We start from the raw sequence: 72089 nt of genomic DNA, 5'->3' as shown, positions 1-72089 counted from the left end.
CAGGCGGTGCATTCCATGGCCCTACTATCTCTGACATTTGTCCTATCTCCCTCACCCTTCAATTTAAAGCTATGTTCCCTCATGCCAGCCATCATCATCTGAGCAAAAAGGCTCTCACTGTCCACCCTATATAACCATCTAATTATCTTATATGTCTCAATTAAGTCATTTATCAACCTTCTCTCTAACGAAAACAGTTTCAAGTCCCTCAGCCTTTCCTCGTAAAACTTTTCCTCCATACCAGGCAACATCCTACCAGTTTTCTGGCACTATTCCTGTAGACAATCACAACATAAAGATCAAAGTCAAAGGCTCTGCAATCTCCTCCCTGGCTTCCCAAGGAGTCCTAGGATAAATCCCATCCTGCCCCAGGGACCTATCTATTTTTACACTTTCCAGAATTGCTAATACCTCCTCCTCGTGAACTTCAATCCTGTCTACTTACACATTGTTCCTGTCAAAATTTCAAGACAGTGGCAAGTTCCCATTTGATGATAAAGTTGATTGGATCCTGTTTTCACCCCATGTAGTGATTTGTAAAATACAAATAATGAGTTGGGTTCCAAATGAATACAAAGACTAGTGTTTCTAGGTTCTCATATACTTATGAGTGTCAACCCCACCTGTAATGGCGCTCTCTACAGTTGCCTCATTTAATAACATTTAATTAGCAGGAAAGGCATGTACTTAAACCATTCTCCAGCCCTTTCTTTATCTGTATATTTTACATAAACAATTCTTGAAAAGTATTACTTTCTTAACCTTTCAACTGGAACTCTGAACTTTAATTTGATGCCCACTGATCATTACAAGTGTAATTGATCTTACTTATTATGACATCAGTTTTTCCATGGAGCACGTGTCAATGTCTTGCTAACTTAAATGTTCTGTCACTCTCCTGGTCACATTAACCATTTCCAGTTGTTCCATTGTCAGCCAGCTGAAAGTGTCTTGAGACTTATTCTTCAGTAGCTTTCACAAGTGACTCGTTTCACATGTTTCAAATAACTCCTGCACATTTCCAATGATGTCTCAATATCATGTTACATTCTATCTGATATAAATCATTTCTTGACTTTTAGATGATCTCATCAAAAGGTCAAGGTGAGGTAGGGAAATAAGAGGTGGTGGTCTGTTGCACTTTATTTGCTTATCTTCACTTCCATGGTCTTAATTGGTATCAAGATAGGTGTTTTAATAATCTCGAAGAGAAAGTTATCAATTTACAAATTTTAACGACCCTTGAATAACTCCTGGTACAAACTTCTGGAGCAATAATTGTAGAAATGACAGGAAAGTTAAAACATATAAAGAAACCATTCAGCCCATCATGTTTACACCAGCTGACGAAAATAGCCATGCATTTTAATCCTATTTGTTATTTCCAGGACCTGGCCCATAGCCTTGCACCTTGGATCGCTTCAGGTACAGGACCAGTTTCCTCTTTCGTTAGTTGAAGTTATTTGCCTTTGCCATTAAATTAGGCAGTCACTGCCAGACACTCACTACGCTCCGAGTTTTGTTTACTCATTTTTAGATCTTGGGTATTGCCGGCTGGCCAGCATTGATAGCCCATCCCTATTTATCCTTGAGAAGGTGGTGATGAACTGCCTTTGTGAATCACTGCAATCCACTTGCTGTGTGTTGACCCACAATGCTCGTAGGGAGGGTATTCCAGGACGTTGACCCAACGACTGAAGGAATGGCGATATATTTCAAGTCAGGATGGGGAGTGGCTTGGAGGGTAATTTTCAGATGTACCTGTTGTCCTTCTAGATTGAAGTGGTCATGGGTTTGGAAGGTGCTGTCTAAGGATCTCTGGTGAATTTCTGCAGTGCCTCTTGTAGATAGTACACACTGCTGCTACTCAGTGTCGGTGGTGGAGGGATTGAATGTTTGGAGATATGGTGCCTACCAAGCTACCTGAATGGCATCACGCTTCTTGAGTGTTTTTGGAGTGGCACCCATCCAGGTAAGTGAAGATTATTCCATCACACTCCTGACTTGTGCTTTGCAGGTGGTGGATAGAATTTAGGGTGTCAAGAGGTGAGTTACTTGCTGTAATATCTGCAGTCTCTGACCTGCTGTTGTAGCCACTGTGTTTTATGTGGTATGTCCAGTTGAGTTTCTGGTCACTGGTAACCCCAAGGATGTTGACAGTGGGGGAATGCAGTGATGGTAATACTGTTGAATGTTTAGGGCTGGTGGTTAGAGTGTTTCTTATTGGTGAGGTCATTGTCTGGCATTTGTGTGGTGCGAATGTTACTTGCCACTAGTCGACCCAAGCCTCGATATTTTCCAGATCTTGTCGCACTTGAGCACGGACTGCTTCAGTATCTGAGGAGTCGCGAATGGTGCTGAACACTATGCAATCATCAGTGAACATCCCAATACTGACCTTATGACGGAGAGAAGGTCATTGACGAAGCAATGGAAGATTGTTGGGCCTAAGACACTACCCTGAGGAACTCCTGCAGGGATGACTAAAGCTGAGGTGACGGACCCTCCACAACCACAACCATCTTCCTATGTGCCGGGTATGACTTTAACCAGCAGAGTGTTTGCCCCCTAATATCCATTGATTCCAGTTTTGCCAGGGCTCCTTGATTGCCATACTTGGTCAAATGCGGTCTTGATGTCATGGGCTGTCATCCTCACCTCACCTCTGGAATTCAGCTCTTTTGTTTGAACCAAGGCTATAATGAGATCAGGAGCTGAATGACCCCGGCGAAACCAAAGTTGGGTGTCATTGAGTATGTTGTTGCTGAGCAGATGCTGCTTGATAGCATTGTTGATGACACCGTTCATCACTTTACTGATGATGGAGAGTAGATTGGGCAGTAATTGGCCAGGTTGAGTTAGACCTTTTTTTGTGTGTACAGGACATACCTGGGCAATTTTCACATTGTCGGAAAGTGAAAAGTTTTCTTTGTGATACTCTAATCCTTCTACAAGCACCTTAAACCTGATATGTATCTTTTCTGGTAGAGGAACAGGTCTGTCTCGTACACTATCTAAGCTTCTCATTATCCAGTTCACCTCAAACAAATCATTCCTCAGTCTCATCTCTTCTAGCAATACCAGTTATCCAATCTTTCATCAAAGCAGCAATTCTCAAGCCCTCAAAGACAAGTCTAAATTATGCAGACCTTTTGGAATCCAAGTTTATTCATGTTAACACGTTCAATAACTTACAATAGAAATATGCAAATAAAATAACAATTTTTCTGTGCTCACGTCTCTTACTGTTCAACCTTAATTAATTGTTGTAACATCCTACTTCTTTGGTGTAAATTTCCAGATTCATGCCATTTGTTACTACTAATGTCAAGGCCAGTAAATGCAAAGAGTATTCTTATACCAGCAGTTAATTATTTGCTTACTGTTAAGATTGATAGGAGGAAGTGCTGGGAATTATGTCCCACTACTCCATAAATCAAATCATTTACGTAAATATTCTGAATTGATTAGCAAAATGTCCAATTATTTTGTCGATTTTGTGCTATGCAGAAAGGGACTTCTTTAGTGAGCCCAAGTAATCAGCTTATTGTAAAACAGAACTCATTTCTAAAAGCAAGTGGCAAAATTAATTAAAATCCTAGCTATCCTTCTGAATTAGAACTTCTTCATTTTCTAATCCCAACACAAACACAACCAGAAATGGCAATAAAGACTCTGCAGAGATGATATTTTGAAAAGAGCAAAAGAAGTCCTTATTGACCAATTAGAATTTGACAAATACTCACTTTCAACTGGGTTTCTTATTGACAAAATTGAATTGCTGAAAGCCAAAGACTGGAAGATCCAGATCCAGTGGAAATTACATTTATTCCACGTCTTATCAGAGTTCAGCTTCTGAGGGTAGTCAAAGCACTGAGATTAGACCATAAGACATTGTAGCAGAAATTAGGCCATTCAGCCTATTGAGTCCGCTCCACCATTCAATCATGGCTAATACGTTTTTCAATGCCATTCTCCCGCTTTCTCCCCATAACCCTTGATCCCCTTTGCAATCAAAAACCTATCTTTCTCTGTTTTAAATATACTCAATGAGAAATGGAAACTTAATCAAGTTCGCAATGACTTCAGTGAAGAATGAGATACTTCCAGCTTTACTGCAAGCATTGGAGGTTTTTGTTCTTATAAATCTCTAGATATTTGAAACAAATCGACGAGAAATGACTCTGCGACAAGCATCAGCTCAGGGCTCATAGTCTTTTCCAAACTAGGTTTTCTACTAATTAAGTGGAATAAACCCCACATTAAATTGCCCTGAAAACTATGCTTGGCTGTTTGTTTTCCAAAGTCATTTGACTTAAAAAAGAATTACAATAATGTATAAGACCATAAGGAATAAGAACATGGGTGGGCCATTCGTTCCCTCAAGCCTGCTTCGCCATTCAATAAGATCATGGCTGCTCTGACATTCCTTGTATCCACTTTGTTACCTTTTCTGTGTAACCCTTGATTCCCGAACCAATTAAGAATCTATTTTTCTCAGCTCTAAATATATACAAGGACTCTTCGCCCCCAGCTCTCTGTGGCAAGACGTTCCATACAGTCACAACCCTTGGAGAGAAGAAATGCCTCCTCATCTCAGCCTTAAATTGGTATCCCATTATTCTGAGACTATACTCAGTGGTCCTAGACTCTCCCATGAAGGGCAACATTCTGTCAGCATTTTATTCTATCAAGAACTTTAATAATCCTGTATGTCACAGTGAGATTACTACACTTTCTTCTAAACTCCAGTGAATAGAGTACTAATAAATATCATGAAATCTAGAGTCATTAATTAATACATTTGTTACGACACAGAGGCCAAACCCCTCTGTTAATTAAAACCTCACACTCAGAAAATCTAGCATTGCTTCATAATCTGTTCAAAGTGTAAAGGGAGTGAAAGAGAACTCCTAGTGATTTTTGATAAGATTGGTAGTTCAGGTTGATGATAAGTATGTAAGTTAGCTCACTAAGCTTGAAGGTTTGTTTTCAGATGTTTCGTCACCATTCTAGGTACCATCATCAGTGAAAGTCTCTGGTGTAGCGCTGGTGGTATGTCCAGCCTCTCTATTTATAGGTTTTGATTTCTTAAGATGGGTAATGTCATTTCTAGTTTTTTTTTCAAGGGAAGGTAAATCAGTTCTAAATTGATGTGTTTATTGATGGAGTTCTGGTTAGAATGCCATGCCTCTAAGAATTTTTGTGCGTGTCTTTGTTTTGCCTGTCCTAGGATGTGTGTGTTGTCCCAGTCAAAGTGGTGTCCTTCTTTTTCTGTATGTATGGAAACTAGTGAGAGTGGGTCATGTCTTTTAGTGGCCAGTTGGTGTTCATATATCCTTGTGGCAAGTTTCCTGCTAGTTTGTCTGATGTAGTGTTTTTTACAGTTCCCGCATAGTAGTTAGTTTTGCTGGTAATATCTATTGCATCCTTTGGGTTCATTAGTTGCTGTTTAAGTGTGTTGGTAGGTTTGTGGGCTACAAGATGCCAAGGGGTCTGAGTAGTCTGGAAGTAATTTCTGATATGCCTTTGATATAAGATAATGTGGCTATAGTTTTTGGTTGTGTTGTGTCTGTTTGTTTCTGAGCAATCGGCAGATTGTGTTTATTGGGTACCTGGTTGTCTTGAAAACGTATAGATGATTATCTTCTGTTTTTTGTAGTTCTTGGGTGCTGCAGTATAATGTAGCTCATTGAAATAATGTCTTGATACAGCTCCGTTTGTGGGTGTTGGGATGATTGCTTCTGAAGTTAAGTATTTGGTCTGTGTTTATTGTTTTTCTGTAGATGCTGGTTTGAAGGTCTCCGTTAACTGTATGTTCAACTGCTACGTCTAGGAATGGGAGTCTGTTGTCATTATCCTCCTCTTTTGTGAATGTTATGCCTGTCAGGTTACTGTTGATGGTGTTGTATGTTTCCTCTAATTGGTAACCATTCTGTAATGACAAAGGTGTCATCTACGTAGCGGACCCAAAGTTTGGGTTGAATAGATGGGAGGGCAACTTGTTCAGGTTTCTGCATTACTGCTTCCACTATGAGCCCTGATATTGGTGATCCCATAGGTGTTCTGTTGACTTGTTTGTAGTTTTTTTATTGAATGTGAATAGGGTGGTGAGGCATAGGTCCACTAGCTTAAGGATGTTGTCTTTGCTGATGAAGTTGGTGCTGTCTGGTGTTTGTGGTCCTGGTTTTCCTCATAGTGATGCCACTGTTTCTTTGGCCAGGTCGATTATGATTGATGTGAAACCTTCAAGCTCAGCAAGCTAACTTACATACAGAACTCCTAATTTCCACTATTTAAAGAAAACCAATAACAATTTATTTTCTTAACAGAACACTAATAAAAAACTACTAACAAATTGAAAACCCTGTGTCTTAATTAATTACATCTGACCCTAACTCGACAAAAATGCTTCTCCAGTAACACAATTATTAAACACTGCATTAACGTAGTCCACACAGTCTCTGTCTTCTCTGCTATCTTCAGCCTTTTGTCTGCTGATCTCCCTGGATCGTGTACTTCTTACAGTTTTTACAGGAAAAAGTACCTTTTGATACAGAGTGCCTTAATTCTTTGAGAGCAAGATGTTTGATGGGCAGTCATCTCTTTGGCTTTATGGCAGTTGCTCTGCTGTTTGGTAGCGATTGCACTGACCAATTTTCTGAATGCCCTAGTTTTATATCACCCAACATCATACCCTGTCGGTGATCTGATGTTGTCAATGTAATACATTCAAACTCACTTAACTTTTAGTTAATTGGTTAAATTTGAATTGTTGTCAAAACAGCAATCAAAACTCAGATTCCCATTTAACAGCCATTTGTTACTTGTATCTGTTTTGGATCAGCCCATCTCTTAGCTGTTCTGTTCAGCAGCTGTGGCTGTACCTTAAATTTACTTTAAAAATTCAGAAAACACTTTCTATCTTCAAGCCAATATATACTCTTTCAACTTCATAACAAATTATATCAAAATAATAGTGCTTGCAGTATAGCTGATGTATTGCTGCTGCAGCCTTTAGAGGCTATCAACATCCTGATGTTTACATTGACCTGTAGCTGAACTGAGTCAAGTGTGCGGTGCTGGATAAGCACAGCCGGTCAGGCAGCAATCAAGGAGCAGAAGAATTGACGTTTCAAGCATAAGCTCTTCATCAGCAATTGATCTGAACTAGCCACATACTTACTATAAGAACAGGTTGGAAGCTAGGAATCCTACAGTGGGTAATGCACTTCCTGACTTGCCAAGGACTGTCTGCCAGCTGCAAGCGTCTGAAAGAATACATTCCACTTGTTTGGATGAGTACTACTCCAACAATGCATAAGAATCTCATATCACTGTTATGGGCCAGACCAGACAGTCTCAAAATATATCAAAGAGATAGCCTAGACCTCACTTCTATCAGATTTAAAGTCATGTGTTCCAGATGTGATTCAGTTGGTCAAAGGTTTTAGTGAAACACTTTTGTATTTGCAGCACAGTTAAAAGACAGGTACACAATCCTTTATCCGAAATCCAAAGATTTTTTCATGAAATTTTTTTCTCCATAACAAGGTTGTTTGGCGTGCAAACAGTTAACTCAACTCCACACCCACTCGACCCACGTCACTCAGATGTGACATGGGGGCATGGCCCAGCACTGGTGGGCACCAATTCTGTCTCAGGGCTCGTAGTACTCATAGGTGCATCTGCTGTTCAGTAAGATTTTTTAAAATTTCACCATTAAACTGTCACTTATTCTGAAATCTGAAAAATTCCAAAAACCAGCTGATGCCGAGTGTTTCAGATAAAGGATTTTGTACCTGTGAGGAGAAAGTGAGGTCTGCAGATGCTGGAGATCAGAGCTGGAAATGTGTTGCTGGAAAAGCGCAGCAGGTCAGGCAGCATCCAGGAAACAGGAGAATCGACGTTTCGGGCATAAGCCCTTCTTCAGGAATGAGGAAAGTTTGTCCAGCAGGCTAAGATAAAAGGTAGGGAGGAGGGACTTGGGGGAGGGGCGTCGGAAATGTGATAAGTGGAAAGAGGTCAAGGTGAGGGTGATAGGTCAGACTGGGGTGGGGGCGGAGAGGTCGGGAAGAAGATTGCAGGTTAGGAAGGCGGTGCTGAATTCGATGGATTTGACTGAGACAGGGTGGGGGGAGGGGAAATGAGGAAACTGGTGAAATCCGAGTTCATCCCTTGTGGTTGGAGGGTTCCTAGACGGAAGATGAGGCGTTCTTCCTCCAACCGTCGTTTTGTTGTGGTCTGACGATGGAGGAGTCCAAAGACCTGCATATCCTTGGTGGAGTGGGAGGGGGAGTTGAAATGTTGAGCTACAGGGTGTTGGGTTGGTTGGTCCGGGTGTCCCAGAGGTGTTCTCTGAAACGCTCCACAAGTAGGCGGCCTGTCTCCCCAATATAGAGGAGGCCACATCGGGTGCAGAGGATGCAATAGATGATGTGTGTGGAGGTGCAGGTGAATCTGTGGCGGATATGGAAGTTTCCTTTGGGGCCTTGGAGGGAGGTGAGGGGGGAGGTGTGGGCGCAAGTCTTGCACCTCCTGCGGTTGCAGGGGAAGGTGCCGGGAGTGGAGGTTGGGTTGGTGGGGGGTGTGGATCTGACGAGGGAGTCACGGAGGGAGTGGTCTTTACGGAATGCTGATAGGGGAGGGGAGGGAAATATATCCTTGGTGGTGGGGTCCGTTTGGAGGTAGCGGAAATGAGGGCGGATGATGCGCTGTACATGGAGATTGGTGGGGTGGTAGGTGAGGACCAGTGGGGTTCTGTCCTGGTGGCGGTTGGAGGGGCGGGGCTCAAGGGCGGAGGAGCGGGAAGTGGAGGAGATGCGGTGGAGGGCATCGTCGACCACGTCGGGGGGGAAATTGCGGTCCTTGAAGAAGGAGGCCATCTGGGTTGTGCGTTTTTGGAACTGGTCCTCCTGGGAGCAGATGCGGCGGAGTCGAAGGAATTGGGAGAATGGGATGGCGTTTTTACAGGGGGCAGGGTGGGAGGAGGTGTAGTCCAGGTAGCTGTGGGAGTCGGTCGGTTTATAGATGTCCGTGTTGATTCGGTCGCCTGAGATAGAAATAGAAAGGTCGAGGAAGGGGAGGGAGGAATCTGAGACTGTCCAGGTGAATTTGAGGTCGGGGTGGAAGGTGTTGGTGAAGTGGATGAACTGTTCAACCTCCTCGTGGGAGCACGAGGCGGCGCCGATACAGTCATCGATGTAGCGGAGGAAAATGTGGGGGGTGGGGCCAGTGTAGTTGCGGAAGATGGATTGTTCCACATATCCTATGAAGAGGCAGGCATAGCTGGGGCCCATGCGGGTGCCCATGGCTACTCCTTTCGTTTGGAGGAAGTGGGAGGATTGGAAAGAGAAGTTGTTCAGGGTGAGGACCAGTTCAGTCAGTCGAAGGAGGGTGTCAGTGGAAGGGTACTGGTCGGTACGGCGGGAAAGGAAGAAGCGGAGGGCTTTGAGTCCTTCGTGATGGGCGATGGAGGTGTACAGGGACTGGATGTCCATGGTGAAAATAAGGCGTTGGGGACCGGGGAAGCGAAAATCATGGAGCAGGTGGAGGGCATGGGTGGTGTCCTGAACGTAGGTGGGGAATTCTTGGACTAAGGGGGACAGGACGGTGTCAAGGTATGCGGAGATGAGTTCGGTGGGGCAGGAGCAGGCGGAGACAATGGGTCGGCCGGGGCAGTCAGGTTTGTGGATTTTGGGCAAGAGGTAGAAGTGGGAGGTGCGGGGTTGTGGGACTATGAGGTTGGAGGCGGTGGATGGGAGATTCCCCGAGGTGTACAAATTTACAAAAAGAAAAATTGGCATCACTTTAACTCTATTGAAATATATAACAAAAGACTATATTATTTAACTGCTAATCATCAACTATTCCAATATAGCAGCATTCCATAAACCACACCCTTGGCAAATGCAAATTCAGCAAGACAGATTACTCACATGCTGCCTTCAGTCCAGAGAAAGGAATATCAAAATAAGCAATCTAGCAACAGAGAAAGAACTCAAACGTTTGGCTGCAGCAGAAAAAGTTGCATATAGCAGCTGCAACACCCAAGTCCCAAAAAAAACTAAAACCCTGGTTCTTTTTGAGTCTGATTCCACCTATTCATGCTTCTTTTGTCTAAAAAAGACACAGAGCTCAAAGTTGTTTACGAGCTGCTTCTGAAGCAGACATTCTGGTCCCATTGGCGACATTCTGGTCCCACTGGCAACATCTGTTCCCCTTCCCACCTCGAACTGTTACCCAGCTACCTCTGTTCTCTGGCGTAACTATGGCCCTGTAGCTTCTACCTATCAGCCTCTCGAATAATCCGCAGTTCATCCAACTCCAGCTCCAGTTCCCTAACGCGGTCTGTGAGGAGCTGGAGCTGACTGCACTTACTGCAGGTGACGTCAGCAGGAGCATCGGTGGTCACCTCTACCTCAAACATCCTGCAGGAGGAACATTCCACTGCCTGCACTGCCATAACTCTACACTTAGTCTCCAAAACAAGAACAAGAGTTACCTGTTCAGCCAACTGAGTCCTTTTTTTTAGGTTAGAGGAGGAGGGAGGGTGGGAGACACGACACGTGTAGTGTCTCGGGTTCCTTCTCCACTCAAACTTCTTACCTTCCCAGAAGCCTCTGTTGACGATTTCCGGGTTCCCGCTCCTAGTTGAAAAAAAACACAGACTGCAAAAAGAAAAACGTTAATTTAAACTGGTCTCCGCTTACCTTCTGGCTTCCCTCTCTGTGCACCCGCTGTAGCACTGAGGTCGAAACCTCGGATGTATGCACTTTTAAATCAAACTGCTTACCTTCTCAAAAGCCTCTGTTCTTGAAACCTTGAAAAATGCCTACTGCAGACCAATTACAGTATAACAGTGGGTTCCCCCTCATATTATTTTCCCAAAGAATTTCAATAATTTGATTAAAATGACAGTGATGTTTCCCACTTACCTTCACTTTTTCCAAATGCTCCTTAATGATTGGTTGTGAGTCATTAGAGATGTACAGCATGGAAACAGTCCCTTGATTCAACTCATCCACGCCGACCGGATATCCGAAATTAATCTAGTCCCATTTGCCAGCAATTGGTCCATATCCCTCTAAAATCTTACTATTCATGCAACCGTTCAGATTCCCTTTAAATGTTGTAATTGTACCAGACTTCATCATCTCATCTGGTGGTTGATGCCATACACACACCACGTTCTGAATGAAAAAGTTGCTTTTAGGGTCCTTTTAAATCATTCTCCTCACACCTTAAATCTCTGCCCTCAAGGTTCAGACTGCTCTACCCTGGGAAAAAGATAGTGACTATTCACCCTATCCATGCCCCTCATGATTTTATAAACTTCTGTAAGGTTACCCCTCATCCTCCGATGCTCCAAAGAAAATAACCCCAGTCTATTCAGCTCTCCCTCTAGCTCAAACCCTCCAGTCCTGGCAATATCCTTGCAAATCTTCTCTGAACCCTTTCAAGTTAAATAGCATTGTTCCTATAGCAGGGAGACCAGAATTCAATGCACTATTCCAAAAGTGACCTCACCAATGTCTGTGCAGCTGTAATATGACCTTCCAATTCCTACACTCAAATGCACTGACCAATAAAGACAAGCCTACCAAACACCTTCACTACTCTGTCAACCTGTGACACTGCTTTCAAGGAACAATGAACAGGTCTCTCTGTTTGGCAACACACCCAAGGGACCTACCATTAAATGTATAAGTCCTGCCTGATTTGCCCACCAAAATGCAGCCCTTCACATTCACCTAAATTAAGTTCCATCTGTCACTCCTTGGTCCATATGCCAGTATGATCAAAGTTCTGAATTCTGAGGTAGTGTTTACTGTACCATCAATTTTGGTATCATCTGCAAACTTATCATCTTATATCTTTATACAAGAGACATCAAACTACAGTTTACTGTTTTCTGTATCCCTCCCTCCTAGAATTGAGGGGTTATATTTACCAATTTCCAGTCTGATGGAGCATTTTCAGAGTCAATGAACTTTGGAAAATTGACACTAATGCACCTACTAATGCATTAGCCATTGCTTTTAAGACATTATGATAAAGTCCATCAAGGCCTGTAAATGACCAAACCTGCAGTTCAATCAGTTTATTCATTAATATTTCCCTTGTGAATACAGTTCCACTAAGTTCATAGGAACATAGTAACAGGAGTAGACCAATCAGCCCTCAAGCCTGTTTCACCATTCAATGAGATTATCTGCCTTTAGCCTATATTAATGCATTTGCTTAAAAAAACTTGGTCGATCTGAGATTTAAAATTAAAAGCTCATTTAGCATCCACTGCCATTTGTGGAAATGAGTTCTAAATATCTATCACCCTCTGTATATAGAATTGCTTCCAAACATAGTGTCCTACAGGATGGAGACAAGCCCTGGTCCATGTTGACCAAAATATCCATCCATGCTAACCCATTTCCTGCACTTGGCACATATCCTTCTAAGCTGAAAATGTGTTGCTGGAAAAGCACAGCAGGTCAGGCAGCATCCAAGGAGCAGGAGAATCGACGTTTCGGGCATAAGCCCTTCTTCAGGATTCTTCTGCTCCTTGGATGCTGCCTGACCTGCTGCACTTTTCCAGCAACACATTTTCAGCTCTGATCTCCAGCATCTGCAGTCCTCACTTTCTCCATATATCCTTCTAACCCTTCCCTATCCATATATTTGTCCATATGTCTATCAAATGTTGTTAATGTATCTGCCTCAGCCATTTCCTCTGGCAGTTCATTCCAAATGTGTCCCACCCTCTGGGTAATAAAAGTTGCCCCTCAGGTTCCCTTTTATTTTTACCTCTCTAACTTTAAACTGATGCTCTGGTCCTCAATTCCCCAACACTGGGAAAAAGACCAAGTGCATTCACCTTATCCATGCCTCTCATGATCTTTAACACTTTTATAAGGTCCCTCTTCAGTCTCCCATAGTCTTATGAAAAACATCTAGCTTGTCCAATTCTCCCTATAACTCAGACCATTGAGTCCTGGCAACATCCTTGTAAATTTCTTCTGTACTCTTCAGGTTAATAATATCCTTCCTTCAGTAAGGTGACTAAACCTGAATATAATACTCCAAGTGCGGCCTCACCAACGTCCTGTATAACTGTAACATAACTTCCCAACCTCTATTCCCAATGCCCTTACTGGTAAAGACCAGTGTGCTAAAAACCTTCTTTTCTGCCCTGTCTACAGGTGACTTCACTTTCAGAGAACTGTGAACCTGAACTCCAAGGTCCCTCTGTTCCACTACACTCCTTAACATCCTACCATTCACCATGAAACGCCTACCTTGATTTGACTTTACAAAATGCAAGACCTCACACTTACCTATATTAAACTCCATTTGTCATTTCTCAACCCACTTCCCCAGCTGATCAAGGTCCTGCTACAATTTCTGATAATCTTCCTCACTGTCCACGATACTACCTATTTTAGTGTCATCTGCAAACTTACTAATCGCATACGAATATGTCTTAACTTATGCTGAATGGTCTGACTCTAATTTTCAGATTATGCCCCCTAGTTCTAGAATCCTTAATCAATCGGAAAAGTTTATCTACCCTTTCTTTCAGTAAGAATTCAATCAGATAACTCCTTAATCTTCTAAATTCTGGAGAAAACAGACTTCGTGTGTATAATCTCTCCTAACCCCTGAAGTCAAGGTATTAATCTTGTAAACGTTCATTGTCCTCTTTCCAAGAACAATATATCCTTCTTAAGCTGCCTAGATCTGCTCTCAGTACTCCAAGTGGAGTCTAACCTGAGTTATGCAGCATAACTTCTGCATTCTTGTATTCCAGTCCTTTTGATATAAAGGTCAGCTTTCAATTAACTTTCTACACCTGTTCAAGACATTTTAAACCTCTATGCATCTGAACCTCCAAGTGTCTTTGGACACTGTGTTTAACTTCATACCATCTAGAATATACCTTGATCCATTTTTTTTGCTCCAAGATGGATAACATTACACTTACTTACATTGAACTCCATCTGCCACAGTTTTGCCCATTCACTTAGTCTATCAATATCCTTTTATAACTTTATGCTATCATCTACACTGTCTATAATGCCACCTAACTTTGTGTTATTAGAAAATTTTGATATATCACCTTCCGTGCCATTTTCCAAGTCATTAATAATGTAAATAAAGTTCCTGTTTTCCTTTAACCTTCAGATTTGCACATAGCGCTGAGATATTTCTTGCATACTCTACAGGGAAGAAGCGAAATCTCTTAATTATATGCTGTTAATTTCCCATTTTCATCCACTAGTGGACCATCAGCTCCTTTTGTTAGTTTACCATGAATGGTGAGTAGTCCCTTTGCTGGGAAGACCTCATCCTTATATGTGGCGAGGTTGCAACTAACTGTAACCATTCTATTCATCTGAACTCTCTCTTACTGTGCGCTGTCTTTTACTAAGAGAGAAAAAGAAGAATTGTGTATGATGAGAATATGTTCATCCTCATTGAATGGGAAAAGTAGTGCCCTGGAATTGTTGGAACATAACGGTGGATGTGAGTCCTTCAGTGCACATCATGCATATGATGATGAAGTTGGCATGCCAGTGTTACATGGTTGTACTGAGTGATACTGAGTGACTGAAATTTCAGTAAGAAGATGGTGGCATTCAGCCTTGTGGAGCTCAGAAGATTGATCATCCTCTTTCTACATTGGCTCCTACCTGCTCACAGTGCTGACCTGTTCTGTGGCCTTGGTCCAATCGAATTGGGTCTAATAATAGGACTCTTTCACCAATCACTGGGAGAAAAATCTTTGTAGCATAGATAGCCTAGATCAAAGGGAAAAAGTTAAAAATCACACAACACCAGGTTATAGTCCAACAGTTTAATTGGAAGCACACTAGCTTTCAGAGAGACGCTCCTTCACCAGGTGATTGTGGAGGGCTCGATCGTAACACAGAATTTATAGCAAAAATTTGCAGTGTGATGTAACTGAAATTATACATTGAAGAATTGATTGTCTGTTAAACCTTTCATCTATTAGAATACAGTGATAGTTTCACTTCTTTCATGTGTAAATCACAAAACTTTTTTTTAAAGTTGCATTCTCGGGTTAGCTGTTAACAATGGTGATAGCTAGACAATATGTTGAAGGTGTTAGCCCCCTGTGTTCTCTGTCTATGACCTGATGTTTAGATTGATTCCAATCTAAAAAGTGAGATAACAGAGTTTTACATAAATCCGAATCATAGATCAAAGGGAGTAATGAGACTTCATTAAAGTAGGAACCATCTTCTGACAGGTTGCAGACTTGGGCTTGAAGTGATGGCCACAGGCTTGGTGGAAGTCGTAGAGATTTATTGCATGGAAACAGACCCTTTGGTCCAATTTGTCCATGTTGCACAGTTTTCACAATTCAACCAATGCCTTTTGCCTATGTTTGGTCCACATCCCTCCATATATTATCCATCCATGTACCTGTCCAAATGTTTCTTAAATGATAAAATTATACTCACCTCCGCCACACCATCTCTGACAGCCTGTTCCAGACACTCACTGTCCTCTGAGTGAAAAAATAACCCCTCTGGACCCTTTTGTAGCTCTCCCCTCTCACCTTAAACCTATGCTGTCTAGACTTCCATACCATGGCAGTCCAACTTGGCTATGCCTCTCATGATTTCATAAACATCTATAAAGCCACCCCTCTAACTCATATTCTCTGGGGGAAAACATTCCAGCCTATCCAGCCTCTCCTTATAACTCAAATATACAGCAACCAGAACTACATGCAGTACTTCAAATGTGGCCTTACCAGTGTGATGCCATCTAAGTTACCCATTTCCAGACTTGAACCCTAAAATGAATAATCTCAGCCTATATGGGGGAATGTCATCATGTAGGCATTACAAATACACTGAGGAGAAAGTGAGGTCTGCAGATGCTGGAGAACAGAGCTGAAAATGTGTTGCTGGAAAAGCGCAGCAGGTCAGGCAGCATCCAGGGAACAGGAGAATCGACGTTTCGGTCATAAGCCCTTCTTCAGGAATGAGGAAAGTGTGTCCAGCAGGCTAAGATAAAAGGTAGGGAGGAGGGACTTGGGGGAGGTGCGTTGGAAATGTGATAGGTGGAAAGGGGTCAAGGTGAGGGTGATAGGTCAGACTGGGGTGGGGGCGGAGAGGTCAGGAAGAAGATTGCAGGTTAGGAAGGCGGTGCTGAATTCGATGGATTTGACTGAGACAAGGTGGGGGGAGGGGAAATGAGGAAACTGGTGAAATCTGAGTTCATCCCTTGTGGTTGGAGGGTTCCTAGGCGGAAGATGAGGCACTGTTCCTCCAACCGTCGTGTTGTTGTGGTCTGGCGATGGAGGAGTCCAAGGACCTGCATGTCCTTGGTGGAGTGGGAGGGGGAGTTGAAGTGTTGAGCCACGGGGTGGTTGGGTTGGTTGGTCCGGGTGTCCCAGAGGTGTTCTCTGAAACGCTCCGCAAGTAGGCAGCCTGTCTCCCCAATATAGAAGAGGCCACATCGGGTGCAGTGGATGCATTAGATGATGTGTGTGGAGGTGCAGGTGAATCTGTGGCGTATATGGAAGTTTCCTTTGGGGCCGAGGGGGGAGGTGTGGGCGCAAGTCTTGCACCTCCTGCGGTTGAAGGGGAAGGTGCCGGGAGTGGAGGTTGGGTTGGTGGGGGTGTGGATCTGACGAGGGAGTCACGGAGGGAGTGGTCTTTACGGAATGCTGATAGGGGAGGGGAGGGAAATATATCCTTGGTGGTAGGGTCCGTTTGGAGGTGGCGGAAATGAGGGCGGATGATGCGCTGTACATGGAGATTGGTGGGGTGGTAGGTGAGGACCAGTGGGGTTCTGTCCTGGTGGCGGTTGGAGGGCGGGACTCAAGGGCGGAGGAGCGGGAAGTGGAAGAGATGCGGTGAAGGGCATCGTCGACCACGTCGGGGGGGAAATTGCGGTCCTTGAAGAAGGAGGCCACCTGGGTTGTACATTTTTGGAACTGGTCCTCCTGGGAGCAGATGCGGCGGAGTCGAAGGAATTGGGAGAATGGGATGGCGTTTTTACAGGGGGCAGGGTGGGAGGAGGTGTAGTCCAGGTAGCTGTGGGAGTCGGTCGGTTTGTAGTAGATGTCCGTGTTGATTCGGTCACCTGAGATAGAAATAGAAAGGTCGAGGAAGGGGAGGGAGGAATCTGAGACTGTCCAGGTGAATTTGAGGTCGGGGTGGAAGGTGTTGGTGAAGTGGATGAACTGTTCAACCTCCTCGTGGGAGCACGAGGCGGCGCCGATACAGTCATCGATGTAGCGGAGGAAAAGGTGGTGGGTGGGGCCAGTGTAGTTGCGGAAGATGGACTGTTCCACATATCCTACGAAGAGGCAGGCATAGCTGGGGCCCATGCGGGTGCCCATGGCTACTCCTTTCGTTTGGAGGAAGTGGGAGGATTGGAAAGAGAAGTTGTTCAGGGTGAGGACCAGTTCAGTCAGTCGAAGGAGGGTGTCAGTGGAAGGGTACTGGTCAGTACGGCGGGAAAGGAAGAAGCGGAGGGCTTTGAGTCCTTCGTGATGGGCGATGGAGGTGTACAGGGACTGGATGTCCATGGTGAAAATAAGGCGTTGGGGTCCGGGGAAGCGAAAATCATGGAGCAGGTGGAGGGCATGGGTGGTGTCCTGAACGTAGGTGGGGAGTTCTTGGACTAAGGGGGACAGGACGGTGTCAAGGTATGCGGAGATGAGTTCGGTGGGCAGGAGCAGGCGGAGACAATACACTGTCTATTTCTCATTTTGACACCTCTACCATCAAGCTAAATGTTTACTTGGTATACAGATTGATCCCAGGGTTTACAATCCTGACACATTTCTTCAGCCAAGAAATAATTGTTTCTTTATGTTCTTATGTGTTGCTTCCAAGATCCACATTATTTCATTCCTTGAGGTATGCAAGAGAAGGGAAAAAGGTAAATGGGAACGCATATCTTGCAATATGGTAAATTAAGTAAAACAGCATCTTCCTATATGCTTGTGTAGTTATTTTCACAACTTAGATCAACACCTTTTTTATGGATTATTTGATTTTCCATGCTCCATAAGCTGACTCGTAACTTAGATTCTGGCTATATTTTAATGCTGAATATTGGTGTATTGGTTACAACGGACATTAACGTTTTTGGATTCGACTGCTAGTTGAGTGCGGTTTGATTTGAAACACGGTGCATCATGAGGGAAAATTGAGTGCATTTTTCGTCTCCTGTCGCTGGTTTGTTCCTTCCCAATCCATGCGACTACAGTATTTTTCTGTTAAACGTCAGGTAAATTTTCTTTGAGTCCTTGAATTAGCAGCTAAAATCTATTCATTTAATCAATGCCAAATTCACATTGACCTTCAAACTTGGTTAGAACTGCATCAATTCCTATTTTTAGCTCCAACTTTTTAGACACTCTACCTTTAATAGCATCTTATTCAGAGAACAGAATCACTGCTGCTATAATGGACTGTTCATTACTCTTGCTTACTTCAAACTCCATTCATTTGGTATATTTTCGTGAGATTACTCAGGTTTAGCATTTGACATCTTTCTTTAGTGTGGTATTAGATTTTTGACAGAAACCTAGGACTCCTTTTTAGCAGGGTCAGTTGCAGAGCAGCTTTGATGGATGTCACAGATTATAATAGTTTGGTCAGCTCTCAATTCTCCAATTTGAAACATATTATGTCTCGACTACTGTGAAATCCCAGTTCTGAAACCAGTTCTGTGAATCAAAAATGATTTTAAAAAAGCATCAAAATCAGTGATTGTAAAGTAATTTATTAAGTAGTTTATTAAAAAGCATCAATTTGAATATGGTGCATACCCCTAAACAGATGCCAAAAACAGATGATCTGCAACAGGTGAGAGGGGTTTACTTATCCCAGACAGTGAAAGGATAGATATTGCTGGTCTCTTCATTCGTAACTTGAGCATGTCTGATTGCAGTAGCCTTCTCATTGTTCTTTGTCTCAAGTTCATGAACATATTAGGAAGCTCTTTCTTGGTCATCTTCTAGTAAGCAAAGAGTGCCATAACAATCCCCGCACGTGCATTAATATAATTTATTTTCAGGAGCTGATTATTCATTCAGTGTCAATCATATGTACAGAAAACTCCAGCTTTTGACTGTAAGGCAGATATCAAAGGCGTCATGTCCCCTTTGTCCTTTACTGTGTCTCAAGGTCATTTTTCAGTTTGCCATATGTCAGAAACCTCTGCTACAAACCTATATAGCTAAGATGTTACAAAACATTCTAAAAGACCAGTTTAGGAGTGGCAATAGGGTCGAGTGGTCTGTGTATTGTTTGGAAGCACCATCTTTGGGACCATTATCCTTTTTATCTTGGTCTTAAACTATTCGCGATTATTTCTGTTATTTTTCCAGAGGGAGAGAAAAAAACAGCTTTTCTCCCCAATGTCCTCAAAACTCTTATGATATTTTGAATAGTACGATTTCATACAATTCCTCACTTTGAGAAAGAAATATTCTTATTGATTTGCCACAAATGACTTTTAGCTAAGCTAGTTAACTACAGAGTAATTTCCATAATTTTTTGATTAAGTGTTGTAAATAAAATATGAAAGATTTCAGAACTGCCTGATCGCTATTACTTTGAATTAGTTGTCTCATTCCCCTCAAACCTTTTACATGACTACTGTTAAAATTCAGGGGGCGGCATGGTGGCTCAGTGGTTAACACTTCAGCCTCACAGCACCAGATACCTGGGTTTGATTCCAGCCTTGGGTGACTGTCTGTGTGGAGCTTGCACATTCTCCCCATGTCTGTGTGGATTTCCTCCGGGTGCTCCGGTTTCCTTCCGCAATCCAAAGATGTGCAGTTTAGATGGATTGGCCATGCTAAAAATTGCCCTTAGTGCTCAGTGGATTAGTCAGGGGAAATGTAGAGAAATAAGGGAATGGATCTGGGTGGGTTACTCTTTAGGGTGTTGGTGTGGACTTGTTGGACAGAAGGGCCTCTTTCCACACTGCAGGGATTCTAACTAAATTAATTGATTGGATAAAAGCTGTACTACAAAATTTTACTATTTGCAATTAAAGCGTTATGTCCATTGAAAATCATAGTACCGAGAATGTTTGGATGTCGTGGAATGACTTCACTCATAAAATCTTCCACTCTTCACCTAATTACTTATGCAACTGCATCTTCCTCATGAAATTGTGGGGCCAGAGAGACGAAAGAAGTTGTTGCTGTTAGATCTCTCAAAGATCAAGTTGCTGACACCATATTTAAAGCCCAGCTGGCCCTCACAATCTGGTGCTCAACTATTATTACCAAAGACATGGCTCACAGGAAAGGAAAGAAATCTCTACAGGAAAGGTGCCTACAGGTGTTGGTGGAAGGGGTAGTGTAGAGGGTAATTATTTTTCCAGCTGACACGCCACCAGACCAAATCAGCCTGGAATGAAATTGCAGTGAAAAATTGGGTCAGTGAAATTCCTGCATTTGTAGGTAGAGCAGTGAGCTTCTGCGTTCTGTGGGGGGTGCAAGAATTTGCCTGCTAAATCAGATTCACAAAACTGGCACATACTTTTAACTCTGTCACTGCAAGCACATCTCACCAAGTCTCATGGACTACATATCTCAATATTGCATGTATCATGTTATTAAAAACAACTCTCACCCACCTCGTCCTTTTAAACTGCTAAACCCCCTGCTCTCTATACATTCTACTCACTTACTGAAAATACTTTACCAACTTTGCTGCTCATGCATTACCACTAATATCTCTTCTGTCATATTCACTTCCTCCCGACAGTTCATTGAAGGAAAAAATGGCCACCTCCCAGATTGGAGTCTGAACTGTACTAGCAGACTGACATACCTGTCATCCTCTAACCAGTTACATTTGACCCGCAGAAATGACTGGCCTGATCCCTGAACTGCAGGATTTTTGAAGCCAGACTGCCTGACTAACAGCGGCCAATCCCTTGTAGTATAATTGGATGACTTCACTGACTTGTGGCACCATCCTGTGAACTTCTGTGATTTCCCCTTTATCTGACTAAGGACTGCTGTCCCTTTGACGTTTGCGCATCGCAATTTGCTTAAAAGATATGCAGTATATTTGCTGTGTAAACTCTTTTCACGTGCTGCATGCCTGACTTTGACATGGAGTTATATAGCATGGAAACAGAACGTTCAGTCCAACTTATCGTAAACTGATCTGATCCCACTTGCCAGCATTTAGCCCATATCCCTCTAACCTTTCCTATTCATGTACTTATCCAGATGCCTTTTACTATTGTATTTGTACCCATCTGTACCACTTCCTTTGGCAGCTCATTCCATACACACACCAACAGCTGCATGAAAACTGTAGCCCTCAAGTCCTTTTTAAATATTTCCCTTCTCACCTTAAAGCTGTGCTCTCTAGTTTTGGCTTCCCTAGCCTAGAAAAGAGACCTTGCCTTTTCACCTTATCCATGCCCCTCATGATTTTATAAACCTCTATAAGGTCATCCCTCAGCCTCCAACACTATAGGGAAAATAGCCCCAGTCTGTTCAGGCTTTCCGTACAATTCCGTACAGCACAATTCCTGTAGTCCATTAACATGTAAATCTTTTTTGCACCCTCTCAAGTTTAACAGCATCTTTACTGTAGTAGGGAGACCAGAATTATATGCAGTATTCTAAAAGTGTATTCACCCTAATGGAATGGTTTAAAGCATCATGTCTACCCCTTGATCATACATTCACTGTTCAGTCTTCCCCAACATTACAAGTTGTCTGCCTCTCCTGCGGCACTAAAAAATGATACAAACTACAGTCTATAAAGCCCTGTGTGCTAAGAAAGCAGTGTGACACAACTGAGGGATAGCAGCCTCCAAGAAAGCTGTAAAGTAAATGGGTGCCAAGAAAGCAATTATCGAACCATGAATTGTATCCTGTGAAGATGCTTGAGAAGTATGGGTCCCTGAATGTTACACAATTTTACAGGAGGAAGAATGCAAGTTATAGGTATCTTTGAACATTAAAGTGTTGGAGTGTGTTTGAGTTGATCTGTGAACAGGTGTGATGTGGTAGACTGGTAGTGTGTCGATGTTGACTTGTGTGGATGAGGGATTAAGGAAGATGGTGGTGACCATCGAGCATGCAGGAATGTTAATTTAAAGAAATGGTTGAATGATGGCTAGAATAAGTATTTAGCAAGCTGCAGCTGTTTGGTATCTATTTACACATTGGGTATTTTTGCTAACTGGTTTCTTGGAGGAGAGAATTGGAAGTGCATACAAGTGAGGCAATTTGGGGTTTCAGTGTGTTGCAAATGTTTGGAAATAAGGTGTTTGCCACTCAAGGGTGACAATCTATATTTGCCATTTACAACTTGAGAAAAAGAGTCAGAAAATGCTTCTTGATATTGAGAAGCAGATTTTTTTTTTGCATGCCATATTCTTCTTGTCGCACCTTTGCTCATGCTACAACAGGAAGAGAAAAAAATCTGTTCTTTGGAGGCTGTTCAACCCTGATGTTATCAAGCAACTCATTCAAGTTTACGGAATGAAATTTGTCCATAAAGGTTGTGGCAGATCTTGCCTACATTCCTTTTACTGATGCTGTTTGTGTAGTTTCCAGTAATTTAACCATTGGTTACGTAGGAAGAGTGATACATGTCTTAAATAAGGCTTTGTGACTTGTAAACAATGGTCTTCATATGATTTTGCTGCGTGGTTGGTTTTATTTATTGAGCTTGCAGGGCAGAGAGATCCTGCATTACATTTCTGATAGTGAAGGACTGGGTAAATGTTGAAATAAAATAAAGAACTGTGAATGCTGGATATCTGAATGAAAAACTGAAATTGCTAGTGCAACTCAACAGGTCTGGCAGCAACTGGGGAGAAAGTAGAGTTAACATTTCGAGTCCAATGATCCTTCATCAGAACTAAAAACAGCAAGAAAAATTGCATGTATACTGAAGGTGAAGTTGAGGAGCGGCTGGGGGCAAATGTGAGCAGATTGATGGAGATGGGACCCAGGCAGAGAGAAATATGAAAGGGTCGTGGGGATGATTGTAGGCCGGGACAAAAAAGCTGAATAGTGATAATGAGAGCTGAGATAGGAGAGAATGGATAGGCCGTGCTGAAAGCAATCCATACCATGTGATAATAGGACTAAGAGTGAGTGGGAATGGGCTGGCTGTGCTGAAAGCAATTCATGCTATGTCAGGACCAAGTGTGAGGGTGGGTAAAGTTATTGAACTCAGTATTGAGTCCAAGAGGCTGCAGGGTCTCCAAGCCGAAAATGTTGTTCTTGGAGCTGGCACTGAGGCTCACTGCAGCACTGCAGAGGCCTATGACAGAAATGTTGACATGAGAACACGGTCATGTGTTGAAATGGCAAGTGGCTGGAACCTCATGGTCATTTATACTGACAGATTATAAGTGTACTGCAAAACAGTCATTCAAATGTATTACCCCAATGTAGAGGAGACCACACAGTGAACAGCAAATTGATTAAACTGGATTGATTGAAGTGCAGGAAAATTGTTGCTTCACTGGAAGGTTTGTTTGGGGCCTTGGTAGTGACAAGGGAGGAGATAAGCAGCCAGCTGTTATACCTTCTGCAGTTCGATGGGAACATGATATGGGGATGGTTGATAACGGAGGGGGAGTGGACCACATGTCCCAGAAGGAATGTTCCCTGCGTAATGCTACCAGAGCAGGGCAAGGTGTAGAAATAGATGAACAATAGCTATAGGACTGTGAGAGCTAAAATCGACAATACTCTACAAACCTTGTTCCAACAAACAGTTAGTCTTATTAACAAGGAAGCTGCATGCAGATGGCTGAACTTGGAAGAGAGAGAGGGATTGCTGACAGCTCTCAGTCTCTCACAGCTTATAGAGAGAAAAGCAGGAATCTTTATACTTAAAACTTAACAATAGCTATCAATAACTATCACGAGAGGTTCATCTTCCATTAGAACACTACATTGAATTGTGATCTGTGTTATTACTTCCAATGTTTATCATGTTGACTTCCCAAAATGTGCTACATGCGACATCCCATAACCATCCTTGTTTGGGGGTTCAGAGGATTCTGGGGAGTGTCCCTACTTGAACTTAGTCAGTATCCCAGAATTTATGTGGATCCAGCTAATCAATCTCTGATGAGGTCTACCAAGGTCAAAGAATTTACATGGACTTAGTCTACATCAAGTCCTGCTGAAGTTAGTAATGTTTTCATCTTTGCTATAGTCTTAACTTGTATTAGAACCAGGGGTTGGCCAGTTTTTCCTATCATGCAACTATCTGTTTCACACAATTCCCCGCCCCCAACTTTTGTCATGACAGCCAGTTGTACAGGTATATTAAAAATTTAATTGAAAATACTTTGGCACAAGCAATCCTATTCCAACTAGCAATATTAATATCAGTAAAAAGCGCTTAAAGATCCAATGAAACACTCAGTGACCCAACCAGCCTAACCTATCCGGTGGGTTATAGTCATGGAACTCCCTGTCAATCTTTTGTATTTGATCAGCATGTTGCTTAAGATGGTCAGCCAGGTTGGTGATATTCTCAGAGGCATCTGGAATGTAAGTACAGCACTCCTGGCCTACAGCAGCGCATGGTCCTCCCTGTGAGGCCAGCTGATAATCCAAAACCAGTCGATTTTGTAATGCCATGGTCCAGACAGCCACCAGCTCAGCTGTGACCTCAGCCAGTGCTTGTCCAGTTGCCCTGGCTTCTAAAGGTGTTTCATTTGCCAGGAATTCCAATGCTGAGGCCATGTAAATCAATTTGTTTGGAAAGCCCCTACACAGACAAGAAGCAAAACTAATGTCATTTACAAAATACCGTGAAAGAACTGTAACAAACATTACATCGGACAAACAGGCAGAAAACTAGCCACCAAAATACATGAACATCAACTTGCCACAAAAAGACATGACCCACTCTTAATAGTATCCTTACATATGGATGAGGAAGGACACGACTTCGACTGGGACAACACGTCCATCCTAGGACAAGTCAAACAGAGACATGCATGAGAATTCTTAGAAACATGGCATTCCAATCGGAACTCTATCAACAAACGCATTGACTTGGACCCCATTTACCACCCTCTGAGAAAAAACAACAGGAAATGATATCATCACAGGAAATTACATCAGCAATCTAAGGAAACTGAAACACATAAAAAGGAAGCGGGGCACTAACACCAGTGCTTCACCGGAGGCTCACGGATGATGTTACCTAGTATGCTGACAAAACATCTGAAAATGAACCTTTCAGCTCAGTGAGCAAACTTACTTCCAGAAAGGGAGAGGTTAGAGAGGTATTCTTTTCCTTGAATTGGGTTGGGTACAAACCCAACACTTGCTTACATCCGATTTTTCAGCAAACATATATGACACCCGTAAACAGGTGTTTGCATGCAGTTCTCGAGTATGCTGCTTTTTCAGTATCAAATGTCCACCTACGTTAAAGAATTCAGAAAGTCCAAAAATTTTCAGAAAGTCTTCATGCTGTGTCTTCTCCTAGTCAAGGAGTAGTCTTCTTACAATCGGATAGATGAACCCAGTTTGAGTGTCCTTCAATTTTGACTGAGGTTGGTGTTGTTAATAAGATTTGAAAGGGGCCACACTAGCGTTGTCCTGGTTTCTTTTTTTCCCAATTTTTGACCAACATGTAATCCCCTGGGTTTACTCGTGGATATTGGGAGGCGATAATTTCTTCCACAGCTGGGTAATGCAACTGTTCGACCTGCGAGTGAAGAAACTTTAGAGAAAGAGTTAACTGTTTCAAGTAGTTATGCATTTGCTCATCCAGTACATGGATGTCTACATCCTCTCGGGGTTAATCATGAGCATCATACTGAGTCTTCATTGGCCGACCATAAACTATCTCTGTAGCTAACAGTCCAGTCCACGAATGTGGAGTCACTCGCATGTGAGTAGTGCCAAGAGTAATGCTTTGAGCCAATTTTAACCCCATTTCTTCAACTAATTTTGATAATTTCTCTTCTAAAAAACTGTTGGCTCGTTCCACAATCCCTGTTGCCTGCAGGTAAAACGTGCAGTGAAATTGCTGTTTAATTGAGAGTGAGTCACATAACTCTGTATTGATTCGAGCCACAAAATGTGGTCCATTGTCTGAACTTATCATTTTAGGCAACCCAAAGTGGGGAATAACTTTAGTAAACAATATTTTCATCACTATATGTGCAGTACAATTAGTGGTGGGGAAGGCTTCAATCCAGTTTGCTAAATATATCAATCATCAAAAAATAGTATTTATAACATTGTACTTCAGGTAATTTAATAAAATCAAGCTGTATACAGACCAGCTGGCAGGGAGTAGTCCCGGGAGAGCATTTAATGACCTTACACTTGTTATTTTTCATGCAGATAAGGCATCAATCTAGCCGCATTTGAGCTGCTGTGTTCAAATTCGGATACCACCAGGTTTTTAAAAGTAGCTGTATACCATTCCCTCCTTGCCAAGATGAGTACAAAGAATGCAAGTAATCAATAGTGTTGAGTGGAGTCCCACAGGGCTCTGTTCTTGGGCCTCTGCTCTTTGTAGTGTTTATAAATGACTTGGATCAGGAGGTTGAGGGATGGGTTAGGAAATTGGCAAATGACACAAAGGTTGGAGGTGCCGTCGATAGTATCGAGGGATACTGCAGGCTGCAGCCCGACATAGACAGGATGCAGAGCTGGGCTGAGAAATGGCAGATGGAGTTCAAACTGGATAAATGCGAAGTGATGCATTTTGGAAGGTCGAACTCGAATGCTGAATATAGGATTAAAGACAGGATTCTTGGCAGTATGGAGGAACAGAGGGATCTTGGTGAACAATTGCATCGATCCCTCAAAGTTGCCACCCAAGTGGATAGGGTTGTTAAGAAAGCATATGGTGTTTTGGCTTTCATTAACAGGGGCATCAAATTTAAGAGCCGTGAGGTTTTGCTACAGCCCCACAAGTCCCTGGTGAGACCATACTTGGAATATTATGTCCAGTTCTGGTTGCCCTACTAAAGGAAAGATACAGAAGCTTTGGAGAGGGTGCAGAGAAGGTTTACCAGGATGCTGCCTGGACTGGAGGGCTTGCCTTGTAAAGAGAGGTTGAATAAGCTCGGACTTTTCTCTCTGGAGAGAAGGAGGAAGAGAGGTGACCTGATCGAGATATACAAGATAATGAGAGGAATAGATAGAGTCAATAGCCAGAGACTTTTCCCCAGGGCAGGATTGACTGGTATGAGGGGTCATAGTTTTAAGATACTAGGAGGAATGTATAGAGGGGATGTCAGAGGAATGTTCTTTAAGCAGAGAGTTGTGAATTCATGGAATGCGTTGCCAGTGGTGGTGGTGGAAGCAGAGTCATTAAGGACATTTAAGCGACTGCTGGACATGCACATAGATAGCAGTGAGTTGAGGGGTGCGTAGGTTAAGTTATTTTATTTTACATTAGGATTAATCCTCGGCACAACATCATGGGCAAAAGGGCCTGTTCTGTGCTGTACTTTTGTATGTTCTATGTTCTGATAAGAACTGGCAATAAAGAATCAGGAATACGAACTTGACCTACCAGAGTAAGCCAGAAGTCTCGTGTGGAGGAGTGTGAACACCCCATTGATTTGCAAAGTGTACATTCAGATACAAAGGCGTCCGTCTGTAAAGTTTGAATCACAGTTAGATCTGGCATGCTGTTTGTCCCCAAAGTAGCAAATTGATTTGGAGCCTGATTCCCATCAGTTGGAACAACAAAACAGCTGATACAGCCACCTCCTTAGCAGCCGAATCAGCTTGGGCATTTCCTAGTTGCACCGGAGTGTCCTCCTTTGTGTGCGCAGTACATTTAATAACAGCTAATTGACAAGGAAGCAGAATAACATCGAGGAGATTTTTAACCCAGAGAGCATTCTAAATGTGAGTCCTTGCAGATGTAAAGAAGCCTCGTTGCTGCCAAAGTCATGGGCAGTACCAAATGCATACCTGGAATCGGTGTAACCGTTGGCAATTTTATCAGTGGTCAGAATACAAGCTCTGGTGAGGACAAAAAACTCAGCTTTGTGTGCAGAAACAGGGGTCTGGAAGGCAGCTGACTCCTGAACAGCAGTGTCTGTGACAATAGCAGAACCTGATTGCAGGATACCGTCCAGGAAAACAGAGGAACTGCCATTAACAAGGAATCTCAATTGGCATGTCTGTTAAATCTGGACGAGGTGTAGTAAGAAAATGATTCCTTACAGTCATGCAGAGGAACATTAAGGTCATCGGGGGGGCTGCTCAAGGAAACGCAGCAGGATTTAAGCTTGGAACAGTAGTGGAATGAGAGATATGGGTCCTGTAACAGCGAGACCTCGTAGCAGCTCACATGAGCTTGGGTCAGGTGCTGGGTCTGCTGAGATGTTAGGAGGGGCACGATAGAGTGCGAAGTGTATACCTATATGGGCTGGTGGAGGGGCAGATTAGGAGCTGCCTGCACTAATAAGTAGACATCTGTAAGGAGGTGGGTGTAGGGAGGGAGGCCACAGGCAACAGGATCCAATTTGGTGGAATAATAAGCCACTGGACGATGATGGTCGCCATTTTGCTGCATTAGGACACCAGTGGCATATTCATCTGGTACATTAACATACATCTGAAAGGGTCTGTCACACTGCAAGTGCCCTAGCGCTGTGTTGGTAGCCAAGGTGTCTTTGAGGACAAAAAATTCACCGAATGAACAGCGAAAACTTTGGGGATGGGGGCAGCAGTCAGAGAGAATATTTTTTTTATTTCAAAAATATACTTTATTCATAAATATTTGATCTTTACAACTGGACATGCCATCCTTCTGTAAACATTCCATTTCTTTGCGTATCGAAACAGGGTAATCATTCCTATTCACAGGTTGGTGCGATTACATTGAGCTGAGGCGCCAGCGGAGCCCAAATGACTGCGTGGACCCCTGTTCTTCTTAGGCAGGCAGATGTTACACGGTGGTCTTTCCCCACCGCGCCTTGGCGGCAGCTGCCCCAAGCTTCAGCGCGTCCCTCAACACGTAGTCCTGGACCTTGGAATGTGCCAGTCTGCAACACTCAGTCGGGGTCAACTCCTTCAGCTGGAAGATCAACAGGTTTCGGACCACCCAGAGAGCGTCCATCACCGAGTTGATGATCCTCCAGGCACAGTTGATGTTCGTCTCGGTGTGCGTCCCGGGGAACAGGCCGTAGAGCACGGAGTCCCGCGTCACAGCGCTGCTCGGGACGAACCTCGACAAACACCACTGCATTCCTCTCCAGACTTCCTCTGCATAGGCACATTCCAGAAGGAGGTGTGTGACAGTCTCATCCCCCCCGCAGCTGCTTCGAGGGCAGCGTGCGGTGCGGCTGAGAGGCCGGGCGTGCATAAAGGATCTCACAGGCAGAGCCCTTCTCACCACCAGCCAAGCCATGTATTGGTACTTGTTGGAAAGTTCTGGCCATGAGGCATTCTGCCAAATGGCTTTGACAGTCTGCTCAGGGAACCGCTCGACAGGATCCGCCCTCTCCTTTTCCCGAAGGGTCTCAAGGACACTATGTGCTGACCACTTCCTGATGGACTTGTGGTCAAAGGTGTTTTTCTTCATAAATTTCTCCACGAAGGACAGGTGATACGGAACAGTCCAACTACTCGGAGCGTTCTGCGGCAGCGAGGCCAGGCCCATCCTTCGCAACACCGAGGACAGGTAGAACCTCAGTACGTAGTGACACTTGGTGTTTGCGTACCGGGGATCCACGCACAGCTTGATGCAGCCACACACAAAGGTGGCCATCAGGGTGAGGGTGGCATTGGGTGTGTTTTTCCCCCATTGCACCGGTCTTTGTACATTACGTCTCTTCTGACCCGGTCCATCTTTGATCTCCACACGAAGTGGAAGATGGCCCGGGTGACTGCGGCGGCACAGGTTCTGGGGATAGGCCAGACATGTGCCACGTATAAAAATACTGAGAGTACCTCACACCTGATGACCAGGTTTTTTCCCGCGATGGAGAGCGACCGTTGCTCCCATCTGCCTAGTTTCTGTCTCAACTTCCTGATCTGCTCCTCCCAGGTCTTGGCGCACGCCCCAGCCCCCCCGAACCAAATACCCAGCACCTTCAGGTGGTCAGTCCTGACGGTGAAGGGGATGGAGGATTGGTCGGCCCAGTTCCCGAAGAGCATGGCTTCGCTCTTGCCTTGGTTTACCTTGGCCCCCGAGGCCCGTTCGAACTGGTCACAGATGCACATGAGTCTGTGCACGGATAGCGGATCCGAGCAGAAAACGGCAACGTCATCCATGTACAGGGAGGCCTTAACCTGCAGACCCCCGCTGCCAGGAATAGTCACCCCTCTCAGGCTCGCATCCTTCCTGATGGACTCGGCAAATGGTTCTATGAAGCACACAACCAAGGCAGGAGAGAGAGGGCAGCCCTGCCTGACTCCAGATCTGACTGGGAAGCTATCTGATTCCCACCCATTGATTGAGACTGCACTGACAATGTTGGTGTAGAGCAGTCTGATCCAATTAGCGATTCCCTCCCCGAAGCCCATTTTGGAGAGGACATCCCTCATATATGTATGCGATATCCTGTCAAAGGCTTTCTCCTGGTCCAGGCTGATGAGGCAGGTGTCCACCCCCCTGTCCTGCACGTAGGCAATCGTATCTCTGAGGAGTGCGAGACTCTCAGCGATCTTCCTGCCCGGTACAGCACAAGTTTGGTCAGGGTGAATCACCAATCCCAGAGCAGACCTGACTCGGTTGGCGATGACCTTTGACAAGATTTTGTAGTCTGTGTTTAACAGTGAGATCGGTCTCCAATTTCTAATTTCCTCCCTCTCCCACTTCCGCTTGTAGGTGAGGTTGATGATGCCTTTCCTCATGGATTCACTCATGGTACCTGCCCGAAGCATACTGACATACACCTCCAGCAGGTCCTGGCCAATCAAGTCCCAAAGAGCGGAATAGATCTCGACCAGTAAGCCGTCGCTTCCAGGAGTTTTATTCTTTTCGAAGGACTCGAGGGCCTTGGTCAGCTCGTCCAGAGATAGCAGCTGGTCCAACCTCTCTCGTGTTCTGTCGTCTAGGACCTCCGTGATAGAGGACAGGAACGACTTGGAGGCCGCGCTGTCGGTCGGCTTCGCGTCATACAGACTGGCGTAGAAGGATTTACTGATCCTCATGACGTCAGCCTGAGATGACGTTACCGAGCCATCTTCTTCCTTCAGTCTGCTGAGCACGGAGCTCTCTTTGTGCACCTTCTGGAAGAAGAAACGTGAGCACGTCTCGTCCTGCTCCACCGAGCGGACTCTGGACCGGAAGATTATCTTGGAGGCCTCCGAGGCAAAGAGCGAGGCTTGCTGGCCCTTCACCTCCTTGAGGTCCTCCGTGACATCGACCCCCAACGTCTGCAGCAGGAGCAGGTTCTGCATACTTTCCTGGAGCTGGGACAGTTTTCCCCGCCTCTCTCTCACCTCCTAAACATCTTTGAGGATGAAGAACCTCTTGATGTTCCCTTTTACTGTTTCCCACCAGTCCGCTGGAGACTCAAAGAGGGGCTTCACGGTTCTCCAACCTGCGTAATCCCTCTTGAGCTCCTCGATGTTTCCCGGGGTCAACAGCTTGGTGTTCAGTTTCCACGTTCCCTTACCAGCCCGCTGCTCGTCCTGTAGGTGACAGTCGGCCAGCAGGAGGCAGTGGTCAGAGAAGAACACCGGCTTGACATCTGCCCGTGACCGTGTATCTACGCTGCGCTCCATCTGCAGGGGTGCTGAAGACGTCGCGCAGCTTGGCATCTTTGACCGTGTCCATCAGGGCTCTGGACGTGGCGTCCAGTTTACTGTCCCCCCAGCTGGATCGTCCATCTGCATCAATGATGCAGTTGAAGTCTCCGGCCAGAATGACCGGCCTGGACGTAGCCAGCAACAGTGGAAGCTGCTGCAGGACGGCCAACCGTTCACTCTTACCCACTGGGGCGTACACGTTGATTTGTCTCACGGGAGCGTTTCTGTATGTCACATCAGCTACGAGGAGGCGCCCGCCCACCACCTCCTTAACCTCGGAGATAGTGAAGTTGCCTCCCCGCAACAGGATACCCAGGCCTGAGGAGTGGTTATCGTTGCCCCCTGACCACACTGACGGCCCATGGGCCCACAAGCTCGACCATCTCCTGTAACTGCTGAGGTGCAGTATCCTGCAGGAAGAGGACATCGGCTTTCACGTTGACCAGAAAGGCCAGTGTTGAAACACATCGCGCAGCAGATTTTATGCTGCGCACATTAATAATTGCAATTTTTAACCCCATTTTTTTAACAGGTTGTAGAGTTACCCATGTCCGATTGTCGCTGGTTCTGCCCCTCTGGAGTAGCTGTCTGCATCCCCTGGCAGAACACGAATTGCTGGATCCTCGCAGGGCTGAGGTAGCTGTCCAGCTCCCCACTCGGTCCATTTGCCCGCTTCGGTGTCATCGGGCCGCAGCCAGGATCCACGTTGTCTGTTTCTATATCTGACAGCGGGGCTCTGTCAGAGGGTCACTGCTCCCAGTGGCCTGGAGCTGTATGGCGGTGGGGCCCTCCTGGCTTTCACCTGGTGGGGGGGTGGTGGTTTCCCATTTCCTCAGGAGGTTCGTCCCTTGGTTGGCAGTTGCTGCTGTCCTTTCTCCTCGCAGCGCTCTGCCTCTTCTTTTGGTGACGACCCTCCTTACGCCCGTCCTCACCTTCCAAACAGCTTTCCATGTCTTCCCCATGCAGCTGCCTTTTCCCCTTTTTCTGGGAGGTCTTGGTGGCCGGTTGGTTTTCCTCCTCCTGCTTTGCACCATGGTCCATTCCTCTGCCTCCTTGTTTCCCTTCTCCATCTCCTCCTCCTCCGCCTGTCCTGTCGGAGCTTCGCTCGGTAGCTGTACCTCTCCAGTAGCTGTCATCTGCTCTGCTCCAGCCTGTCCTTCCTGTTGCGTGCCCCCAGACACCTATCCCTTGCCGGTTTGCGGTGCCTTGCCCTCCTTTTGTGGCCCACCTCCGGCCATCTGTGCGTAGGTGGCGGCCCCTCGTCTTGGGCAGCCCCTGTACATGTGGCCCGCCTCCCCACACAGATTGCAGTTCTTTTCCTCCTTGCATTCTTTGGTCGGGTGCCCCTCCTTTTTGCAGTTCCGACAGATCGTGACCTTGCAGTCCGCCGCCATGTGGCCTGACCTCCCACAGGTTCGGCACACTTTCGGCTGCCCTGCATAAGTCAGGGACCCTCTGCTCCCTCTGATAGCAAAGCTGGAGGATGAGTGGAGGATATTCCCGCTGGCGTCAACCCTCAGGGTTACCTTGACCTGTCGTTTGCTGGTCCAGATCCCGAAAGGGACAACCACATCGGTGCTTTGTCCCTCAACCTGCACATATCTTCCAGGGAAGGTCAGGACATCAGTTGCTGGCACGTAGGGGTTGTACATGTAGATCGTAACAACCCGACTCCTCTGTGCAGGAAGCACACACAAGGGGACCGCCGACAAGATGGAGAACAGCGGCTCCCCTTCCTTTTCCTTGAAGACCTTCAGGAGTTGCTCGCATTGCTTCACGCTCCTGAAGGTGACGTCAAAGTAGCCTGCCCCAGGGAAATCCTGCAGGCAGTACACATCTGCTGCGGCGAACCCACAGCACTCGAACAGCACCTTCTTGACGCACACCGTCCGATCAACTGGTGTACGCTCTTCCACCTTCTTGACAGACGCCCAGACGGTGTTTCGAATCCCCTGGCCCAGGGTGCGGGCAGCTATTGAGGCCATAGCTCTGAGGTTGGCTGGTCCCTGAATTGGCGTTAGGCCGAAGCCAGCATGAAGATCCACCAATAACAGGTCAGCACAACCAAATGATCCTCCAACGTCCAATCACGATCCAGCGATGATCTCCACTAGCTCTGATGACTCGCAACTCGACCCCTGTCTTGATAAGAAGACACTTGATCTTAGCCAAAAGGCCGAGAAGCGATCCTTTCGGCGAATTTTCTGTCCTCAAAGACACCTTAGCTACCCACACAGCGCTAGGGCACCTGCAGAATGAACAGCTGAAACTTTTGGGGGTGGGGGGGGGGCAGTCAGAGAGAAATACGGAGTAAGCACTTTAGTATGTGTTGTAATGTTTGGACACCACTGCCTGCAAAATTTCACCAGTCCCAAAAAGGCCCTCATCCATTTGGGTGAGGTGGGGATGGGGTTGGCAAGATGGGATGAATGCATTCCTGAGTAAGTCGCACTGATCAGAACACCCAAAGATTTAACTTGCCATTGGCCTTAGAGGGGGGGGACCATATCCCCATGAATAGAGATGTGTGAGGAAGTAAACAGTGCCCTGCTGGTTATTAACCAAATCAGGGCTAGCAAGGAGTAAACCATTCACGTATTGAATGATAGTGGATCCTTCGAGGAGAAAGTGAGGTCTGCAGATGCTGGAGATCAAAGTTGAAACTTTATTGCTGGAACAGCACAGCAGGTCAGGCAGCATCCAGGGAACAGGAGATTCGACGTTTCGGGCACAGGCCCTTCTTCATTCCTGAAGAAGGGCCTGTGCCCGAAACGTCGAATCTCCTGTTCCCTGGATGCTGCCTGACCTGCTGTGCTGTTCCAGCAATAAAGTTTCAACTATGATAGTGGATCCCCCAGGGAGCATCAGTGTCACCAACTGGGAGTTAGCACCTGCGAAAAGTAGGTAGAAGAATGAGTGAAGCCCTGTGGGAGCCATGTTCAAGTGTACTGGTTGCCTTTAAACATAAAGGCAAACAAATACTGCAAGTTGGGGACGAGGGGAATTGCAAAAAAGGCATGCTGTCAGGTGAGAGCATACGCATCAGGCAGGATGCTTCTCAGAATTCTAGCTGGGTTAGGGACAATGGGATACAAAGGTTACACGATTGTCAGAGGTCTTGGATCAAGTGCCATTTGGACGGTCATCCGCCTTTTGGAACAGGGATGATTGGGGTGCTACAATGTGACAGCATGGAACTAAGATTCCCTATCGAAGGAAAGACTGAATGCTGGCAGAGAATCCTTCCTCAGCCCTTACCCTTGCGGAATCGAGGGCAAGGGCAAACCAGGTTTTACTTTAATATGGCTCAGGAGGACATTAGTGAATCCCATTTCGTGTTTGGACACCGCCCATAAGTCCGGAGGAACCTCTGAGGTCAGACGCTTATTGGTGACATGGCGGGCCAGTATGCCAGTCACACAGGCTGCGGACCATATTCCAAAGGAACCCTGAGGGAAGGTTTGTCCCCTAGTGTAGAAAGGATCTGCTTGCTCGTGCAAGCCGCGGCTAAATATCTTAGGGATTTGACACTGTAATCCTCATGAACAGTGAGAGTCACATGGGGGGCCACGAGACCCGATTGATGCCAGAGTTTCCGGAGCATCTCTACAAGGAAGGCAGAATCCTCCTGTCCCTTAATTAATCCAATAAATGTTACACAGTCTGAGGCTTACCAGAGGGGGGAAATGTATGTCTTTGAACCAAAGCCAGCATGGAGTGAATCATGCCAGTGTCAATCAGAAAGGAAATAGGGATACCTTCAACATTAATTATAGCTGTGGGCTTGTCAGCGTGGTCTCATGAGAGGACCACATAGTTAGTGCAGGCTAGTCAAAAAGGGTTAGAGGTAGTGAAGGATGTCTGCTTACGACGAGAACGCTGGCCCCATTTGCAAGGTAACGGAAAAGCCCTGGTGTAGTGGCCTACAGTTAAAACAAGCATTCCGATAAGGGATCTGGTGGTGAAGCGCAGGGCTCCGTAGGAAATGGTCTGTACTAGCGCTGGTCAATCTGGTGTCCCTGTTCCATCATGGGCAGAGGAGAATGGTACCCAGCAGATTGTATGAACTCAAACTTGATGCAGGGCGCAGTGTCCAGTCCTGCTAAGTGGTCAAGGCCATTGGTCCAGTAGTAGGACACCACACATTGCATCTGGGACCTTGAATTATTTGACCAATCTGTGGTATTAGTTTTTATACAAGACACTACCCGATCAGGCAACCTGCATTAGCAGCGCATTGAACTGAGGAGACTGTCTCCCTTCAGTAAAAGTGGTATCCCCAGAATAGAGGGTTTAAATGCCACAGAAGCAGTCAAAAAATGTAGTGTTCTCCTCTGGGACGGGTCTACAGTCAAGGAGTTTGGAGATGTCTGTGGGCTAACAGTGTGTGTTTCAGTGACTTGAACATCAGTGTGTGCTGATCATCCTCATCTTTGTGCACAGCACTAAACATATCCCATATGTCCCCATTTGCTCCCAATTCAGCCTTCCATCTTTTTCCCAGTTCAGGATGAAGAGAGGCATAAATAATGGAATATTGGTCCTGAGTAGTAGCATTGTACATGATTGCAGTGTGTCTTCAATATTCTATAAACCCTTCCGGGTCTTCCTTGCAGGACAGACAATAGGCCATGATTAAACACAGCTCCTGGAGTTCGAAGGCTTCCCAGACCTCAATGGACTGAGATGCTTGGACATCAAGAGCAACTCAGGGATTGCTAACAGATCTAACTGGAAATTTGGCAGGGGGTGGCGGCTGAGGAGAAATATTACAGAGAGACTGATCAGGGCTTTTGTACTGGCAGAAGTTTAACTCGGGACCTAATGCGGTAAGAAACACGGTCAGCGGGAGTTGAATCAGAAGTAGAAAGGAGGGGTCATGGGGAGAATGGGGAACTTAAAAGCCTCTTCCTCGTCCATATCATTTGAATCTGGAAACAATCGGCATGCTAAGCAACTGGGAGGATCCTCCATTATTTGAACCAGCTGGGTTAGCCCTGACTGTTTGTTTTGCAGCTGCTTGTTTCAGGTCTTGATGTCTGAAATCCCATCTGGCACACTCGAATTTTAAAGTTTCCCAATCTTTCATTTTACCATTTGCCCACTCGTCAATTCCCCATTTATGAGCACTGTCCCTCCAATTAATTAATCGCGAGTGCTTGTGGCACCTAGTTGATTCCTTTGTCCAATTTGAAATCAACATTTTCCATTTGTTGTGAAACTTGAAAGGGTTCAGAAAAGATTTACAAGGATGTTGCCAGGGTTGGGGCATTTGAGCTATAGGGAGAGGTTGAACAGGCTGGGGCTGTTTTCCCTGGAGTGTCGGAGGCTGAGAGGTGACCTTATAAAGGTTTATAAATCACGAGTGGTATGGATAGGGTAAATAGACAAGGTCTTTTCCCTGGGGTCACAGAGTCCAGAACTAGAGGGCATAGGTTTAGGGTGAGAGGGGAAAGATATAAAAGGGGCAACTTTTTCACACAGAGGATGGTATGTGTATGGAATGAGCTGCCAGAGGAAGTGATGGAGGCTGGTACAATTGCAACATTTAAGAGGCATCTGGATGGGCATATGAATAGGACGGGTTTGGAGGGGTATGAACCAGGTGCTGGCAGGTGGGACTAGATTGGGTTGGGATATCTGGTCAGCATGGACAAGTGGGACTGAAGGGTCTGTTTCCATGCTGTACATCTCTATGACTCTATTTGGAGCCTGTTTCTCGCGTCCAGATAGCTTTTTCGGCAGTTGAGCAATTTTTAAGATCCCTAGTGGCCAAATGTCTTTACCCAATTTATTGCTTAATTCTATTGACAGACAATATAAGTTATGGGCCTGCTCAGGATATTTAGAACACATATATGACAAGGGTAAATTATCCTTGGTCTTAGCTAAGGATAGCCCCATACTATAGTCTACAGTGCTTCATTATTCTTGGTACTAAAATCAAAAGAAACTAGAGTCCAGACCCAATCAGAAAGGTAAGGGTGCCTCTGATTTTAAATTTTAAAAAACCCCTGTGCGCACTTCCTGAACAACTGGATCCCTGATCCACTGCACTCAAATCACAGTCCAATGTGAGAATTTAGAACTTGGATTCGGAAACCGTCACCTGTTAGTGTCCTCTGCAAGGGATGAGATGTTGCAGCACCCAGCCAAGGGAAAGAGAGAGACCAAAGGTAAAGCTTGCCTTGTTGTACTCATCCATCTCTAACCTCTGGGTTGTGGCTCGATCACTTTTTCACTCCCTCACAGAATTCACTTCAGGGTATTTGGTCTTTGTTCACAGCGCCAAATGTGGAAATGAATTAAAAATAACTAAAATCAACAATATTCAAAAAAATTAACAAACCTTGTTCTGACAAAATAATTGGTCTTTATTAACAAGGAAGCTGCATGCAGATGGCTGAATTTAGAAGAGAGAGAGAATTGCTCACAGCTCTCAGTCTCTCTCAAAAGTTTGTGCTTACAGAGAGAAAAGAAGGAATCTTTACAGTTGAAACTTATCAATAACTATCACTAGAGGTTCATTATCCATTATACCGGTACATTGTGTCATTACTTCCAATGTTTGTCATACTGACTCCCCAAAACCTTGTGTCATATATGTCATGCCATAATCTCGTCTTTGTTTGGGGGCTCAGAGGATTCTGTGGAATGTCTTTATTTAGGTTTAGCCAGTATCGCAGAATTTTTGTGGAGCCAACTCTGATGAGGTCGACCAAGGTTAAAGAATTTATGTGGACATAGCCTACGTCAAATCCTGCTGAAGTTAATAATGCTTTGACCTTTGCTATAGTCTTAACTTGTATTGTGTTACAACAGGGGTTGACCAGTTTTCCCATCATGCAACTATCAGTTTCACACAGTTCCACAAAGGGAATAAGTGACTGGCTGGAGGTGACGGAAATGTCCTTTGGCTGAGAATTGTGACAAGTCAATAGGATATTTCTTTATCAAAGTGAGGATCTGTACAAAATGGAACTATTCAAAATACTATTGAATTCTGAGGACATCTGGAAGAAAAAATGTTTCTTCTCTCCCTTTGGGAGTAGTCAGGAACCAAGATAATAAGGATGATGGTCACAATGATGGTGCTCCCATATGAGCCAATATAGAAATCACTTGATTTTACCGCCACTCTCCATTCCTCCATTTATTGGAGCCCTCACCCACTTTCCTTCAACTACTAAAGCCTTTCCCCATTCCTCCATTAACTGAAATCCTCCCTCCAAATCCACTGGTTATTGGAGCCCTCGCCCATTCCTCCATTTAATGGATCTCTCATCCTTCCATTTCTCCATTTTGTCTCATCTCACAAATCTTCAATTTCCTGCACCATTGAACTCTATTCCATGAAGTAACATGTAAAATTTCCTCTTTAGCTGGTGCCCTGTCAATGCCCTGAATTTATTGGACCCCTTCCCTAAGTGGTCCATTTACTGATGGCTTCCTCATGTCTTTTCTATTATAAGGCTTTGGGTTTCCTTTACTGTAAAGATTTTTCTTTATTTTGTGTTGCTTTGTAATTTGAGATATTAGGGTCTATTTATTTTGCAGTGTACATTTGACAGTGATTCAGGCTATTTTCTTGTTAGTCAGTATAATATCTGTCAGCATTATATTTCAGTAAACATGTTCATACGGGGTAGACCATTTAGGACAGAGATGAGGAGAAACTTCTTCACCCAGAGAGTGGTGGCTGTGTGGAATGCTCTGCCCCAGAGGGCAGTGGAGGGCCCAGTCTCTGGATTCATTTAAGAAAGAGTTGGATAGAGCTCTCAAAGATAGTGGAATCAAGGGTTATGGAGATAAGGCAGGAAGAGGATACTGATTAGGGATGATCAGCCATGATCATGTTGAATGGCGGTGCTGGCTCAAAGGGCTGAATGGCCGACTGCATCTATTGCCTATTGTCTTTTAATCTTCCCTTGCTTCAAAAACATTCCTGTATTTCTAGGGAAGTTTAGAATTTTTTTGAGTTCTTTTCAACCTTTTCTATTTCTAGGTATTGCTGGAATATTACTTATATCCTTCATAATGAAGATTACAACCTACTTGTTGCAATTCATCTGTAAGCTTATTTTCCACTTTTACTTCCCTAGACTCACTTTCTATAACATCAAATTTCACTTTATTACTCATTTATTTTTTAAATATGCATTCAAACTCTTAATCTGTTTTCATTTTCAGGAAGTTTCACATTCTTTATTCACAACAGACTTGTTATGAAATCTTCATTGTGTTTTAATTAAGTAATTAACTACTTACATGGTTAATTCATTAATTTATCCTCACTATCACTTACTGAACTAATTTAAACCTTACAGTTCAATAACCTTTACCACTTAAGAGTTAGATAACTAATGAAACCTATGTTTCCCTTCTGCTAGGTCTTCTAGAACCTGTTGACTGCCTTATTTACCTACTGTTCTCGGTGCTGCTGACTACTTGTGTAGTGGTGCTCTGCGTGCTCACTGCTACCATGTTAGATAGCTTTAAGTGTACATAACATTGGAATGCATGAATCTGGAGACAATAGAAATATGAATTTGAGTTTCAAGGGAAAGAAGAGAAATGCAGGGGCAGAAACACGCAATAATTGGGAAGTTATGAGCAGTGCTTCCATAAATTATCTTTGTAATGGCCAATAATTTTGGCAATGGGGAGTTTATTTTTTGTAAAGCCTTTATACCTGGTTTCTTAAAAATGGATAAGTGAATTGAAAATACTTTATCGCACAACAAAATTATGAGCAAGGTAGTGTTTCCACTTTCATTATTTGGGACAGTTGCCAAATTTCATTGATTGCCAGATAATTAATGAAATGAAATTTAACGGCACAGTTTTTGCTTCTTCAAATGCTAGGAAGGTTATCATGTTTCAATGCATGGACATTAGTTTACTTCAACTACTGTATTTGTGTGTTTAGTTGTGAGTCAGAATTTTTACTGCATCCATATTGGTTAGTCAACATTCTTCCATTTCAGTTCTGAGGAAGGATCGCCAGACACAAGAACAAAGAACAGTACAGAAACTATTAAAACTGGTTTCACCCATTTTTGTATCGTACACATACTTATTCATTAAACTAGCAACATTTTCCTTCTAATCATTTATATGGGTCACCAACAGCAGAGCTTCCAGGACTGATCCCAGTGGAATACCACTAGTCACAGCCCTCCATTCCAAAAAGCATCCTTCCACCACTACCCTCTGTCTTCTTTGACTAAGCCAGTTCTGTATCCATCTTGCTAGCTTACCCCTGATACCATGTCACTCACCTTTTAAGACCATAAGAAATAGGAGTGGAAGCAAGGCCTTTCAGCCCATTGAATCCACGCCACCATTTAATCATAGCTGATGGGCATTTCAACTCCACTTATTCACACTCTCCCTGTAGCCATTAATTCCTTGCGAGATCAAGAATTTATCAATCTCTGCCCCGAAGACATTTAACGTCCTGGCCTTCACTGGGGTCCGTGGCAATAAATTCCGCAGGCCTACCACTCTGGCTGAAGAAATGTCTCCTCATTTCCATTCTAAATTGACCCCCTTTAATTCTAAGGCTGTGCCAGGGGTCCTCGTCTTCCTGCCTAACGGAAACAAATTCCCAGCGTCCACCCTTTCTAAGCCATGCATTATCTTGTAAGTTTCTAATAGATCTCCCTCAACCTTCTAAACTCTAATGAATACAATACCAGGATCCTCAGCCGTTCATCATATGTTAGGCCGACCATTCCAGGAATCATCTGTGTAAATCTGCACTGGATGTGCACCATTGCCAGTGTAGTCTTCCTGAGGTGTGGGGCCCAAAATTGGATGCAGTATTCTAAATGGGGCCTAACCAGAGCATTATAAAGTCTCAGAAGCACATCACTGCTTTTATATTCCAACCCTCATGAGATAAATGACAACATTACATTCGCTTTCTTAATCAAGGACTTAACCTGCAAGTTAACCTTTAGTGAATCCTGGACTAGCACTCCCAGATCCCTTTGTATTTCGGCTTTATGAATTTTCTCACCATTTAGAAAATAGTCCATGCCTATATTCTTTTTTCCAAAGTGCAAGACCTCACATTTGCTCACATTGAATTTCATCAGCCATTTCCTGGACCACTCCCCTAAACTGTCTAAATCTTTCTGCACTGAAAATGTGTTGCTGGAAAAGCGCAGCAGGTCAGGCAGCATCCAAGGAGCAGGAGAATCGACGTTTCGGGCATAAGCCCTTCTTCAGGAATGACTTTCCTCATTCCTGAAGAAGGGCTTATGCCCAAAACGTCGATTCTCCTGTTCCTTGGATGCTGCCTGACCTGCTGCGCTTTTTCAGCAACACATTTTCAGCTCTGATCTGCAGTCCTCACTTTCTCCTTAAATCTTTCTGCAGCCTCCCCACCTCCTTAGTACTACTTGTCTGTCCATTTAACTTTGTATCATTGGCAAACTGTGCCAGAATGTCCCCAGTCCCTTCATCCAGATCATTAATATATAAAGTGAACAGCTCCAGCCCCAACACTGAATCCTGTGGGACTCCACTTGTCACCGGCTGCCATTCCAAAAAGAACCTTTTATGCCAACTCTCTGCCTTCTATCAGACAGCCAATCCTCAGTCCATGTCAGTAGCTCACCTCAAACACCATGGGCCCTCACCTTACTCAGCAGCTTCCTGTGAGGCACCTTAAGAAAGACCCTTTGGAAGTCGAGGTAGATAGCATCCACTGGTTTGCCCTGGTCTAATCTACTTGTTACCTCTTCAAAGAATTCCAACAGGTTTGTCAGGCATGAACCTCCCCTTACTAAATCCATGCTGACTTGTTCTAATCTGACCCTGCACTTTCAAGAATTTAGAAATCTCACCCTTAACAATGGATTCTAGAATTTTACCAACAACCAAGGTTAGGCTAATCAGATTATCATTTTCCATTTTTTTGTCTTGATCCTTTCTTGAACAAGGGGGTTAAAACAGAGATTTTCCAATCATCTGGAATTTTCCCTGACTCCAGTGACTTTTGAAAGATCACAACCAATGTCTCCGCTATTTCCTCAGCCACCTCCCTCAGAACTCTAGGAGGTAGCCCATCGGGGCCAGGAGAATTGTCAATTTTTAGACATTTTGGCTTTTCTAGCACTTTTAATGGCTACCATATTCAACTCTGCCCCTGACTCTCCTTAATTGTTGGGATATTACTCATCTTCCACTGTGAAGACTGACGCAAAGTACTTATTAAGTTCTTCAGCTATTTCTTTATCTCCCATCGCTAGCCTTCCAGCATCAGTTTGGAGCGGCCCAAAGTCTAATTTTGCTTCTCATTTGTTTCTTATGTATTGAAAAAAACTTTTACTATCATTTCTAATATTACTGGCTGGCCTACCATCGTATTTGAACCTCTCCTTCCTTATTTCTCTCTTTGTTATCCTCTGGGTTTTTTTGTAGTCTTCCCAATCTTCTGATTTCCCAGTGCTCTTGGCCACTTTATAGGCTGTCTCTTTTCCTGTGATACATTTCCTGACTTCCTTTGTCAGCCATGGCTGTCTAATGCACCCCCCCCCCCCCCCCACCCACCCCCCCACCGCCTCCCCCAGATAATCTTTCTTTTCTTTGGAATGAACCTCTATACTGTGTCCTCAATTACACTCAGAAACTCCTGCTATTGTTGCTCTACTAGGCTTTGCTTCCAGTCGATTTTTGTCAGTTCCTCTTGTCATGCTCCTGTAATTACCTTTATTTAACTGTAACACCATTACATCTAATTTTGCCTTTTTTTTTCAAACTGCAGACTGAACTCTACCATATTATGTTCGCTGCCTCCTAAATGTTCCTTTACTTTAAGATCTTTTATAATGTCTGGCTCATTACATAAGACTAAGTCCAGAATAACCTGCTCCTTTGTGGGCTCCAAGATGTTCCAAAATGCCATCCTGTAAGCATTCCATGAATTCGCTTTCTTTGGATCCACCGGTGACATTATTCACCCAGTCCACTTGCATATTGAAGTCCCACATGATCACCGTGACCTTGCCTTTCTGACATGCCCTGTTTCCCTTACATCTTGTGCTCCTGGTCCTGATCACAGTTGGAGGCCTGTACATAACTCCCATTTTGTTTTTTTTGCCTTTGTGGTTCCTCAACTCCACCCACACAGACTCCACATCATCTGACTCTATGTCAATCAGTGCCATAGATTTAATTTCATTCTTAACTAACAAGGCAACTCTGTCCTCTCTGCCCACCTCCCAGTCTTTCTAATAGGTGTAAATTCTTGGATGTTTAACTGCCAGTCCTGAACCCCCTGGTACCATGTCTCTGTGATGCCTACTATATCATTACAATTCACGATGATTTGTGCCGTTAATTGATCTACTTTGTTACGAATACTACAAGCATTCAGGTAAAGTGCCTCATTACTATCTTTCTTATCATTATTAGATATATTGGAAATCAAAAGATCTCCTAAGTTATCCTTCCTTTTTGCTGCATTCTTAATTTGCCTCGAGCTTAAACCCACCTGCACACGTGCTGTCCTGCTGCTTATCTTTCCATTTAACTCCATTCTCCCTGTAGCTTTCACTTTCCCTTCTCCCCGACTCAGTAGTTTAAAGTCCCACTGAACATCCTATTTATCGTTTTCACTGGAACACAGATCGGTTCAGGTGGAGACCGTCCCGTCCCAATGTTACAGACCCCCCCCCCCCCCCCACTTTCCAAAACTGATGCCAATGCCCCATGAAATGGAATCCCTCTTTCCCACACCAATCCCTTAGCCACATGTTAACTTCCCTAACTTTCTTATCCCTATGCCAATTGGCATGTGGCTCGGGCGGTAATCCGGAGATTATGACCCTTGAGGACCTGTACTTCAACTTCCTTCCTAGTGCTTGACAATTCCCAAACAGGTACTCCATCCTCGCTTTGCCTATGTTGTTAGTCCCAACGTGGATCTAAATAACTGGATCCGCCCCCTCCCGCTCCAATATCCTTACAAGCGTTCTGAGATGTCCTGCACCCTGGCAACAGACAGGCAACACACCATGCGGGATTCCCAATCTGGCTTGTATAGGATACTATCTGTCCCACTCATTATAGAATCCCTATAACAACTTTTTTTTCTCCCCCATGTGAATGGCCTTCTGCACCATGGTACCGTGATAAGCTGGCTCGTCCTGTCCACAGCCCTTTCCCTCATCCGTACAGGAAGCAAGAATCTCATACCTGTTGGACAAGGTCAAGGGCTAAGGCTCCTGCACTTCTGAACTCAGAATCCCCCTACCCGCCTCACTTACAGTAACACCCTGTTGTCCCTGAACACTTGCTGAATTTGATGTACCGGGTGTGACAATCTCCTGAAACAAAGTTCCAGGTAAATCTCTCCGTCCCAGATGTGCCACAGAGTTGGAAGCTCAGATTCCAGATCATCAATTCTGATCAGGAGTTTTTCCAGCAACCAACACTTGCTGCAGATGTGGTCACTGCTGTTCACAATGGGATCAGCCAGCTCCCACATCATACAGCTACAGCTTATCACTTGTCCAACCATAACTACTTCCTTAATTAACTTTTACAATTTATGTATTAAATAATTTCAATGATTTAGAGATGCCGGTGTTGGACTGGGGTGTACAAAGTTAAAAATAACACAACACCAGGCGATAGTCCAACAGGTAAAAACGAGGACTGCAGATGCTGGAAACCCAAGTCTGGATTAGAGTGGTGCTGGAAAAGCACAACAGGTCAGGCAGCATCCAAGGAGTAGGAAAATCGACATTTCGGGCAAAAGCCCTTCATCAGGAATAGAGGCAGGGAGCCTGCAGGGTGGAGAGATAAATGAGAGGGGGGCAGGGGTGGGGAGAAAGTAGCATAGAGTACAATAGGTGAATGGGGGTGGGGATAGAGGTGATAAGTCAGGGAGGAGGGTGGGGGAAGGTAGCAAAGAGTACAAGGGTTGAATGGGGGTGGGGATGAAGGTGATAGGTCAGAGAAGAGGGTGGAGTTGATAGATGGAAAGGAAGATAGGCAGGTAGGACAGGTCATGGGGATAGTGCTGAGCTGGAAGGTTGGAACTGGGGTAAAGTGGGAAGAGAGGAAATGAGGAAACTGGTGAAGTCCACATTGATGCCCTGGGATTGAAGTGTTCCAAGTCAGAAGATGAGGCATTCTTCGTCCAGGCGTCGGATGGTGAGGGAGTGATGGTGGAGGAGGCCCAGGACCTGCATGTCCTCGGCAGAGTGGGAGGGGGAATTGATATGTTGGGCCACGGGGTGGTGGGGTTGATTGGTGCGGGTGTCCCGGAGATGTTCCCTAAAGCGCTCTGCTAGGAGGCGTCCAGTCTTCCCAATGTAGAGGAGACCGCATCGGGAGCAACAGATACGATAAATGACATTGGTGGAAGTGCAGGTAAAACTTTGATGGATGTGGAAGGCTCCTTTGGGGCCTTGGATGGAGGTGAGGGAGGAGGTGTGGGCACAGGCTTTTGCAATTCCTGCGGTGGCAGGATGGGAGGGTGGGTTGTTGGGGGGCGTGGACCTGACCAGGTGGTCACGGAGAGAACGGTCTTTGCGGAAAGGGATGGGGAGGGAAATATAACTCTGGTGGAGGGGTCCATTTGGAGGTGGCGGAAATGTCAGCGGATGATGCGGTTTGGTCCAACAGGTTTAATTGGAAGCACTAGCTTTTGGAGCACTGCTCCTTCGTCAGGTGGTTGCGAAGTATAAGATTGTAAGACAGAATTTATATTAAAAGTTTACAGTGTGATGTAACATTATACACACACACACACGCTCCTGCACATATACACGCACACACACTCCTACAGACACACATACTCACGCAGACCCTCTCTCATACCCTCACACATTCACTCACACACGCACTCTCTCACAGACTTATACCCTTTTACACTCACATACACAGACTCTCTCACAGACACCCATAACCCCCCCCACCCCGCCACACATACGCATCTACATGCATACATACACATATAAATTTGTGGGGTGAATCTGTACTTGCAGAATTGCATTTTACTTTGCTCAAAAACTGCATGAATCCATGTAAGATTCTGTAAATCCGTATTTTAGATTAGAATCATCTGACCATTGTGGCACAGACAGTCTCACACAGGCTCATACCTTAAATGCGTTATCTGGGCCGACATGACACCAATTGTTAAAGTTCACTTGAGAATGTAACTTTTAAAGAAGTTTTGCAATTTACTTATGAAAGAACTGAAACCAACATAGTCATTCTAACAGATGACAGACTGAAGAATCGCCCAGGTCTTTTTCAATAATAATTTCAGTTACATTACACTGTAAACTTTTGCCATAGATTCTGTGTCTTACAATTTTATACTCCACAACCACCTGATGATGGAGCAACGCTCCGAAAGCTAGTACTTCCAATGATTTCTAGTACTTCTCTGCTATGGTCTTATTCAATTAATCAATTAAACCTTTAATCAATTACACAATACACAAGAAATATAAATTGAAAAATCTTAACCTTAACAACACATGAAAGTCCTTTTTGGTTAGAGCTCCCGCTCTTCCTGCTGCTGGAACAGAAATGGAGGGCTCTGCTGGTAGAGGTAAGTTTTTTTGAAACCTTAAATGTGGTGACTCACTTTCCCTGTAGGCCCCCTGATTGACGCTACTAAACCCACTTACTTAAATAGTAGGCTGTTGCCTTCCCAACAGCCTCCAAGCTCACTGTCACCCAGCTCCTGCTACTCTCTGCTGTAAAAAAAGACTGCTGGCTTCGAGGTGAATGCTTAAATTGCAATCACTTACCTTCCCAACTGTCTCCCTGCTCCGACCTTCATACCAGTCTAACCTGAAAAGTTAACTCTGATTTCTCTTCATAGATGCTGCCACACCTGCTGAGCATTTCCAGCAGTTTTGGTTTTTGATTCTCCCATTTCAGTGTGATGATCAGTTTTCAATCAAAACGACAAATAAATGCTGAATTTCAATGCTGTGCCTGACAGAAATCTTTATTACATACCTGAGTTTTTTGCATGAAGTCACATTTCAGATAGTCCAAAGCACAGGAACATGCCCTTTGGGCCTCCGAGTCTGTGGTGACACATTTTGCATTTTCATACTAAAAGTATCTTCCCTCATAGGATCCGTATTCCTCTATTCCCTTCCTATTCATGCATTCATCCAGGTGCATCTTGAATGCTGCTATTGTGTCTGCTTCCATCATCTCTTCTGGCAGCGCGTTCAGTCATTCAGCACTCTTTGTAAGAATAAATTGCCGCGTACATCTCTTTTAAACTTCCCCTGTCCCCCATCCTGCACCTTGAACCTGTGTCCCCTATTAATTGACCCCTCCACCCTGGGAAAAAGTCTCATACTTTCCACTGTATCCATGCCATTCACAATCTTATAAACCTCTATCAGGTCGCCCCTCAATCTCCTGTGTTCCAGTGAAAACAAGTAGCCTTTCTTCATAACTAAAATCCCCCATACCAGACAACATCCTGGTAAAGCTTTTTTATACCGTCTCCAAAGCATCCACATCCTTCTGATAGTGTGTGACCAGAACTGTATGCAATATTCCAGGTGTGGCCTAACTAAGGTTCTGTAAAGCTGTGTGGTATAACTTACCTAATCTTATACTCAATTCCCCTTCCAATGAAGGCAATTATGCTATAGGCTTTTTCACTTCCTTCAGAAATATAAATTGCTACCGCCTTCAGTGATCTGTAGATCTGCACATCCAGATCACTCTGCATATCAATACGCCTAAGGGTTCCACCTTTCACTGTATATATTCTGTCCTTTTGCCATATCCTCCATTAATTTGGTTTTAGAACATAGTTTACATACATATTTAGCACAAATTAAACATTGTAATTGACACCTTGTTTCAAACAACCCCAGCCATTCAAAGAACTGGGCATTATTGGTGTTCTGACCAATATTTATGCCTCAGTTGACATCATGAGAATGGATTTTCTGGTTATTATCACATTGCTGTTTGTGGAAGCTTGCTGTGTTCAAGTTAACTGCAGGATTTCCGACATTTTAACAGTTATAACAGATCAAAAGTACCTCATTGGCTGTAAAACAGAGTCAAAAAGTGTGGTGCTGAAGAATCAATGTGTCGAGCATAAACCATTCATTGGGGGGGTGCAGGGAAAGGGGGCCAAGAAATAAGTAGGAGTGGGGTGGAGCTGGGGAGAAGGTAGCTGGGAAGACAATAGGTAGCTGCAGGTTGGGCGTAATCATGATAGGTCGGAGTGTATAGGTGGGAAGGAAGATGGACAGGTAGGACAGTTCAAAAAGGCGGTGCCAAGTTGGAGGATTAGATCCCGAATGAAGTGGGGGGAGGGGAGAAGAGGAAACTTGTGAAATCGACATTGATGCTCTGTGGTTGTATGGTTCCAAGCAGAAGATGAGGCATTCTTCCTCCAGGCATCAGGTGGCTAGGGTTTGGCGGTGGAGGAGGCTCAGGACTTGGGTGTCCTTGGCAGAGTGAGGGGGAGTTGAAGTGGTCGGCCACAAGGCAGTAGGGTTGTTTGGTGTGCATGTCCCAGATGTTCTCCAAAACGTTCTGTGAGTTGGCATTCTGTCTCCCTAGTGTAGAGGAGACCACATGGAGAACAACAGACACAATAGATGAGGTGTTTGGATATGCAGGAAAATCTCTGCGGATGTGGAAGGATCCTTTGAGGCCTTCAATGGAGGTGAGGAGGGACATGAGAGCGTTTTACACCTCATGCAGTGGCAGAGAAGGTGCTTGTAATGGATAGTGATTGGTGAGGGGTGTGGACCTAATGAGGGATTTGCAGAGGGAATGGTCTCCTCGAAATGCTGATAGGGGTGAGGAGGGAAATATATCTCTGGTGGCGGGTTCTGACTGTAGGTGTTGGAAATAGAGGAGGATGATTCACTGTGTCCAGAGATTAGTGGGGTATAAAGTGAAGACCAGGGAGGTTTTATCCTTGTTGCAGTTGGAGGGATGAGGTTCAAGGGCGGAGGAGCGGAAAGTGGAGGAGATGCACTCACGGGTTTCCTTGACCATGTGGAGGGAAAATTGCGGTCCTTGAACTAGAATGCCACCTGGGATGTTCAGGAGTGGCATAGTTCCTCCTGGGAGTGAATACAGCGGGGAAATTGTGAGTAAAGGATAGCATTTTTAGAGGAGGGAGCATGGGAGGAGGTGTAGTCTAGGTAACTGTAGGAGTTGCTGGGTTTAAAGTAGATGTCCATGTTGAGTAGGTCACTGGAAATAGAGATGGAAAGGTCCAAGAGGGGATGGGAGGTGTCCAAGATGGTCCAGGTGAACTTGAGGTCAGGGTGGAAGGTGTTTGTGAGGTTGATGAACTGTTCAACCTCCTTGTGGGAGCATAAGGTGGGGCCCACACAGTCATCATGTAACAGAGGAAAAGGTGGGGAATGGTGCCAGTGTAACTACAGAGGATGGACAGTTCTGACTAAGAGGAAGGCACAGCCAGCACCCATGCAGGTGTCCATGGCTTTCCCTTTGGTCTAAAGGAAGTAGGAAGGAAGAGTTGTTGAGGGTGAGGACCACCACTACTCCCACCACCCAACATTCCTGATGAAGGGCTTATGTCCAAAATATCAATTCTCCTGCTCCTTGGATGCTGCCTGAGCTGTGCTTTTCCAACACTACACTTTTCCTCTCTGATCTCTCTGCTGTTCTCACTTTCTCCTAGTCACTGTAAAACAATTTGAGACTTCTGATTGTCATGAAAAACACCATATAAATGCAGTTCTTCTTACACAGTGTCCAACAAAAAAAACTTTGAAATGTTGTATAGCACTTCTTCTGAGGCACTGTTTGGTCTCCTATCTATTGAAATTTGATCTAAAATACAAAAATACAATCTAGTATACTTCAATACGTAGTACTTTCAGATATGACCGCATGCATGTCTGTTTGAGGAAATTTTTTTGGGGGGGGGGTTAGAAATTCTAATTAGCATTGAACAATGCCATGTTGAAGTTTGATTCACCCTGAGGCATTAACCACAGATGAGGATGGAATACTTGGGTTGGAACCAGAGTTCATAGGATCTGAAGGCAAAAGCTTCAGTATGCCATTATTTAATTGGAAGAAATTTTAGTTTATCCATTCTGTGTGAGTGTTCATTCCTCATGATCAAAGCAAACCATGATACGACTTAAAAATATTTAAGTTTCATTTGCAATGATTTTGAAGTTGCCAGTCAGTAACCCTGCATATTCTTTCAATATAAATAATCATCAGTACCCTCATGAATATCTCAACTGAACCCCTGCCTCCACATGTCCAGACAGTGCATTTCAGTTCCTAATTACATGCTGTGTGGAAAAGTTTTTTTTCTCACCTCATCTCTCACCTTGGGTATTTTACAAAGCACTTTAAAACTAGGGCCTCTGATTCTTAAAATGTTTACAAGTTGGAACAGTTTCTGCCTATCTACTCTGTCCAGGCATCTTGTGACCTTGAAACCTTCATCACACCTGTCCTAACCTCTTCAAAGAAAATAGTCCCAACTTCTCTAATGCATTTGCATCCCTCCTATAGTGTACACAGTACTCCAACTGAGGGCTAACAAATGTCTTCATCACAACCTCTGCTTTCATGCTCTATGCTGGTATTAATGAACTTGAGAATACACTTCTCTCTCTACCTGTCCTGTCACTTTTAATAGCTTATGTACATATACATTCAGTGTCTCTGTTTCTCCATACCTTTTAGAAAAATACACTTTATACTGTTTCTCCATTTCTTTGCACCAAAGTAAATCACCTTACTCTTCTCTACCTTGAACTTTATCTTTCATCTATCTGCTCACTCCACTAAGATGCCAACATTGTTTTAAGTTGCATGCTGCCTTCATCGCTGTTTACAACTCCCACAAGTTTTGTGACATGCACAAATTTTTAAATCATTCCCTGTACACCAAATTCTACACCATTAATACATATCAGAGAATACAAGGGGCCCAATACCAACTTTTACAATTTTTTGTTACGACGCAGAGGTCAAACCCCTCTGTTAAACAAAACACCCAGAAAAGCTCATCATAATCTATTAAAATGTGTGTGACTGAAAGAGAATTCCTAATTTCCACTAATTGAAGAAAAATGACAATTTATTTCCCTAACTCTAATAGTGAACACTAAGTAAAACGATTAACAAACTGAACAATCTTTCCCCTAACTAATCACTATCCCTTAACTGAACACAATTTTATCAATACTGCTGTTCCAAGAACACAATTATTAAACATTACGTTAACTTAATCTCAAGTCGACAATGTCTTATGAGCTGTCTACCTTCTGGTCTTCCGATTCTGATGTCTTCTCCCTTTGTCTGCTTTCTTTTTAGTGCATGTACGTTTTTACAGGAAAGGATACCTTTCGATAGATAGTGCCTCCTGATTTCTTTGAAAGTTTTTCATATTAGGTGGGCAGATGGCTCTCTGGCTCCACAACAGTTACTCTGCCTGTTCAGTGTAAGTTGGTCTGACCAGTTTTCAAAATGCCCCCCAACATTGTTCCCTCTCATTCATCAGATGTAGTCAATACAATAAATTCAAACTCAATTGGGTTTTACTATTCTAGGCATATTTTAAATTAATTGGTTAAATTTGAATTGTTGTCAAAACAGCAACCAAAACTCAAGTACCCATTTAACAGGCAGTTGTTACATGTGTTTATTTTGGAACAGCCCATCTCTTAGCTGTTCTGTTCTGGCACCCGAGGCTGTACTTTAAATTTACTTTAAAATTCAGACATTTTCTGTTTTAAAATGAACATATACTCTTTTGACTTTGTAATATCTTCCAACCAGAAAAAAACATCCATTAACTATTATTCTCTGTTTCCTATCTCTTAACCAATGTTATAGCCACTTTAGTACTGTGCTGAAAATGTGTTGCTGGAAAAGCGCAGCAGGTCCAAGGAGCAGGAGAATCGACATTTCGGGCATGAGCCCTTCTTCAGGAAAGTTTAGTACTGTACCTTCTACTCAATAATCTGTAAGTTTCCTCACAAGTCTGGCTTGTTTTGGAAATTCATGTGCAGCCTTTTCTTCTCCATTATAGTTCTTCCTCAAGTAAGTTAGTTAGACACAATTACCCCATCACAAATCTATTCTGATTCTTCTGAATCAACCCAATCAACATTTTACCTTGGAACTATTAATTCTACCCTAATTGCCCTTGAGAAGAAGGTGATGAGAAGCCTTCTTGAACCCCTCCAGTCCATTGGTATGGGTACAGCCACAGAGCTGTCAGGAAGGCAGTTCTGGGATTTTAGTCAAAGAATGAAGGAGTAGTTTTGTAGTTCCAGGTTAGTATTTGGCTTGTCACTTGGAGGGGAATGTGCAAGTGTGGTTTCTAATTAATCTTCTATCGTAAAACCTGAGACTGATTTGCTGCAGTGAATCTTACGCTTGGTACACACTGCTGCTGCATGTCAGTGGTGGAGGGAAAATGTTTAATCAGTGCATGAGGTGCTAAGCAATTGGACTGGCTTGATGTCAAGCTTCTTGAGTATCTTTTGAGCAGCATTACTACAGGCAAGTGGAGAATATTTCATCGCATACTTTTAGATTGTGGACAAGCATTGGGAAGTCAGGATGTGAGTTACCTGCCATGGTATTCCAAGGCAATTCAGAAATGTATATAGAACATAGAAAAATACAGCGCAGTACAGGCCCTTTGGCCCTTGATGTTGCACCGATCCAAGCCCACCTAACCTACACTAGCCCATGATCCTCCATATGCCTATCCAATGCCCATTTAAATGCCCATAAAGAGGGAGAGTCCACCACTGCTACTGGCAGGGCATTCCATGAACTCACGACTCGCTGAGTAAAGAATCTACCCCTCACATCTGTCCTATACCTACCACCCCTTAATTTAAAGCTATGCCCCCTCGTAATAGCTGACTCCATACGTGGAAAAAGGTTCTCATGGTCAACCCTATCTAAACCCCTAATCATATTGTACACCTCTATCAAGTCACCCCTAAACCTTCTTTTCTCCAATGAAAACAGCCCCAAGTGCCTCAGCCTTTCCTCATACGATCTTCCTACCATACCAGGCAACATCCTGGTAAACCTCCACTGCACCCGTTCCAGTGCCTCCACATCCTTCCTATAATATGGTGACCAAAACTGCACACAATACTCCAGATGCAGCCGCACCAGAGTCTTATACAACTGCAACATGACCTCAGGACTCAGGAACTCAATTCCTCTACCAATAAAAGCCAGTACGCCATATGCCTTCTTCACCACACTATTTACCTGGGTGGCAACTTTCAGAGATCTGTGTACATGGACACCAAGATCCCTCTGCTCATCCACACTACCAAGTATGTGACCATTAGCCCAGTATTCCATCTTTTTGTTACTCTTACCAAAGTGAATCACCTCACACTTACCTACATTGAACTCCATTTGCCACCTTTCTGCCCAGCTCTGCAGCTTATCTATATCCCGCTGTAACGTGACACATCCTTCCTCACTGTCTACAACTCCACCGACTTTCGTATCATCCGCAAACTTGCTCACCCAACCTTCTAGCCCCTCCTCCAGGTCATTTATAAAAATGACAAACAGCAATGGTCCCAAAACAGATCCTTGCGGAACATTGCTAGTAACTGCACTCCAAGATGAACCTTTACCATCAACTACTACCCTCTGTCTTCTTCCAGCCAGCCAATTCCTAATCCAAACCTCCAACTCACCCTCAATGCCATACCTCTGTATTTTTTGCGGTAGCCTACCATGGGGATAAACTGTTGTTCTAAGAGTAACAAAGTGTCGATCTTGTAGATACCTATTGACATGAAATGGTTAGCTACTTTCATTGTCCTATCTGTCTCCCAGGTCATAATCCTTTCATTCCAACTCAAACTAAGGTAGCTCAGGTTGTTAAGTGATAAACGAATGTTCTCTGTTCATTCTGAGAATTTTCTGCAATAAAGCATACCAGTTGTTTCTCTCTGCCCTATTCTTCTGTGTACTGAGAGAACTACCAGCTAGGCTATTATGCCATTAGTTTGTTTTGTACCTTTTCATATTCTTACAATGTTGACATTGTTCATTATTCTGAAGAATCCTTATTGTTACACTCTCTCATCTAGTGAATGTGAAACTAAATTCTTCACAGAAATGTCAGCCACTGACACTGAGATAAACATTTCAAGTCTGAATTATGTAGCAATTGCATCTTTTAATTATTGCACTATCTTTAAGCAAATGTTTAATTTGAATAATATTGTATGTAAGAACTCACATCATTGCCATGAACTCTTGCCAAGTTCTTAATACATTTCAAAATAAAACATAAAATTTATGTAGTAACACTCTAACATCTTGGAGTGCAAGAAAACATCTTTAAAAATTCCGTAGCAGTGCCACGAATTTGCAAGTTGTAATCTTTTTCAGCCTACAAGAATCTATGGTTGATTTATTTTGCTATAAAGAATTGTTGATGAAAATAAGATTGTCTTTACAGATTAAATTGAGTATCAGATTTTCAATTAGAATTAGGTTTATTGTCACATGTACTCAAGTTACAAAAGAAGAGCACAGTGAAAAGTGTACAATGTCACCAACACATGGTGCTATCTTAAGTACAAAAATAGAGAAAATAAAGAAAATAATTACACTGCAGAAATACATAGTATATGTTAGGAAAATAAGTAATAAAGCTAAAAAGATAGACATTACAGTCTTTTGGGTTGCCACATGGTCAATGGGTTCCACTGGTTTCCAATTAGTAGCCATCTTCGTTCCGTCTCATTCCATTCCCGGCCACTGGCTGTCTCCACATCACTCCAGGCCACTTGCTGCTGTCCTATCCTGCTCTGCGCCACTGGCTGCCTTACCTGCTGTGGGCTGCTGTCTGTCATCCCCACTCCGCACCATTAGTGTGGTAAGATAAGGACCATAAGGCATTTGATTGACAATATTTGAGGGGTCCTGATAGTCAGGGAACCAACTTTATTTGAGGAGTTGGAGATGTGAAATCTTTTAAAATGGGATGGCTCTGATAATAAGCAGCAGTGCTCATCATTGGTATTTAAGTCAGCATAGTTCCTTTTTAGACTGCTGATGGGACAATGAGCAGTCCCCAAAGATCAGGAGGTCAGGGATTTTGATTTTTTTTTACTTATTCATGGAATGTGAGCTTGCTGGCTGCGTCAGCATTTATTGGCCAACCCTTATTGCCCCTCAACTGAGGGCAGTCTAGGCCATTTCAGAGGGCACTTATAATCATCAAAAATTTTACTGTGGTTCTGCGGTTACATGTAGACCAGACTGGAAAAGGATGCCAGTTTTCATTTGTAACAGGACATTAATGAACCATATGGATATTTAGGACAATCAGCTATAGTTATAGTTATCATGAGGCTAGCTTTAAATTCCAGATTTATATCAAATTCAAATTTCTACATTTGCCATAATGAGATATTTGGGGAAGGGGAGCCCCTTCAGAGGATATATGTATCCCTCCCTCCCTTGTACCTCATCCAGTGAAAGTTGCTGTATTGCTCACCTTATCTACTTGCCCAGCATCAGGTATTTGTGGGACATGCACTCCAAGGTTCCTCTGTTCCTTCATGCTTCTCAGTATCCTATCGGCTGCATTGTTAGTCTTCCTCAAATGCGTTACCTAAGACTTGACCAAATTGAGCTCTGTTTGCAACTGTTCCACCCATCTGAGCAGTCCTTTGATATTTTCCAGTGGTTTCTCTTGGGAAATAGGAAAGTTTGAGTTTCCTGCACAGTTAACATAGCTTTGCTTTGAACAAGACAATGGTCAGGCTTTATTTCCAGTTGGATAAAACACACAACAGACAACCATTACTGCAATTATTTAGCATGATTTTGCTCCTGGGGAGTGTGGGGTCACATGTAACTTACCCCAAAATTGTTCTCATATTCACATGGTTGCCAAGTCTCCAAAGGATTGAAAAACTTTGACAGCATCTTTAACGGTTAATTATCTCATCCATTTTGAAATTGAATATTCAGCAAGTTGTACCTGGTATCTCATTTCTAAAGCAGAACTGATTTTCTCATTCTCACTTTCTTAAATGTACCTTGTATTTCATAGATAACAAATGAGCATACTGTGTAACAAACAAAAACAAATTCCAGCCAATGAATTTAGCTTCCCTCCTTGAAAAGATTGAAAAAAATGAACAAATGACATTCTTTATATTGTGAACTGAGTCTTATTTTTGGCATAGACCTCCTTTCGCACTTCTAAATGCAGTCATTAGTTTCACACAAATTGCATTTTCTTAGTTGTCTCTGGCCAAGTTTGCGTTTAACATACTTAAACGTTCCCTTGCACGTGCCTAATTCTCTGTTCCCTTAGCCAGAGGGAGAACTGAGATGTTGAATTCTGCCACATAATGCCTTGATAATACGAGCAATCTCACCTCCGTTTTGAGTATTATTAAAGAAGTTATCTTCTATCATCAAGGTGAATTAAGGTCATTACTGACAATAAACACAGCACCAGAAACCTTTAATGTATCAGTTTGTAATAGATTTTAAAGTGGTTTGTGATATGACATTATGTAATTTTGTTGCATGTGTTCAGTACCAGAGAAAATTGTGGCTTACTTACTTTCTAAGCCAGTGTAAATTCATTGTTTTACTACGCTTAAATCTAACACACTCCTAAACATCAGTACCTGAATAAAAAGATGCTCAGAAACCTTGAATTTGACAAGTGAAATGGAGAATATGTTATTCTAGACAGTTGTATGATTTATATTGAACAACTGGAAATTGGGATGCAAGATTATAATGAAAAATAAATGACTGAAATATCACTGTGTAATACAATGTATATCTATATTTATTCATAGGAAGATGTATATCAAGCTGCAGAATCAATTATTGAACATGATTTGTATGTAATATTTGCATGTAAGTCATAAATTAAAACTACTTCAGCAATATTTCCGTGCAAGTCAGTTTTTTGATTTGAATGCGCATGTTAGTTTAGAAATGTAAGAACTGGGAAAGTATAAGCCCATAATAGAGAACTACAAGGAACTACAAAACATTAGAGAAAACACAAGTATGATGCCAACAGACTGTTGAGAGCTGGTTAAGAATTTAAAAATTATTACGATGCAAATGGAGCGCATTGTCCCCAAAGGCCATTGAAGGAAGTGAAGAACAAGTGATTCTCTCCCCCATAACAAACATACCTTCTGTAATGTAGTTAAAGGTCGAATGCTTCACAGGGTGGCACAGTGATCATTGGTTAGCACTGCTGCTTCACAATGCCAAGGTTCAATTCCACCCTCAGGCAACTGTCTGTGTGGAGCTTGAACATTCATAGAGTCATAGAGATGTACAGCACGGAAACAGACCCTTCGGTCCAACCCGTCCATGCCGACCAGATATCCAACCCCAGTCTAGTCTCACCTGCCAGCACTTGACCCATATTCCTCCAAAATCTTCCTATTCGTATACTCATCCAAATGCCTTTTAAATGTTGCAATTGTACCAGCCTCCACCACTTCCTCTGACAGCTCATTCCATACACGTGCCACTATCTGTGTGAAAAAGCAAATAGCAAAGGTAGTAACTGTGCAGGTTCACTGTGGTGTCAGTTTCTTTCTTTGTCTGTACCTCTCCCTTTTTAAAACTGCTGTTGGTTTGACTTCTTATTCCCAAAGTTCCAAAACAATGCAGCAGCATATGAAACTGTAATTGCTGCTTCTGTAATTCAAGGACATTACCTCCAACACCTAAAATACCTCAAAAAAGGAGCAGTTGTTACAGCCAGAAATTTTTCTGTCCTCCATCTTGGATTACCCAGAATCCACAGCTCAAGTCTTCCTGGATTTCCTCTGGGTGCTCTGATTTCCTCCCAGAGTCCAAAGTTGTGCAAATTAGATGGATTGGCCATGCTAAATTGCCCATAGTGTCCAGGTCCAGGGATTTGCAGGCTAGGTGAATTAGTCACAGGAAATACAGGGTAGGGAGTGGGTCTGTGTGGGATGCTCTTTAGCAGGTTGGTGAGGACTCTGGGCTGAATGGCCTGTTTCCACACCGTAGGAATTCTATGATAAAACAAAAGGTGACACCTGGCCACAGAAGGAGTTATTAGATCAGATGACCAAAAGAACAGTCAAATAAATAGATTTTAAGGAGAGTTTTGAAGGAAAATGGTATAGAAAGGTTCAAGGAGGGAATTCCAGAGTTTAGAGCTTAAATAACAGAAAGCGAGACTAGCAGTGATGGAGTGATTAAATCTTCAAAACTATTTTGCTCGTTTTCAACTGTAGTGCATTTAAAATCAAAATCAAGGTTGCTTTCATTAGTACTAAACCTGTGTAGTTGACAATTCTGGGTCTGTACTCAATGGAGTTGCATCAGCTGTATGCATCAGCTGTAAACATGCCTTACCTGTAATACGTTCTTGCATTGAAATAAATACTCTTAAGTTTCAGATCGCCAGTCCTGCCATGTTTGTTAACCTGACCCTGTCTGTTCTTCCTCTTAGTTACTTGACTTAACCTCTACCTTGTCCTCAATCACTCCACATGCTGGATTCCACCTCTTTGCCACAGCAGTTTAAACTTTTCTGAGTGGAACAAGCAAACCTCCCTGCAAGGATATTGGTGCCTCTCCTTTTTGTGTAGGTCCCCCCTCCCCTGGAAGAGATTCCTATGTTCTAGCTATCTAAAGCTGTCTCTCCATACCAGCTCTTTGGGCCATATGTTCAATTGTAGTTTGTTCCTATTTCTGACTTCACAAGCACATGGTATAGAAAGTAATCCTGAGATTACAACCCCAGATGTCCTGCTCTTCAACTTTATACCTAACTCCCTTACTTCCCTTTGCAGGACATCATTGCTACTGATATGCCCCACAATTTCTAGTTACTCACCCTCCCATTTCTGTACCTGCTCACGGACATCATTGACACTGCCATCAGGGAAGCAACATACCATCCTGGAATCTCATTCAGAGCCACAGAAATGCCAATCTGTGCCCCCTGACCATAGAATCTTCTATCACTACCACTCACCTACATTTCAACCCTCTCTGCTGTACACCAGAGCCAGTCGTGGTGCCACTGATCTGGCTGCTTCCATTGCTGTCTCCCAAGAGGCCATCCCCTCTCTAACTCCATCCAGAATGGTATACTTGTTTTAAGCGAGAATAGCCATAGGGGAATGCTGCACTGCCTGCCTGCCTCACCTGGCAGTCACCCATCTACCTGGCTGAACCTTTAGTGTGACCACATCCTTGAAACTCCTATCTATCTAACCAATGGAAAGTTTTCCCCTGATCCCACTGACTGTAATTTTCATAGCATTCTTTGATGCAAAGTCTAATCAATTGCTTCTGTATCAGAAGCAACCACTCCCACCTCACCTTTGGAATTCAACTGTCTTGTCCATGTGTGAACCAAGACTTTATTGAGGTCAAGAGCTGAGTGGTCCTAGTGGAACCAAATGAAACATTAGTGACTTTATTTAATGAAGTTGTAAATTAAACTCCACAGCCTTTTGTGACTATATTTAAGTGAAAAACAGTTAACTATATTTAAAAACATATGTACTATTGATCCAGATTTTATTCTGGGATTTAACTTGTTCACGTACCATCAGCTACAATCATAAGAGTACCTGGACCAATCCACCACGGCCTTGCCTTGTAGCTCAGAAGCATGTATCATCCCATTGTGGTATGCCATACCCTTCACAGCTGGATAAAAACAAGGACTGCAGATGCTGGAAACCACATTCTAGATCAGAGTGGTGCTGGAAAAGCACAGCAGTTCAGACAGCATCTGAGGAGCAGGAGAATCGACGTTTCAGTTAAAAGCCCTTCGTCAGGAATAGAGCTTGTTACGTCCCCAGAGAAACATACATGTTTCAATAAGGTCACTTCTCATTTTTCTAAGCTCCAAGAAGTACAGGGCCAACCTACTCAACATCTCTTCGTAAGGTAGTCCCTCCATCCTGAATGAACCTTTTCCAAACTGCCTCTGATGTCAGCTTGTCTTTGCTTAGAAACGGGATCCCTAAACTGTTCACAGAATTCCAGCTGAGGTCTGATTAGTGTCTTATACAACAAAGGTTTTGCATTATTATTCTCCATTCCCTTTGGAATAAAGGCAAAAATTGCCTTTCCCTTCACTATTACCCATTGCATTTAGAAAGTTGCTTTTTTTGTGTGGATGATAAATAAGAACTCCCAAATACCTCTGTATCATAGCTTTCTGTAGTCTTTCCCCACTTTAATAATATTCTGTGCCTGTATTCTTCCTTTCAAAGTGCAGACCCTCACAGTTCCAACCTGCCAGGTTTTTACCCAGTTAACCTGTCTTAACCCAGTGTAGATTAGAGTGGTGCTGGAAAAACAGCAGTTCAGGCAGCATCCGAGGATCCAACAAAGGGAGATATCCTGGATGCAGACAAAATGGAGAACAAGACTAATTGTCTGAGGATCAGGATCAAGACATCGAACTGGAGTGACATCCAAGAGAACATGATGCACTACAAGCATAAGAGATCCACTTCCAGCCTTAAAGTTCTATGTTTAGACTTCCTTTCACTGTGTTATTGAATGTTAGTTATATGGAGTTTCCAAATTGCCTGTGGACATGTTTATTTCTGCACTCAATTATTTTTTTCTGCTGTTACGTAAATGTTTTCATATCAATATGAATATATATATACCAGTGATGATCCACCTTAAAAGATCTGCACTTTTCAGGTCCACCTTACCATTTAGGAAAAATTAGCAATCATTGAGACAGGGCAATAATGTTACATGATGCTGAGATAAGTTGCATCTCAGGCTTCAGTCAGCGTGTGATATCCAAATGCCGGGTAGTGCAATCTCTCGTGATAAGCAGCAAGTTGGGAGAAATCCTGGACACGTTTTCACCTCTTAAACATTAGTTAGCTTTCAACATTCCAAATTTGCATCGATTACTAAATTGCCAAGAAACGTGAGCATAAAGGTGGATAAATCCCCGGGACCGGATCAGACGTACCCTCGAACTTGATGGGAAGCTAGGGAAGTGATTGTTGGCCCCCTTGCTGAGATATTTGTATCATTGATAGCCATGGGTGAGGTACTAGAAGATCAAAGGTTAGAGACAATCAGATTCAATCTTCCTATCGGCCAACCCAGGCTGTACCCCTACCTGTGTTCACATATGGAGAAAGTGAGGACTGCAGATGCTGGAGATCAGAGTTGAAAGTGTGGTGCTGGAAAAGCTGGAGATTCCTGATGAAGGGATTTTGCCTAAAACATTGACTCTCCTCCTCAGATGCTGCTTGACCTGCTGTGCTTTTCTAGCACCACACTCTCGACTGTGTTCACATATCACTATCTCACCATTCTGCCACTCTCCCTACCCAAACACCTCACAAACCCTTTAACTGTACCCTGAGTCCTAAAGAAAGGTTATACCCAAAACATTGACTTCTCCACCTCCTGATGCTGCCTGTTCTTCCAGATTGTCTACCTTGGATTCCAGCACCTGCAGTTTTTTTTGCCCACTCCCTCTGCACCAATAACTGTTTCACCATCAAACCCACTGACAAAGGCAGGGCGGTGGGAGTCTGGAGGACGGACCTCTATGTTGCAAAGGCCGAACGCCAACTCTCCAACACAACATCCTATCTCACCCTTAACCACAACCCATTAGGTCACTATCACTCACACTGTCCGTGACCTCATTGCCTCTGGTGATCTCCTCTCTACCGCTTCCAACTTCACAGAACCCCAGCCCTACTACCTGCTCCCCTAGAAGTACAAGCCCAAATACCTTGGAAAACCCTTTGTCTCCGCAGCTCCTGCCCTACCGAACTTATTTCTTCCTATCTCAACTCCATACTCGCCCCTTGGGTTCAGACATTTCCCACCTGCATCAGTGACACCAACCACACCCTCCACCTATTCAGTAACTTGCATTTCTCCACCTAATAGTGCTTTATCTTCACTATGGACATGCAGTCCTTATACACATCAAAACCCAACAAGGATGGCCTTCAGGCCCTTAGTTGCTTCCTCCAGCTTCCACTCCACCAATACCCTCCTCCACCTTGCCAAACATGTCATCACCCTCATTAACTGTTCCTTCAACTCTTCCCATTCCCTCCAAATCCAGGGTGTGGCCACGGGCATTTGGATGGACCTGAGCTACACATGCCTCTTTGTCAACTATGTCAAACAGTCCCTCTTCAGTACCTACACAGGCACTGTGCCCCAGCTGTTCCGCTGTCACATTGTTGACTGTAACACTGCTGCTGTCAACTTCACCCACAACTTCCACCCCGCCCTCAAATTCACTTGGTCCATCTTGGACACCTCCCGCCCCTTTTACAGACAGACATTTACTATATACCCAAAGACTCCTACAACTACCTGGACTAAACCTCCTCCCACCCAGTATCCTGCAAGAACTCCATCCTGTTTTCCCAATTCCTTCAATGAATACATCTACTCCTAAGCATCACAGATGTCCACCCTTTTTGAACAACATGCTTTCCTCCCCCGTTATCCAAACAGTCCTCCACTGCACTTCCTTCATTCCCGGCTTTACTGTTCTAAAGTACCCCTACTCCAAAAGAAATAAACATAGGGTCCCCCATGTCCTCACCTACCACCTCACCAGTCTCCACATCCAATATATCATCCTTAGATTCCCTACAGTGTGGAAACAGGCCCTTCAGCCCAACAAGTCCACACCGACCCTGCAAAGAGCAACCCACCCAAACCCATTCCCTTACATTTACCCCTGCACTTAACACTATGGGCAATTTAGCATGGTCAATTCACCTAACCTGCATATTTTTGGATTGTGCGAGGATTGAACCCTGGTCCCTGGCGCTGTGAGGCAGCAGTGCTAACCACTGAGCGACCGTGCATTCTGAAACACTTGCCAACTCCAACTAGATCCCACCACCAAGAACATCTTCCCACCCCCCCACCCCTGTCTGCCTTCAGCAAGGACTGTTCCCTTTGTCATCTTTGGTTTGCACCATTCTCCCCACCAACCAATCCCTCTCCCCAAGCCCCCAGGTTCTTTCCCTGCAAGGCCAGTCATCTCACCACCTCCTTCCAGGTGAGACAGAGATTCACCCGCCTCTCCTTCAACCTCGTTCACTGTTCAGATGCTCCCTATGTCTTTTCAACATCGGTGTGACCAAACGCAAACTAAGGGCATGTTTCACTGAGCACCTCAGCCGGGCCTGCAAGGGCAGACATGACCAGCCTTGGCCTCCTCCATTGCCACAGCGAATTAGACCACAAATTGGAAGAACAACATCTCATCTTCTGCCTGGGCAGCCCAGAGGACTGAGCATTAAGTTCTCCAATTTCTGATAACCTTTCCCATTCCCCAACTCCCTTCCCAACCCCTCCCTCTCTTCCATTCCTCTGATCAAACTTCCTTCCAGCTGCCAACCAGATTTATTCCTCCCATTGACCAACTAGAACATACCCACTACCTGCATTCACCAATCACTACTTCACCACTCTGCCCCTCTCCCCAGCCCTAGTCCCGAAGAAAGGTTATTCCGAAATTGTTGGCTTCACCTTCGCCTAGCTTGCTGTGTTCTTCCAGCCTCCTGCTTGTCTCCAGAAGACTGAAGGTTGGCTAATATGATGCCATTATTTAAAATGGTGGTAAGGAGGAGCCAGGGAACTATAGAGCTGTGAGCCTGACATCAGCAGTGGGCAAGTTGTTGGAGGGGATTCTGAGGGACTGGATTTACATGTACTTGGAAAGATGAGGACTGATTAGGAATGGTCAACATGGCTTTGTGCGTAGGCAATCATATCTCACTAAGTTGATTGAGTATTTTGAGGAAGTGACAAAGAGGATTGATGAAGGCAGAGCGGTGGACATTATCTATATGAATTTCAGTAAGGATTTCAACCAGGTTCCACATGGTAGACTGATTGGCAAGGTTAGATCACGCGGAATACAGGGAATACATTTGAATACAAACTTGGCAAGAACATAAGAGACAGGGGATGGTGATGGAGGGTTGCTTTTCAGACCAGAGGTCTGTGACCATCAAATGCCCACAAGATTCAGTGCTGGATGCTTTGCTTTTTGTCATTTATGTAAATAATTTGGAAATGAATATAGGAGGTATGGTTAGTAAATTTGCAGATGACACCAAAATTGGAAATGGAATGGACAGCAAAGGTTATCTCAGAGTACAATGGGACCTTGATCAGATGGGCTGAGGAGTGGTAGTTGGAGTTTAATTTAGTGAAATGTGATGTGCTACATTTTGCCAAGGCAGGACTTACTCAATTAATGGTCAGGTCATTGCCAAACAAAGAGACCTTGGAGGTTCATAGTTCCTTGAGAGTGGAGTCACATATAGACAAGAGAGTGAAGAAGGTCAAAATGTGTGGTGCTGGAAAAGCACAGCCAGTCAGACAGCATCCGAGGAGCAGGACCATCGATGTTTTGAGCATGAGCTCTTCATTCCACACACGAGCTACCCTCTACATGAAAATGTTGCCCCTTAGGTCCCTTTTAAATCTTTCCCCTTTCACTTTAAATCTATGTCCTCTAGTCTTGGACTCCCCTCCCCTACAGGAAAGACCATACCTGTTCACCCTAACCATGTCCCTCATGATTTCATAAGCCTCCAAAAGGTTATCCCTTAGCCTCCGATGCATCAGGTTCCAACCAGCATCACAATTTTCAACTCTGATCTCCAGCACCTGCAGTCATCACTTTCTCCATAGTTAAGAAGGTGTTTGGTATCCTTGCCTTTATTGGTCGGTGCTTGGAGTAGAGAGTTGGGCAGTCATGTTGCTGCTGTACTGCACATTGGTTAGAATACTGCGTTCAATTCCGGTCTCCCTGCTATTGGAAAGATGTTGTTAAAAAGGTTCAGAAAAGATTTACAAGGATGTTGCCAGAGTTGGAGGGTGTGAGCTACAGGGAGATGCTGAATAGGCTGGGGCGTTGGAGACTGAGGGGTGACTTTATCGAGGTTTATGAAATCACAAGGACATGGTTAGGGTGAACAGGCGAGGTCTTGCCTGCAGGGTAGGTGAGTCCAAAACTAGAGGACATAGATTTAAGGTGAAAGGGGAAAGATTTAAAAGGGACTTAAGGGGCAAATTTTTCATGTAGATGGCGGTAGGTGTATGGAATGAATTGCCAGAAGAAGTGCCGAAGGCTGGTACAATTACAGCATTTAAAAGGCACCTGGATGAATATCATATCTCTAATGAAAACAGCCTCAAGTCCCTCAGCCTTTCCTCATAAAACCTTCCCTCTATACCAGGCAATATCCTAGTAGATCACCTCTGAACCCTTCCCAAAGCTTCCACATCCTTCCTATAATGCAGTGACCAGAACTGTACACAGTACTCCAAGTACAGCCACACCAGAGTTTTACACAACTGCAGTATGACCTTATGGCTTCGAAACTCAATCCCTCTACCAATAAAAGCGAACACACCATATGCCTTCTTAACAACCCTATCAACCTGGGTGACAACTTTAAGGGATCTACGTACGTGGACACCGAGGTCTCTCTGCTTATCTGCACAACCCAGAATCTTACTGTTAGCCCAGTACTCTTTATTCCTGTTGCTCCTTTCAAGTTAAATCACCTCACACTTTCCCACATTAAGCTCCATTTGCCATCTCTCAGCCCAGCTCTGCAGCTTATCTGTGTCCCTCTGTAACCTGCAGCATCCTTCAGCACTATCCACAGCTCCACCAACCTTAGTGTCATCTGCAACTCGACTAACCCATCCTTCAATACCCTCATCTGGGTAATTTATGAAAATGGGTAAAAACACTTCCAGCTCAGCACTGTCCCCATGACTTGTCCTACCTGCCTATCTCCTTTTCCACCTATCCACTCCACCCTCCTCCCTGACCTATCACCTTCATCCCCTCCCCCATTCACCTATTGTACTCTATGCTACTTTCTCCCCACCCCCACCCTCCTCTCATTTATCTCTCCACCCTTCAGGCACTCTGCCTGTATTCCTGATGAAGGGCTTTTGCCCGAAACATCGATTTTACTGCTCCTCGGATGCTGCCTGAACTGCTGTGCTTTTCCAGCACCACTCTAACCCATCATTTGTGAAAATGGCAAACAGCAGTGGCCCCAAAACAGATCCTTGCAGTACACCATTAGTAACAACTCCAGGATGAACATTTCCCATCAACCACCATCTTCTTTCAGTTAGCCAATTTCTGATTAAAACTGCTAACTCATCCTCAATCCCAAGCTTCCATATTTTGTGCAATAGATGACCATGAGGAACCTTATCAAACACCTTACTGAAATCCATATACACCACATCAACCACTTTACCCTCATCCACCTGTTTAGACACCTTCTCAAAGAACTCAATAAGGTTTGTGAGGCACACCCTACCCTTCACAAAACCATGTTGTCTATCCCTAATCAACTTGTTCCTTTCTAGATGATATTAAATCCTATCTCTTATAACCTTTTCCAATGCTTCAACCACAAACAAAGTAAGGCTTACAGGTGTATAATTTTCAGGGTTGTCTCTACTCCTCTTCTTGAACAAGGGAGCAACATTTGCTCTCCCCTGGTCTTGTACCACTATTCCTGTAGAAATTGATGACATAAAGATCAAAGCCAAAGGCTCTGCAATCTGCTCCCTGGCTGCCCAAAGAATCCTAGGATAAATCCCATCCAGACCAGGGGACTTATCCATTTTTTACACTTTCCAGAATATCTAACACCTCCTTGTGAGCCTCAATCCCATCTAGTCTAGTAGCCAGTAAGTCAGTATTCTTCTCAACCACATTGTCTTTTTCCAATGAAAATACTGATGAAAAATATTCATTTAGTGCTTTCCCATCTCCTTGGACTCAACTTACAACTTCCCACTACTATCCTTGATTGACTCTAATCTTTCACTAGTTATTCTTTTATTCGTGATGCACCTATCAAAAGCTTTAGGGTTTTCCTTGATCCTATCTGCCAATGACTTCTCATGTCCCTCCTGGCTCTTTTTAGTTGTCTCTTTAGGTCTTTTCTGGCTAACTTGTAACTCTCAAGCGCCTTAACTGTGCCTTCATATCTCGTCTTAACAGAAGCCTTCTTTCTACTCTTGACAAGCAATTCAACTTCTTTCGTAAACCACGGCTCCCTCACTCATCCACTTCCTCCCTGCCTGACAGATGCATAATTATCAAGGACACACAGGAGCTGTTTCTTGAATAAGCACCATATTTCAATTGTGCCCATCCCCTGCAGTTTCCTTCCCCATTCTGTTCATCCTAAATCTTGCCTAATCACATCATAATTGTCTTGCCCCCAGCTGTAGCTTTTGCCCTCTGGTGTATACCTATCCCCTTCCATTACTAAAGTAAACATAACTGAATTGTGGTCACTATTACCAAAGTGCTCACCTACCTCCAAATCTAACACCTGGACGGGATCATTACCCAGTATCAAATCCAATGTGGCCCTGCCCCTTGTTGGCTTGTCTATATGTTCTGTCAGGAAACCCTCCTGCACACATTGGACAAAAACTGACCAATCTAAAGTTCTCGAACTAAAGTATTTCCAGACAATAGTTGGAAAGTTAAATGCCCCCATATCAACTACCCTGTTACTCTTGCTCCTATCAAGAATTATCTTTGCTATCCTTTCCTCTACATCTCAGGGACTATTCGGAGGCCGATAGAATTCTCCCAACAGGGTGACCTCCTTTCCTGTTTCTAAGCTCAGTCCAGTCTACCTCAGTAGACCAGTCCTCAAATGTCCTTTCTGCCATCATAAGAATGTCGTTGACTAACAATGCCACACCTTCCCTGTTCTTACTGAAACATATCAATGCCGAAACCTGCAACACCCATTCCTGTCCCTGCTCTATCCATGTCTCCGAAATGGCCACAACATCAAAGTCCCAGGAACCAACCCATCCTGCAAATTCACCCACCTTATTCCAATGCTCCTGGTGTTGAAGTAGACACACTTCAAACCAACCTCCTGCTTGCCAGTGCCTTCTTGTAACCTTGAAATCCCAGTTCTAACTTCACTACTCTCATCCTCCCGTATACTCAAACTACAATTTGCGTTCCCTTCCCCCTGCTGAATTAGTTTAAACCCACCTGAAGAGCATTAGCAAATTTCCCCTCCAGTATATTGGTACCCCTCTGGTTCAGGTGTGGACCATCCTGTTTGTAGAAGTCCCACCTTCCCCAGAATGAGCCCCAATTATCCAGGAATCCATAACCCTCCCTTCTGCACCATCCCTGCAGCCACATGTTCAACTCCTCTCTCTCCCTATTCCTCACCTCACTAGCACGGGCAACAAACCAGGGATAACAACTCTGTTTCTTCTAGCTCTAAGCTCCAACCTAGCTCCCTGAATTTCTGCCTTAAATCCCCATCCCTTTTTCTGCCTATGTGGACCAGACTTGGGGCTGCTCCCCCTCCCCCTAAAGGATCCCAAAACCACAATCCAAGACGTCACAAGCCCTGGCACCTGGGAGGCAACACACCAACCATGAGTCTGTCTTGTTCCCACAGAACCTCCTATCAGTCCCCCTAACAATGGAGTTCCCAATGATTAATGCTCTATTCATCTCCCCTTTCTCTTCTGAGTAACAAGGACAGACTTTGTGCCAGTGACATGTACCCTATTGCTTACCCCTGGTAAGTCGCCACTCCTCCCAACAGTATCCAAATAGTGTACTTGTTGAGAGGAATGACCACAGGGGTTCCCTCCACTAACTGCCAGTTCCCTTTCCATCCCCTAACAGTAACCCATCTGTCTTTTTCTTGTACCTGAGGTGTGACTACCTCCCTGAAACTCCTCTCAATAACCCCTTCCACTTCCCAAATGATCCGAAGTTCATCCAGCTCCAGCTCCAGTTCCCCAACCCAGTTTTTGAGGAGCTGGAGTTGGGTGCACTTCCCGCAGATGTAGTCAGCAGGGACTCTAGTGGTGACCCTTACCTCCCACATTCTGCAGGAGGAACATTCAACTGCCATAACCACCATTTCCCCTGTTCTAAATTCCCAAAGAGACTATAGAAAAATAAACAATAAAAGAAACTAGTTCACAATCTGACGCACAGAACCTTTTTTGTGGTTAGAGGAGGAGGATGGGTGGGAGACACTACCTAAGTAGTATTTTAGGTAACGCAACTTCCCAAATATATTGCTTCACTTCGTCTGCAGTCCCATGTCCGCTCCTGCTTGGCCTGCACTCCGCCTCTTCACAAGATAAGTTTTTATATCAATAATGCACTTTCCCATTAGTTCACTGGTCAACTCTCCCACTCTTTCTGCTGCTAAAACAAAAATGGAGCAATGAACTATTTGACTGATCAAGAAAGAAGAAGAAATATATGCCACCAGGATAGCACATTGGAAATCAGAGTCCAGTACTCCCAAATTCATCACAAGTTACAGCTTTTTAACAGTATGCACAATTCCCAAATTTTCCTGTCATATCAATGTGGGTTGACAGAAAGGACAAACTAGGTTTCTGTACTTAATAAGAATTGCTACTTAATTAGAAAAAAAATTGTAAGTACTGATTAACTGCTATTAACCACTGACATGTTGTTGCGGTTCTGTTCGCCGAGCTGGAAGTTTTTGTTGCAAACGTTTCGTCCCCTGGCTAGGCGACATCATCAGTGCTTGGGAACCTCCTACGAAGCGCTTCTTTGATGTTTCCTCCGGTGTTTATAGTGGTCTGTCCCTGCCGCTTCCGGTTGTCAGTTTCAGCTGTCCGCTGTAGTGGTTGGTATGTTGGGTCCAGGTCGATGTGTTTGTTGATGGAGTTTGCGGAAAGAACAATACTGGCCAAGGGACTCAACTACAACCACAGGGACGCCAAGACAGCAGACTTCCTAGCAGCACTAGAATGCACACTCAGGAACAATGGACTGACAGAAGAGACACAACAAACAGTGAGACAAACTGTCGTACCTATGATAATAAGGAAAAGACAAACACATAACCTCAACACCAAGGAGAGGGGAACACTGAAATCACTAAGAAATGAAAATATTCATCCACAAACTCCATCAACAAACACATCGACCTGGACCCAATATACCAACCACTACAGCGGACAGCTGAAACTGACAACCGGAAGTGGCAGGGACAGACCACTATAAACACCGGAGGAAACATCAAAGAAGCGCTTCGCAGGAGGCTCCCAAGCACTGATGATGTCGCCTAGCCAGGGGACGAAACGTTTGCAACAAAACTTCCAGCTCGGCGAACAGAACCACAACAACCAGCACCCGAGCTACAAATCTTCGCACAAACTTTGAACACTGACATGTTACTTGACTAGTTCAAACTGTAACCCCTCTCCATATAGAACACAGACTGAAACAATAAAAGGTGTTATCCACAGAGGGAAAGACTTGGAGGCTGTTCAGTGGTCCCTGTCTGCAGGATTTGCTGATTAGAATACTGCTTTTCCATTTAACTACTTCTTGTTCTTTCCCTTGTTTGCAGAAGGCAGATGACTGCTTCACACTCATAAAGATCCTTATCTAAGGATTAAAAGTGACAGTTTCCTTCAACCGATAAGGGGAAATTCACTTGCCTTTCATTTGTATTGGGAAAGTATCAGTATTATAAAGTACATAATAGCAGAGTATTTAGACATAACAATGATTAAGTAGAATCAGCATGATTTCATGAAGGGAAATTAGACCTGATAAATGTATTAGAATTCTTTGAGGAGATAACAAGCAGGATAGATAAAGGCAAAGCTGTAATATCTTTGGACTTTCAGAAGTCATTTGATAAGGTACTACACGTTAAGCTATTTAGTAGGATAAGTACCTGTGATGTTGGAGGTAGCATATTAGCATGGTTAGAAAACTGACTAACTAATTGAAGACAGAGAGTTGGAATAGGGCGAACATTTTCAGAATAGCAACCTGTAACTAATGGAGTGCCAGAGGAATCAGTGCTGGGACCACAATTTTCTATAATATATTAATGACTTGGAAGAAAACAAGAAACATACTGAAGCAAAGTTTGCAGATGACACAAACAGGTAGGAAGGCGAGTGGTGAGGATAACACAAAAAGTCTGCAGAGAGACAGATACAGGCTAAGCAAGTGGACAAGACAGCAGATAGAATATAATGTGGGGAACAAAGTTTGGGAGAAGATTTGTAGCTCAGGTGCTCGTTGTGGTTCTGTTCGCCAAGCTGGGAATTTGTGTTGCAGACATTTCGTCCCCTGTCTAGGTGACATCCTCAGTGCTTGGGAGCCTCCTGTGAAGCGCTTCTGTGATCTTTCCTCCGGCATTTGTAGTGGTTTGAATCTGCCACTTCCAGTTGTCAGTTCCACCTTCGC

Source organism: Chiloscyllium plagiosum, unplaced genomic scaffold (assembly GCF_037043375.1).
Source record: "Chiloscyllium plagiosum isolate Xiang-an unplaced genomic scaffold, Cpla_swu_hap1 HiC_scaffold_8, whole genome shotgun sequence".
Taxonomy (NCBI): Eukaryota; Metazoa; Chordata; class Chondrichthyes; order Orectolobiformes; family Hemiscylliidae; genus Chiloscyllium; species Chiloscyllium plagiosum.
This window is presented reverse-complemented; position numbering follows the sequence as displayed.